Source organism: Xyrauchen texanus, chromosome 49 (assembly GCF_025860055.1).
Source record: "Xyrauchen texanus isolate HMW12.3.18 chromosome 49, RBS_HiC_50CHRs, whole genome shotgun sequence".
In the NCBI taxonomy this organism is placed as follows: domain Eukaryota; kingdom Metazoa; phylum Chordata; class Actinopteri; order Cypriniformes; family Catostomidae; genus Xyrauchen; species Xyrauchen texanus.
Genome location: NC_068324.1, coordinates 12,325,195 through 12,397,086, shown reverse-complemented (window position 1 = coordinate 12,397,086; position 71,892 = coordinate 12,325,195). Strand labels below are relative to the sequence as shown.

At 37.0% G+C, this 71,892-nt stretch overlaps 5 protein-coding genes and 1 long non-coding RNA gene across 7 annotated transcripts; 1 reads left to right on the top strand and 5 right to left on the bottom strand.

The window, feature by feature from the left end:
• Positions 1–6,278: 6,278 nt before the first annotated feature.
• On the bottom strand, positions 6,279–8,037 carry LOC127640365 (troponin I, slow skeletal muscle-like). Its single transcript, XM_052122876.1, has 6 exons — positions 7,887–8,037; positions 7,659–7,790; positions 7,288–7,377; positions 6,961–7,134; positions 6,742–6,825; positions 6,279–6,609 (listed from the first exon to the last, which is right to left on the bottom strand). Exons 2-5 carry the CDS (start codon positions 7,761–7,763, stop codon positions 6,745–6,747), a joined length of 450 nt encoding a protein of 149 aa, XP_051978836.1. The 5' UTR covers positions 7,764–7,790; positions 7,887–8,037; the 3' UTR covers positions 6,279–6,609; positions 6,742–6,744.
• Positions 8,038–9,821: 1,784 nt separating this feature from the next.
• Positions 9,822–18,199, bottom strand: tnni4b.1 (troponin I4b, tandem duplicate 1). The gene is made up of 5 exons (XM_052122875.1): positions 18,107–18,199; positions 16,091–16,222; positions 15,896–15,985; positions 10,749–10,922; positions 9,822–10,537 (listed from the first exon to the last, which is right to left on the bottom strand). Exons 2-5 carry the CDS (start codon positions 16,193–16,195, stop codon positions 10,451–10,453), a joined length of 456 nt encoding a protein of 151 aa, XP_051978835.1. The 5' UTR covers positions 16,196–16,222; positions 18,107–18,199; the 3' UTR covers positions 9,822–10,450.
• Positions 18,200–28,476: 10,277 nt separating this feature from the next.
• Positions 28,477–48,032, top strand: LOC127640343 (CCR4-NOT transcription complex subunit 4-like). 2 transcript variants are annotated; one of them, XM_052122839.1, is made up of 13 exons: positions 28,477–28,690; positions 32,124–32,346; positions 34,947–35,144; positions 37,803–37,889; positions 38,008–38,109; positions 38,288–38,413; positions 38,600–38,721; positions 38,915–39,124; positions 39,269–39,326; positions 39,420–39,675; positions 43,847–44,269; positions 44,899–45,126; positions 46,319–48,032. In XM_052122839.1, the coding sequence occupies exons 2-13, from the start codon at positions 32,173–32,175 to the stop codon at positions 46,636–46,638; spliced, it is 2,304 nt and encodes a 767-aa protein (XP_051978799.1). In that variant the 5' UTR covers positions 28,477–28,690; positions 32,124–32,172; the 3' UTR covers positions 46,639–48,032. The 2 variants fall into 2 exon arrangements, with proteins under 2 accessions (XP_051978799.1, XP_051978800.1); XM_052122840.1 differs by having other exon boundaries at positions 28,687–28,724.
• A 132-nt stretch (positions 48,033–48,164) lies between these two features.
• On the bottom strand, positions 48,165–52,929 carry LOC127640357 (transmembrane protein 178B-like). The gene is made up of 4 exons (XM_052122869.1): positions 52,347–52,929; positions 51,477–51,593; positions 50,999–51,136; positions 48,165–49,524 (listed from the first exon to the last, which is right to left on the bottom strand). The coding sequence occupies exons 1-4, from the start codon at positions 52,708–52,710 to the stop codon at positions 49,268–49,270; spliced, it is 876 nt and encodes a 291-aa protein (XP_051978829.1). The 5' UTR covers positions 52,711–52,929; the 3' UTR covers positions 48,165–49,267.
• A 14,669-nt stretch (positions 52,930–67,598) lies between these two features.
• Positions 67,599–70,260, bottom strand: LOC127640350 (potassium voltage-gated channel subfamily A member 1-like). Its single transcript, XM_052122856.1, has one exon. It carries the CDS (start codon positions 70,236–70,238, stop codon positions 68,760–68,762), a length of 1,479 nt encoding a protein of 492 aa, XP_051978816.1. The 5' UTR covers positions 70,239–70,260; the 3' UTR covers positions 67,599–68,759.
• Positions 70,261–70,339: 79 nt separating this feature from the next.
• Positions 70,340–71,382, bottom strand: LOC127640366 (uncharacterized). Its single transcript, XR_007970088.1, has 3 exons — positions 71,270–71,382; positions 70,799–70,993; positions 70,340–70,479 (listed from the first exon to the last, which is right to left on the bottom strand). It is a non-coding gene; the product is annotated as an uncharacterized LOC127640366 (long non-coding RNA).
• Between the last annotated feature and the right edge of the window lie 510 nt (positions 71,383–71,892).

The window sequence follows — 71,892 nt, the reverse complement described above, 5'->3', positions numbered from 1 at the left end:
GCAATTTTGGCTGCTAAAGGTGACACAATCAGCTATTAAGTTTAAAGGCAATTCGTTTTTTACATGAACGTTTTTGCTTCAGTAAAACAAATGTCCATTTGAACACTGTATTTTTTGTTTTGTGTTATATAAAACAATTTGGAATGAAAAATACACAAAAATAGAAGAAATCAGGAAAGGGGCAAATACTTTTTCACAGCACTGTATGTATGTGTGTGTGTGTGTATCTGCATTTTAATCAAAGTAATTGTGACATTTTTAAAAGAACTGCATGAATAATAGTTAAAAAGAAGCTTAAAAATTGTTTTTGATTATTGTCACAAGTATGTCACACAGTAGAACATACTGTATATGAACTACCACAGAGTAAATAAAGCAGATTATATTAAATAGCAAATGCAGATAAAATCTTTGTATATGGAGAGAAATGGTGTGTGATATTAGAACATTAAAATAGAGAAAATGTGAGAAAGAGATGGAAAATAATTGCAAAAAATACGATAAGATTGATCCAAAAATAGCCTATCAAATAGTTTCTGCAGTATCAGTTTATGCCAGTTAGTTGCGACAGAATGTTATGCAATGATAATCTTCTTGTGATGGTGCAAATTTTTATTCACATTAAGCAACTACGCAACTAATAGCTGGCAATGAAACAATGGAATATAAATCATTTTTTGTTTAGAGGACAGTGAACAGGTGGAGACATTGTCTGCTTGTAATGTGAGCTGCCCTTTTCACACCTCATTCTCTTTGTGAGGTGATACTCCAAGTGATATGTAGTATATTACCACCTGTCATTTGTCCTAAATTTATTTTAGTCAATGAAGGGATGCCAAATTCAAGAAGTTCATTTCTTAAAATGGATTTGCACAACAGTTCATTGCAAACTGCCTGTGTGGCAACAGCCAGTATAAATCCTCTAAACCCAGCTTACTCCCTTCTGTATCATAGTATGTTACATAGTATCTTGTGATACAAGATAGACCGATAATCATTTTGACCATATTTATATAATATCATATTTGATATTATAAACTGATATTTATTTTTCAAAACATGATTAAAAAACACTTAATTAAACTATGTTTACTTAATCCATTTGTGTTGGGACTATGTGAAAAAGATTTGTTGCATCAAGTATTTCTGAAATGGGACAGGATATTTACATTTCCCAGCATGCTTTGTATGAGACTGGATTGGGAGAGTACATTTTGAAATGATGTGTTATTTTATTGTATTTCTAGACAAAATGAATGTAGGAGACTTGTTAGTGTTCCGTTATGTTGGGATTTAGAGAAGTTTCTGTCATGGTGGATATTTTTCTGAGGTTACCATTGTGGGGAAGAGTGAAGCTAATGGTTAGGTCGAGGATGGGTATTTTTCACATTTGTACTTTGTAAAACTATAACTTTAGTCTTGAAGTAAAGACTGAACACTCAATATTATACATTGTGATTGTTTAACAAAAGTCCCCTAAAAGCATCATGTACAGTATGTATAAGCCACATATAAAACCTCAAAATGAATCATAGATATTATTATTTGGTTAATATTACAATATGGATACTACAGTAGTGCTGTAGTAAAACCATGGTTAATTGTATCAAAACCTTGGTTACTGCCAAAAAGAAAAGAAAAAAAAAAACATGGTTACTCCAGTCATGGTTACTAGTAATGGTTAATACAATAATACTACAGTAAATCCATGGTAAGTTTTCGTAATTGTGTAATTTATTAACAAGAAAATTGCCCATTCGTAGAGTGCTCTGATCATTAGCTTTATAGCTAACCTGGCTGACTATGAGTCTGCTATTTTCATTTTAACCAAGTTTCTTGACTGAAATGTGTCATCAAATCCTTTATTCTTAATGTTACATGGCAGATCCAAACAGACACACTACTAGACACTATGAAAGACCAGTAGTACAGATAGTGTCTTTATCAAACATTAATCATATTAGATGATCTTATGAGCACAAACCATAAATTAATACCCTAATTTTACACAGTGTACAAGATCTGCTATGCCAATAATTTGGTTTCACATTGTAAATGTATTTAAAAAAATAAAAGCAGTTGTAAGGTAATATTTATTACACTTTTATAACTTGTGTGAATATGTTAGGAGGTACTATTACGGGGTCCCTTATAAAATACAGCATCATGTTCTGACTGTGATAATTGACTCATTAGTTATTGCAATCTTTTTCAGATGTTTCCTCTGTGTACTGCCAACATTATTTATATGTTAAAAATATATTTATAATTTTTTTTTATTATTATTTGTCTTCTTTATCATATTTATGTGTATATTTTGGATGGTTTACACACACACACACACACACACACACATACATACATACATACATATATATATATATATATATATATATATATATATATTATTATGTTTTTTATTTTATTTTTTATTTTATTTTTATCATTTTTATTTATTTTATTTTATTATTTTTTTCCTTCACCTGTACTTGTCTTTGTGATTGTATTCATGCATTGTTTGATATTGTTGAACATTTATATAGAAAAAAACTTTTTAAAACACAGTTTTACCACCATTTGTAGACTTTTCAGACGGTCTCTTTCCACACCCTCCTCAGTATTAGCACGTTTTAACACAATGCGTGGACTTTTCAGATGGTCCCTTAACCAACATAGACAATTTTTCCAACTTATATCAATGGTATGACTTCACCATGACGCCATCTGACCAGCTTAAATACTGGAAAAAACGCGTCCCATCCCCCTGTTTGTAGTTTTCAAGAATGATTTGGTTCAACACCTAAAAACCCCGTCAAAAATAAAAAATAAAAAAGCTGTGATTTTGTTAGATACAATTGAAGAATATAATTTTTTATAAAATAATTTTTTTTGTACCCTGGTGACTTCATATGATGTTGTAATTTGTATTTATTTTTTATTTTTTAATTTTATTGTTTATTTGTTTTATTTTTTTGTCTTTTATTATATTAATGTTTTGTGTGTCAGCCCAAGCTAAATTTAAGCTGATTGTAAATTGAATGCCATTTTGTTGTAATAACTTTGATGTTTGCTTAATAAAAAAAATAAAATAAAAAAACCGCGTCCCGTATTGATTCAATATGGGACGCATTATTTTATCTTTAAATACGGAATGATCCCGTATTTTATGGGACAGGTGGCAACCCTAGTGTTTTTAGGCTTTGGGGTGATATCCAACACTTGTATCACACTTAACTCTGCTACAGAGCCTACTTCAGCAGGTTAGCAATCTGCTACTCACGCCACACCGTTTTAAACATTGAGTCAATGATTAGATTGTTTGGTCCATTTTTTTGTATCCAGGCAAACAATGTTAAGTACTAGTTAGTACCTTTTTGTAGTCCTCTTTGTTCTTTTCTCACTCCAGTGGCGCTCCTATTACCACAAGTACACTGGGCAAACTTTCTCCAAGCACTAAATCTGTTCACCCCACACTTGTCTCACACCATCTTTCACACTTCTGTCTCACACACCGGGTGCACGCAAACGATCCTTAAAGTGACAGGGCACATTTTCTCTCCCCCACACAAGTCCATTACTGTACAGAAAAGAACATGTTACACAAGACTGGGCGTTGGAGCTTTGAGATGTCTTACCACCAGTAGCACAAAAGTCCCACAACTGTTTCCATCTTTTTGTGATGTGGAGCAGAGAGTACCAGTTCTCCAGAATCAGAATTGTATTATTATTATGATTATTGTTGTTGTTATTGTTATTGTTGTTGTATCTCGCAGCCCATATACTTCCTGAGTAAATAAGTGAAACACACATTTCAGTCAAGAAACTTGGTTAAAATGAAAATAGCAGATTCATTCAGTCAACCAGGTAAGCTAAAGCTAATGATTAGAGCACTCTACAATTTTCAGCTGTTGACATTTAACAAGACACTCCACATGTTTATAACTGAGAGAAAATGATACAAACCTTAAATCACAGTATTCCTCTGTTAAATGTTTCTATTTCTTTAAATGTTTGTGGCCTTGGAGCTTATCTGTACAGTATGTGCTTGATTCCATGCTCATGAGAGAGCTGTGACTCTGGTCCCGCCCTGATAGTAAAACGAAGCGTGATTGGTTGGAGATAGAACGTGCTTTTGGTCGATGAGTGGAGTCCACCTATTTGTAGATTTATGTGCACGTCTAGATGCTGAATTTGTTTCAAAATCGACAAATGCGTGTAGCGATCCGCAAATGCACAGGAAGTGATCCACAAATAAATGTGTGCAATTCTCAAATTAAACGTAACAGACATCCAGCAGAATCAGCAGAAAAATATCAATTGGACACAGAATTTAAGGTAAGATATAAGGTAAACTTTGTTTTTATGCTTTTAAATATGGCATATTCAAAGGAAATAGACTTTTTTCTGAGATTCATATTAGTTTTTCCAAGACTGCATTAAAGGCAGGTTGCGGTTTGTGTGCAAAATTCAGCTAAAGAACATTTTACAATGATCTGTTTGGGAAAAAAAAATGATTGGGTGAAGATACAGTGTCACATTAAAGTGACAGTTCACTCAAAAATAAAAATGATCTCATTATTCTCTTACCCTGATGCCATCCCAGATGTGCATGACTTTCTTTCTTCAGCAGAACACAGAGGATTTTTAGGTGCATATTTCACCTCTTTATGTCCACACAATACAAGGAAACAGTCACATCGATTACTTTTATGCTGCTTAAATGTGACCTTTTGGTTTTACTTGCATTAGTAACCTAACCTGACCTGACAGAGCTCTACTTCTAAAAATCTTAATTTGTGTTCTGCTGTAGAAAGACAGTCATACACTTCTGGGATGCCATCAGGGTAAGGGAATAATGAGAGATTTTTCATTTTTGGGTGAACTATTCCTTTAACATTATATTTGTTGTTTTGTTGTTAAAATGTTAATGCATATTCATCATGTTATGAATTTGTGACTCTATATCAGGATTGTCTAATCTGAAAATATTTCCTTGCTTTACCATGCATTCTACCATGCATATGTATTTATCAAAAATAAAGAAGTCATGGTTTTGCCACTGTTTGTATGTTTCTCAGTCTAATCGCTGTTAGCATAAACACACAACATTACTGTTAACATGGAATTTTGAGTGCTCTCTTATTTTCTTTGTGTGTTTATTTCCTTAAAATAGGAATAGTGTTTGTCGTTTTCTAATCGTGGCAAAAACAGACCTAGAAGGAGTGGCTGGCAATATTGGACATTCAAAATCAGTGTTTTGTCTGAGCACATAATTCGCTTATTAGTTTCATAATGTTGATTATTATATCTGGTGATGTTGAGTATATTATATCTGGGGTTTTTTTTGTTTGTTTTTTTTATAAAATGTTCTCCCCAATTTGGCATGCCCAATTCCCACTGCTTAATAAGTCCTCGTGGTGGCGTTGTTATTCACGTCAATCCAGGTGGCGGAGGTCAAGGCTCAGTTGCCTCCACTTCTGAGAACATCAATCCGCGCATCTTATCGCGTGGCTCGCTGTGTATGACACCCCTGGAGACTCACAGCATATGGAGGCTTGTGCTACTCTCTGTGATCCACGCACAACTTACCACAAGAACCACTAATTGCAACCATGAGGAGGTCACCCATGTGACTCTACCCTCCCTAGCAACCGGGCCAATTTGGTTGCTTAGGAGACCTGGCTGGAGTCACTCAGCACACCCTGGATTCGAACTCACGACTCCGGTGGGGGTAGTAAGTGTCAATTTGAGCTACCCAGGCCCCCAGGTATATTATATCTTAATTAGATGATTAGTTTAGTCATGAATTGATTTATTTATTATTGTGACTAAAGCTGAAATAAATAATTATTTAAACAGGTTATGCATATCAGTTATCAGACATTGTATTAGAAAGTACTAGCCTAGACAGAGATTAGAAATAAGAGTGCTAACAAGTAGTAACTTTATTATTATTATTATTATTATTATTATTATTATTATTATTATTATTATTATTTATCAAATGTTGGAGTGCTGTTTAAGTTGTGTCTTAATGTTCTAAGAAAAGCAGATACTGCATACAATATTCAAAATCAATAAAACAAGTTTACAAATATTGTTGTGGAAATACTGCTGGTATTTCCGGGAAACTACAGTTATGTTATATCTGTTGTAAAGTGAGGTCAAACAGACATGGGGTGCATGGGAAGAGGTCCTGATTTATTTGGGGCCATTGTATCCAAACATCTCCAAAGGTCTGAAAAAAGTAAAAGGCAAATTATTTAATTTCTCTTTAAACTGTATTTATTTTTAAGACAAAAAATGAGCTTGACATCATAGGAAATATTGTGACACTAAAAGAACAAAGGGTTTGAGACATGTTTTCAACTCTAAATATCTTTGAATACATGCAGTGCCTCTACCAAGTGAATCAAAACACTGACAATCATTAACATTAGGTCATGATCCAAAGCTATGACCAACAATGAAAAAACATGCATATAAAGGGTGGTTGTTCTAATAATATATAGATATTTTGCATTGCATTGTACATTCATCTTCAGTAGTTTTGGAAACCCTGCCCTTATCCATGATTCCTGATGTCACTTATTCCATGAAAGTTTTCACCTGTAAGAAAATAAATACAATTCAGAGCTGACAGTCCAGTTGTAATATTTCACAGCTTCTTAACCACAGACATTCTTTACCATAATATCAGTGGAAAAATTAAACAAAACATGAAAGTTATTTTTCTTTTACCCTCTATTGATCAAACAGCTTCTTCCTGCCCTCCATTCCAGACATGGCTTCCACATTTTTACGCCAGTCAGTCACCTCTTCTTTCTATAAGTGAAACAGATATGCTGTAAAATATCACATCATAAAATACATCATTGGTACCACTTAAACTTAAGTGAACATGTTTCAAACATGCTAGCAAATCGTTTATGAATTGTCAAATTATATTTAATGCATTACCTTCTCCTCTTCTTTCTTGACTGTCTTGAGGTTGGCTTTGAAATCTACAGACTCTCTGACCTTGGAGCCCAGAAGAGCTCCCAACATGGCATCAGCTGAGATCTTCACTCTCTTGAGTGCAGGCCTCTTCATTTTGCCTCTAAGTTCAGTAACCTTTATGTTCAAATCTGTAATCTGAAGTCAACACACTTTCATGAATTGTTTTTAGTCAAGCAGCACAAAGCCTGTTACATAGTATTTGCACTGAACCTAAAAGGAAACAAGCCTAATATGATTCCATCCCTGATGGTGTCAATATAGCATGCTTATCAGCAGAGGGTGTAGTACCTCCTTTTCATGTTTGGCCACCTTGGCAGAGATGTCATACCTCTCCTCATCTACAACATCAATCTTTTGATGGAGGTCTTTGCAGAGAGCCTGAGGGCACAATATTGCACAATAATAATAATACTAACTGGAGTAAGTTACTAGAGAAAGTGTCATGTAAAAATGCAATTTCTTGTCAAGCTACACAGAATACTTTGTTATATACTGTATATTCCAACACATATTCACTCAAAGGTTGGCTTTCTTAGTGGTACAGCATAGCCTACTGTAGATTGCAAACTAAGCAAAACTGGGGAACTTCAATATTGTACCACTGTTTCCATATTATTTTCCATATTTTAAACAGCGTAATTGTAGTTATATGCACACACCTGAAGGTCTTGAACAGACAGACCGGACAGTTGTAGGGGTGGCACTCTCTCACGCAAAGTGTTCTCTCTGTCCCTTTGTATATCCTCTTTCTCAGTTACTAGCATAGAGGCTGCCTTCTTCAGAAGCTTCGTCTTAAGTAAAATATATTAGAAAAGTAGCCTATGAAAAGCATCATTGTTGGGATATATTTTTTTTTCCAATGTTAAACTGAGAGAACCATTTGATACCTTTAGAAACAACCTCCTGGATGCCGTAATCTTAGATTTGGGTCTCTGAATAGATTTAAAGGGGAAATCGCAATGGAATTAAAAATACTGATATTTAAGACATATAAAGAAGAATCAAGTAATTAAAGTGAAAGTAATGAAGTCCACTAACCGGTCTAAACCGGCACGTTTCAATTGATGAGAATAGGAATAAGTAGGAAAGTTTTAAACATGTTAATTTAAGATAACAGATATGAACCTAGAGATAAAACTTGAAAGAAAGAGTACTTACGCCTCTGACATTGTGACCTGTTAAGTATTTCCTTTAAAGAAGGAAGAGAGGAAACCTTTGTGACTAAACTGGTTCAAATCACTTGTCAATTTCTGCTCAAATCTGAAAAATATTGATCAGTGACGGGTAAACAGCAGTATTAAAACTCGAGATAGAGTAAAGCAAAAGTTTTGAGGTACATGTTACTTTCACAAACTATGCATTCTTAACTTTTGTTTAACCCTTATGAACAAACATACACAGTACCTGACTGATACACAAGATAAAAAGCCAGCAAAATCTGAAAGTCAATAGGGGATAAAAATCACTCAACTTTTTAATATCTTAATTGTTTCTCAGAGACCGTAATGCAATTAAATGAAAAGCAAATCAACCCAATGTATATTTCTCCTGTTTCTCACATTTTTCTCCCTATCTCAACAAAGTTTCAAACACTGCTCAGAATTGCCAAGACACCAAAGCCAGCAATCATCTTTCATCAGTTTGTCCAAAGATCAAATGATCTAAGCTTTTCTATCTACCATTACTGTATGTCGTAAATTGTAAGCTAGTTCATACCTGTTTCTCCAAAGACCACTCCAAGGCAATGAGTATAGTGTGACAATGTCAGAGGACAAGGAAGCCAAGGACATTTTATGGCCTCTTTGGTCTCCTCTGAGTGGCTCACTAAAATAGACTGAACCCTTATGCCATGAGGCTCACTTTACTTAGTATCATCAAAATACAATTGCACATATTGCCCAGAGCCAGGCTCTCTATATTTCTCATTGTTTGACCCTAAAAGGCTTTTCTGACATTTGCCAGGAGCGGCTTGATGTCTATGCAACTCTGAATGTCATCAGAGAGTTGAGTTTGAATTTATCACCAATAAAGGTTGCATTGCTTAAGTCACCTGTTTAATTTAGATCAGATTGAAGATGTTGAGTTGGGGTACAAATATGTTGTCTTGATGTTGTAAGCTCCATTATGTCTTGTTTTTATTCCCATCAGGTTTCCAAAGGTTTTCTGAATGATTAGAAAGTACTAATATCATATGTACTTGAAGTGTCATCCCTAACTAGGCTGCATATTTACATTTATGCATTTGGCAGACGCTTTTATCCAAAGCGACTTACAGTGCACTTATTACAGGGACAATCCCCCCAGAGCAACCTGGAGTTAAGTGCCTTGCTCAAGGACATAATGGTTGTGGCTGTGGGGCTCGAACCAATGACCTTCTGATTACTAGTTATGTGCTTTAGCCCACTACGCCACAAACACTCCCATATGGGTAAATACTCCACATATGGGTAAATATACACACAGTATGTGGTATAAAAGCCAGTTGTCCACACATTCAAGTACATACAAGATACACAACCATGAGGAACAGCGGTAACACTTCAATAAGGCTCCATTAGTTAACATTAGTTAATGCATTAGGTATCATGAAAAAACATTGAACAATGTAGTTTTTACAGACTTTATACATTTTTGTTAATGTTAATTAATAACATTGTTATTGATTAGTAACTCATTGTTAGTTCATGTTAACTAATTTTGTTAACTAATGTTAACAAATGGAATCTTATTGTAAAGTGTTACCATAACAGCAATGCTTGTCATTGAAGGACACACAAGGGAATTGCATGTTGACACAACACATTTTTCTTCATCGCATGGGATCATTTAATTTTGGAATGCCATTACATTGCATTTTGTACTCTCATTAGACTAGAATGTGTTACAATTCCTGACATTTATTTCCTTAAAAACACTGACTTCTTCTAGTTCACAACAATGCATACAATTTATCAAATAATTTCCAGTCTGAATGATTCTCATGAATAAAGTATGCATTTAGCATTTCAATACACAAAACATCACATTTTCAGAGTGCAAATACATTTGTACAGACTGTATACAAATTGCAGCATAGGGCAGAAACTGGTAAAGACAAACAAAGTCCTAAGCTCTTCCACAAAAACACTCATACCTATGATCATTATTAACAGTTTTTGTGTGTTCAATGTACGTGATTAGTCAGAATAGTATCTTTAAAATCACACTTGCACAGTTTGAACTTTATAGCATCAAATCACAAGTGTAGCGGGAGCCTACTTGTATTGGTATACACATCTCACTCCCCTTTCTTGTTACTGAGCCTGAAAGTTAGCTAAAAGTAAGAAAACATTATCATCTTCTTTTCACAATGCTTGTTTTTTTTGTTTTTTTTTCAACACTCAATATCTGAGAAATGCCAACCATGAAATATGTTGGACATCAAGTGATAAAAGGTACTTTTAAACTTTTTTTATTGATTAGCATTAAAGAGCTTCTTCCTGCCTTCCATTCCAGACATAGCCTCCACATTCTTACGCCAATCAGTCACCTCTTCTTTCTATAAATGGGTAAAATGGATGTTAAGAATGCTTGCAATAACAACTGTGATTTATTACAATGATCAATTTAAAATTCTAGAATTCTAAAGGGCCGTTCACACCGTGCACATTTTTGCATCCATCTGCATTTCTGTTGTGCCGTTTATTGCTGTTTTTTAATTCAAGAATGAATCCTGTGTGAATGGCTCGTAACAGAACAAAATGCATTACCTTCTCTTCTTCTTTCTTTACTGTTTTCAGGTTGGCTTTGAAATCGGCCTTTGATGACAGTTTGGATTCGGTCAAAGCACCAAACATAGCATCAGAAGACTTCTTCACCCTCTTCAGTTTGGTTCTGTTCATTGTACCTTTCAAGTCCCAAATCTTCTGGGTCTGAGACTGGATCTGAAACAGAACACATTGATGGGAATTTGTGAAACAACAGTACTGATGTCAGTTTTACATTTACATTTATGCATTTGGCGGATGCTTAAATGTCTAATAGTGCATGCAATATATTATAGCATACCTACATTTTATCAAGTAATTTTCATTTCTTTAGTGCACAACACATCGTTTCAAAGCAGCTTTACCGAAAATTATGCTGTAATAAAAAATTATAATCTGATCTAATTGAAAAACACAATTGAAAACCATGCCTTAAAAATCATTGTCTTTAGGCCCCCAGTGAGAAAGCCAAAAGCAACTGTGGCAAGTAACACACAAAAGAATTTACTGGAGAAAAATAACCTTGGGAGAAACCAGGCTCCACTGGGGGAGCAGGTTCCCCTCTGGCTATACAGCATGAATATAATGCAAATATGAATTAACTGTGAAGTACAAGTCTTGGTTCATGTAAGTATGAGTAGATATTGAGGTATCTTAAAACTAAAGGGTTGTGTATGAAATGTTAGAATAACTATATGAATTTAGATAGACAAGTTAATGATAAACAGATCTTTGAAGTCCATCTTAAATTTACTTCGTAAGTGTAGTGTCCTTTTTACTTGGCTGAAGAAGGCTTTTGTTTAAATGAATTTATTGTATATATATTCCAGTTTAAGAGAGTGGTGTCCATCCTGTGACATCCCTGGGAATCAAACACATGACCTTTGTGTTGTTAGCAACTTGGTTTACAAACTGATCTACAGGAACTAAAACAGCTGGTAACATATTCATACTAACCAGCGACTAAAAACTCATTTCAGAGTGCTCTGAGCAGAAACAGTATTTTTTTCATTCTGATTCTGGCATTCTGCAGCTATGTTAACTGGTTGGAATGTAATAAAATAATGGTTAATAACTTTATTTTAAAAATGACTGTATTTGTGCTAAAGGTGTGTAATATACCAGCTGCAGTGTTCCCAGACCTCACATAAGAAATAAGGGAAATATTGTCTGAAAAACAATCTCAAATTGTGGGACTTGCCTCACCAAAATAATTTAAAATATGAGATCCAATTTTTTTTTCTCATGCTGGGTATTGATCATAACAAGTATAGCATATACAGTAGTAGTTAATATAAAAGTAATGTATTTTTTCAAAAAGTTTATTTTGGAGCCTGGGTATCTCAGCGAGTAAAGACGCTGACTACCACCCCTGGAGTTGTGAGTTCGAATCCAGGGCTTGCTGAGTCAACACATTCTCACACCCCAACTCATCACATACGGACGCTTGGGCAGGACCCCTTGGTGTCGCTTATCGACGCGCCGGGTGTACCTTTGGCTTCCTTTTACGACGCGTCCGGTTTCGAAACATAAAAAACCGGTTGGAGGGCCATTGTAGCGTATTCCTTTTGATTTTTATTGATCGCGGTCTCGACTCTCAACCCGTTCGCGGCGTGAGCTTACCCGAGACGTGAGATTTCAACGCCGCACGCTCCGGTTCGGAGGTATGTAGAACGTGACGTGTCCGGGGTTTTAAACATCAAAAAACAGTTGGAGGGCCATTGCAGCCTATTCCTTTTGATTGTTATTGATCGCGGTCTCGACTGTCCACCCGTTCGCGGCGTGAGCTTACCCGAGACGTGACATTTCAACGCTGCACGCTCCGGTTCGCGCAGATACATGGAAGTCTATGGGACCGCCCTGCGCGTCGAAAAACGATGCCAAAAGGTGCATACACACTGCCAGCGACTTTATCGCTGCAGGTCGCCAGTGGCTGGCGGTGAAGTCGCTAGTGGGTGTTCCCACTACTGGTTGCCTAGTAACGTTTATAAATGACATTCACGGATGCCATTCCATTGCTGTTGACACCATTCCATTGCTGTTGACAGCGAATCTCTTTTCTTGCCACTAAAAACAAACATTTTGGAGGGAAAAGACTAAATATAAATGGAATCAGTACATAAAATGCTTTATATCAAAGATGAATGAGAAACAAGGCGTGCTGTTTGCCATAGCGGCTGTTTATCTGCGGCGAAAATGCAAATGTCGGTCTGTCTGGGTCCATAAAATCCCCGCGATCTCAGATACACCTTTCCACACAGTATTTTTCTTAAAAATGTCCTTGTACGTGGGAAGAGACATATCATAGAGCACTGGAACATTTCTAACAGCAAGAATTAGCCTTTCATCAATCTTTCCGTTACTGCAAGAGCTGAGAGAGAGAGAGAAGGATCACGTGAGCTCTCCCGTCTTCTCTCCTATTGGCTGTCGCTTCCATTAGTCGCTCCAAAGTTGAACTTTTCTAAACTTTGTCGCATCGCTGGACACGCCCACATCTAGCACCAACGGTCGCGACAGCTCGTGTCGCCGGAAGTCGCTGTGCTCGCATTGAAAATGAATGGTATTGAGTTGCTGTCGCGCGCGATGTCGCTGGCAGTGTGTACGCACCTAAAGGTGTACCCGGCGCGTCAATATGCGACGAAACCGCCCGAAGCGTCCGTATGTGACGAGTCGGGGTGTTGGCTGAGTGAATCTAGCCAGGTCTCCTAAGCAACCAAATTGGCCCGGTTGCTAGGGAGGGTAGAGTCACATGGGGTAACCTCCTCGTGGTCGCTATAATGTGGTTCTCACACTCGGTGGGGCACATGGTGAGTTGTGCGTGGCTGCCGCACTCAACAAGCCATGTGACGAAATACACAGACTGACGGTCACAGATGTGAAGGCAACTGAGATTCGTCCTCCATCACTTAGATTGAGGCGAGTCACTATGCCACCATGAGGACTTAGAGCACATTGGGAATTGGGCATTCCAAATTGGGGAGAAAAGGGGAGAAAAAATAAATACAAATAGAGGTATTCGTAATATTAAATATATATTTATATTATTATTATTAGTAGTAGTAGTATTTTAAAATGACACATTTTTAATTCAACAATGTGCATTTAGGCAAAGAAATGTGTGATGCAACCATTTCCTTTAGGATCAAAGCACATGCTAAAATTCTACTATAAAGACAGTGGTCTAATTACACATCTCTGAGGATCTTTCCTGGGCCCTCAAAGCACAGCAGCGTTTGATCTCATCTATCTTGGCAGATCCTGCTGAACTTTTACAGCTGCACTATTAAAAGTATCTTAACTAACTGCATCAGTGTGGTATGGTTACTGCACTTCTTCAGATCAGAAATCACTCCAGCTGGTGGTGAAAACTTGCACACTATTTCATTGGTGTCCAGTTACCCTCAGGGGTGGGAGGGTTACTTTTAAAATGTATTTCACTACATATTACAGAATACATTATGTAAAATAGAATTTGTAATGTATTCCATAAGATTACTCAAGGTCAGTAACGTAATCTAAATACTTTGGATTAAGTCAGGTCAAGTCATTTTTTTTCAAAACAGCTTTACAGAAGATCAGGCGTTAACAGAAGATAAAGCTGTAATGTCTATAATGAGTCATCAGTGTGTAGTCTGATAAAATATGATTGTGATGGATTACTTCTTCAGCACTGGTAGATTTATTTTTTTTTGACTAATAAAAATCTACCTAAATACACATGTTAAAAATACATTCTCTGAAAAAATACTAAATATCTCATGCGGTGTTGCTTCTAAAACAAGATAAAGCAAGTGTATCTTGTTTTAAGGATTTTTAGATATTTTTCAGAAAAAATAAATACAAAAATAATGAAAGAATGACATTTTTGTCCTAATGTCAAAGGTCTTACTAAAGAGAGAGAAAAAACTAAATCTAACATGGATGTCCGTGATAAAAATTTTTTTTATAAAAATTGTGCCGTGCAACAGGTACATGTAAAAGGGCTAGAAAAAAGCATTTTAGCTTAGCATAAAGGTTAATGTTCACGTGAGAATTTAGGTTTATTTTTATTTCTGCTTCTCCAAACTTACTTCAAACTTCTCTGTCTGCTCGAATGAATGTAACATATCAGGAGAAAGTGTTTCACCACTGTTCAAAAGCTCCTCATATGTATAAATGTTTTTTCAACTGAATAGACTAAATATTAAATGAAACAAATGAAAGTAAATTGCAACGTAATCTCTTCAGTAGTCAAAATCCTTTTTGAATGTAACTGTACTTTGATTAAATTAGTTACAGTTAAATTTGAACTGTAGTGGATTACAGTTACTTATATTTTGTATTTTAAATACGTATACTCGTTACATGTATTCCGTTACTCCCCAACCCTGGTTACACTATTTTAAAGATATGTACCACAAACGCTGCCTACAAATGGTGAGAAATATCATCACCCCAACCATGGTCTGTTTACTCCTCTCCCATCTGTAAGATGGTACAGGAGTCTTCGCTGTCACACCAGCAGACTCCGAAAAAGTTTCTTCCCTTCAGCGGTCAGCCTAATGAACTCTGGTGCTGAACTGTGCTGACCCCACACCCCCCAACATTACTGCTGTTTGCACACTACTGTAATACTGTAATACTATAATCCTAAGCATCTTCTGTCTTGCATTTAACTATTTAGATCTGCTCCATGTAATTTGCACTACAATGCTAAATACCTTAACCTCAATCTCAATCCATTTTTGCACATTTTGCAATATTTATACATGATGCCATACAGTATATGCTCTACTAGTCACTATTCATTCACACATCTCTTTACAATGCATCATATCTATTTACAATCCTGTCATTTGCACTGAGCTGGTCTCTACCACTTGCACTATTACTGTATATATATATATATATATATATATATATATATATATATATATATATATATATATACTGCTACTTTAATCTAATCGTATTCAGAAAATGTACTGTAATAAACCCTTTGGTCTTTGGTACAATTATAAGATTATTGGAACTAAATTAAATGGATATTAAGTGGTTACTTGCTTTAAAAAAATATATATAATAATTAAGTCCAAAACAATTGAATTGTTTTGCATTTAGTTTTGGTTTACAGTTATATGAACAGCAAAAAAGGTGGGACAAAATGCTACCTCTGATTCATTTTTAGCCACTTTCACTTCAAGGTCATATCGGGCCTCATCAACTACATCAATCTTGCGGTGAAGGTCTTTGCAAAGATCCTGCAAAGAAAGATTCAATGCATTTAGTCATTTAAATCATGGATACATTTTTGCAAATTGCTGGAGCAGATAATTGATAAAAAAATTAAATAATTAAGAAAAAACCTGTAGTTCCTGTACAGACAGTCCAGATAGTTTGAGAGGTGGAACTCTCTCATTAAGAGCGTTATCTTTCTCTCTCTTATTCTGCTCTTTTTCAGCTGCTAGCATAGACGCCGCTGACTTCAAAAGTTTGGTCTGTAATATAACAGCACTGGTGTTCATATAAAGTTTCAGCAGACTTTGCACACAGGTTAGCACATAAAGCAGGACACTTCCAACAATGATCATTTACCTTGAATTCAAGTCTATCAGGGATTGCGTTTCCATAAGGAGTTCCAAAGCTAGGTTTTTGTATGCAAACAATTGATATTCACTTCCCAAAGCATTTTAATAAAGGTATAGTTCATTCTGTTATCTCATCCTCATGTTGTTCCAAACCCATTTGACACAAAAAGAGACAGAATGACAGCCATTGTAATGATAGACTGATGTCAGAGTGAAATTAAAAACAGTGGCAGTGTTTAGTTTTGAAGGCTATGTGCTCCAGAATGCAAGAAGGACACTTTGAATGCAGCCTTAGGATGCCTCAGAAGTTTACCTCAGAGGTTGCCTTCTCACTCATAGCGCACGTGCAAATTGACACGTTCTGTTTCTGTTTATCCAACGAAGACCATCTCTTTTAAACGAAGGTAATTCGAAGTTGAGGATGCTCGGTATACCGCTGCCTATAAAGGACGCATCCTACCTAGCCGCAGCCTTCGAAATGAGACACAGCTTGCAGCTTCTTATCTTACTCTCTGTGCTTGCCAAAATTCAAAACACGTCTTATCCAATTTTCGTGAGAGCGCTAATTCTAGGCGCAATTTTCGTGCCAGTGCAAGTAGGTGTGGATGGGAGTGCTTGTGATATCTCTAGATACACGCAAACTGTGGGTGTATTGTATCTTAATGAAGTGGCTCAAAGTGCAATTTGCTATTTTCATGAGATATACATCAAGACATCTGAGAAGCCCGTCTAATCTTGGCGCAAAGTCCAAACTCAGTTCCTTCATTTGCAGTTTGGGGATTTCACCAACAGGGAACAAGATGGCAGACAAAGCGAGATGGAGTTCACAACAAGGATATAGTTTTTGCGCTTCTATTCTATTTCTATTCTTCTAATGCATTACATGCAGCCCATTTACATTACAAATTATTATGATTAGGCTGTATTAATTTATTTAGACATTGCTTGAGTGGGAATATAATAGGACACAGATTGATCAATACCGCCTCATTAAATTACACTTGACCCAGCGCATTAGCGCTTGCGCATGGTTTCACCAACCCACTTGTGCCCAGACCTTGTGCATGCTTGCACGGATATATAAAAACTTCATGGACATGCCCACTGACTTTGTGCATATTTCAAAGTGCTGCACCTAACACTTACCACTCTTAAAATATGAGTGGGAAAGAGGGAAACATACAACCTCCAAATCGTTCGTCTATGATTTTTCTAATGCAATTACTTTCTGGTTTCAACGTGGGACCCGAATCCAGGTCTACCACGCTTCTGACACATGTTTCCGGTCCTGTCACAAGGCAAGGTGAATATACTGGAGCCCATGCAAAAATGTCTCATAGTAGATGCCGCTTGTCAGTGAGCTGGCATAATGTGGCCAATCCTAAGGTTTTCGAACTCTCGGAAACAACATGCAGACTTCCTGTGTGATCATGCTTGTCACGATTCATTTTCATTGTATAGATAAAATGATGCAATGAAAGTGAATGATGACATAGACTTACCTACTCCCTAACATCTCCTTTTGTATTCCACAGAAGAGAGAAAGTTATAGGGGTTTGGAACAATGATGACAGACATTTTTGGGTGAACTATCCATTACAGATGAAAAAAGAAGGAATCACTCTACTCTACCAACATAGGCTGTGAAGATCCATAACCCTTTATCAATTACAAAATGATCTGCATTGCTTTTTTCAACCTTTTTCATAAAATTTGTTTCAACAGTCAGGGGACACAAATGTTTCAGCCTCACGGCCTTCCTCGGTTACATAAAAAAATAAGCAGAGAACTTACCTTTAAGAGAAGCCGCCATGTGGCAGTATATTTTGTCTTTTTCTGAAAGAGATGTCAAAATGTAACGTCAATTCATTCCAGTCTCAATGCACAATAGTTCTGTCCATTGAAAAATAATTCTATGACCTTCTTAATCTTAATCTGAGTGGTCATACAGTAAAGTGACTTACCGGTCTACAGTGATAAAGTGTGAAGCAAAGCGATGAAGGAAAAATTAAACAGCAATTGATTAGCAAAAGAGACAAATCAATCAACTCTACAATTTATTTTTGTATTTATTTTATCCCCTTTTCTCCCCAATTTGGCATGCCCAATATCCAATGCTCTCTAAGTCCTTGTGGTGGCGTAATGACTCGCCTCAATCTGGGTGGCGCAGGACGAATCTCAATTGCCTCCACGTCTGAGACAGTCAATCAGCGCATCTTATCACATGGCTTGTTGAACATGTTACCACGGAGACCTAGCACATATGGAGGCTTCACGCTATTCTCCGTGGCATCTATGCTCAATTCACCATGTGCCCCACCGAGAGTGAGAACCACTTTATAGCGACCATGAGGAGGTTAACCCAACGTAACTCTACCCATCCTAGCAACCGGCCAATTGGTTGCTTAGGAAGCCTGACTGGAGTCACTCAGCACACCCTGGATTCGAACTTACGACTCCAGGTGTGGTAGTCAGTGTCTTTACTTGCTGAGCTACACAGGCCCCCCAACTCTACAATTTATTAACCATTATGATGTTTTGAAAATAAAATCATCAGAATATTTACCCTTCAGACATAGCAGTTCCTCCTTATGGCTGCAAAAAGAAATGTATTTGTAAGAGTGCTCAAAAATGCTTTTTTGGAATAGCATATATTCATTTCAAACATAAGCAATTCTTTAAAAAGTTCCAAACTTCAAAGCAATCTATGTTTAAATATTCCAATATGCTGGAGGTCAAAGCCAAGCAAAGTCATGTGATTTACATATTAAATGTTTTTTTTAAATGTCAGATGATGATCATTCAGTGTAAGAAATTGAGCTTCAATCTGTGCGTCAGACTTTGCTTGGAGTTACAATCCAGACATTGTCTGCAAAGGTGATGACAGCAAAGTATTTAAAAGGCACCAGAGTGATACCGTCACAAAGTAGAGTTTAATTCAGGGACCTTGTGAAGATTGTTTATATATGGTCAAACACACGCTCCTATAGCGCACTCCATCTGTACCTATTTATTGTGTCCTTACCTATTGTGCACATGGTTGTTAGTGTTCCCTGGCTGGCTAAATTTGAACATTGCTGCCATACTTTCATATGGCCCAGTTTCTAGCTCTAGCCTTGACCCCATGCACTGGATGCTAACTGCTAACTAGAAGCCAGAAGCAACATTTTGCAAATGTTGACCTCCTTTTCCCTGATAGATTCCAAACAGAAGTTGGCGAGAGTTGGACAATGGCAGTACTCTTTTGTGTATGGCTAATAATTTGTACATAAAAAAGAAGCTAACAATTAAGCAGCCATTGAAATAGTACAGTCATAGAGCTATTTTTTGCTCATCACTCACCAGAGCAAATTGTATGACAGTTTGAGGGTGACTTTAGTAGCACATGAAAGAAAAAGTATAATGAGGGCGCTAAAGTATTTGACATCCAAAGGTCTGCTGTATGCTGAGGACTGGTTTCAAGGTCTAATTGTGGATATTGTTCCTTGCCCACTCATGGTCCCCGTTTACACCTGATATTATTTTTAGATGGGTTTGAACCTGGACATGCTAAAGAAGACAAGTGTAAACGGGCTCCACAACATTTTGAGATGTGTCCAATTCAACCACATTCCGAAAACACATTTGATCACTTTGAGCTCATAGTAAACACTCATGATCCATCCAAATGTATTTGAACAGCAGCGAAGCACCGCCTACTAACCTGCCAATCAACCACAGACCTGAAACAAGAGTTTTAAACTTTACCAGATACATGCGGTTTTGAAAGGAAATCGCCACCTGATCTGAAAATTACAAGTGTGAGCCAAACCTTTTGCTAAGCAATGTTCTCCGGTTACATTTCCAAATTCTCAGTTCAAAGGACACTTGATCTTGGATCTGTGCTCCTCCAAGTCTCTCTGCTAGAAACCAGCTTAGGTATTTTATAACACACAATCCTTAAATTTGACAAAGGCAGCTTATTACAGAAATACACAGTGCAGTCCTTGCTAATCCCTGTAGCGAGCCATGCATGGCCCTGACATAGGAGAATGTAAGATATATATGCACCCATCCCAGTTTACAGTGCAGGTGGGATTATTTACAAAATGCTGTAAATCTAAGAGTGATGAACAGAACATACAAATACAAATCCCTTCAAATGTTGAGTAATAAACAAAACACCCATGGGTATTTATGATAACATGTGTGAATCTATTAAACTTGATGCTATGAATGTGATTGCTTGTCTGACTTACCTTGAACTAGGACGCAATCAGGGTTGAATGGGTTGTGTAGTGGTGTCGAAGCAGAAAAATCGTTTTATGAATTTCATGATGGATTTATGGGTTGAATCCTGCATGTGAATGGCCCACCAAAATAGAACCCCTGTTACGCCTCTTGCATTCACAAATATCTAGACAATTTGTTCTCCACCTCTTTCTGAGTGGCATTTAAAAAGTGTGTAAGACCTCCAGGACTAGGACATACATACAGTACACACACTAGCACAAGGGTCATGCAATTCCATTATCTCTGGTTTATTAGACAACTATAGTAGGCTTGATGTTGCTGCCTAAATCAATAGTTCACCCCAAAATCAAAATTCTGTCATTATTTACCCATAAACCCACAAGAATTTCTTTAACTGAATACAAAAGATGTTTGGCAGGATGGCCAGTTACCATTCACTTTCATCATTTGAAGAAAAGATGTAATGTTAATGTGACTGTGCAGCTTTCAAACATTTTGACCAATACATTTCTATGACTTGTCCATGACCTTTACAGTTGTTCATAATTATATACAGTATATTACATGATTATAATATCACACTGCCTTTCCAGTAAGTTTACACACACTCACAAATTGCAATACCTAGCCAGTTAAATATTTGAGAGCAAAATATTTGTACTTTTATTTCCTAAATTCACAACATTCCCATGATTTTCCATGACTCTTTAAGATTTTACTTATTCACATGAATTTTCCCTTGGGTCTGGAAATTACAATTTACAAATTCCCTTTTATTATTTAGGTTTTCGTGAACGTTGGAACTGTTAATTGTCAAAATGTAAACTAATTATTTACAAAAGTTTATCCTCTTGTCAGGCCTGACTCACTGTAATGAAATGCTCTCCTTGTAAATGCTAAAGTTAACTGGCCTCATTTATTAACCATTAACTTGCATGCTTATTTTTGAGAAACATAAAAGCAGAGTGTTCCCAAATGCTATGTGGCACGTAAAAGGGGGTCAGTGCATAGAGTAACTCTACCTGAACCTGTTAAGATGGGAATGACAGCACAGTCAAATTTTAATATATACAAGGGCATGTAAATGCCTTTCTATTCCACAAAAAGCAAGGAATAAACTGTAGAACTGCTAATTTTTGACATAAAAAATTTTTTGAATAGTTTTACAACATCGTGGCATTGTAATATTTTTATGAGATTTTTAAAAAGAACACTTTTAATGACAGTAACCTTTTCCTTATAAACAGATATGCCATGTAGGCGCAGCATGCTGTGTTCATTTAGTGTGTATAATTGACTGTAACTGATAACATTCTGCTATAAGCTTTTAACCGTGTGACAGTATGAGAGTGGGGATTTTGCAATAACTTTACAAATCCTCTGCTGACTGCTGGCATGTAGGAGTAGTTATCAATGTCAACAGACCTTATGAAGTTATTTAGGTTTTCAAATGTATTGCTTCTCTCATTGCGTACAGTGCTCTTCTATTTAGAAGTGCAATGAAAATCACAAACAAGCCAGTCTGGCACCATAAATTATGCCATGGTCGAAATAACTGAGATTACAATTACTGTCCAGAGGTCAAGACCAATGCTAAAGCAGCGGGTGTTACTTTTCTCAGTGCTGGTTAGGATGGAACAATCACAGACGTTTATGATGAGAAATGACTGTATTCATACTGCTGAAGGGGGATTCCCATATGAATCACTTCAATTATCGTTTTCAGTTAAAAATTACATTCAATTGTCCTAATTATATAAAAACATCCTGAGATTTGAATGGTGATCAATAAAAGGATTTGGTTTTTCTTAGCCGTCAAGCATCCCCTGGGCCGTCAAGCGCCCCCTGGAGGAAGAAAGTTTTGTATATCAAAGGTAACAGTGTCACAATGTTGGTTCGTTTCAGCAATTGTATGACTTTAGAAATAATGGAAAATAGCACATGAGTCGCTGAAAAAAAACAATCCTCATGTCTTCTATTAGAAAACGTCCCAGTTACTGATGTAACCTCCGTTCCCTGATGGAGGGAACAAGACGTTGTGTCGATGAGTTGACACAAGCCCAGACATCTCAGATCTTGAGAAAAGGCCGACGGAAATTGGCGTGTGGAATTTGCATGCCACTTCCCCGGACATACGGGCATAAAAGGAGTTTATAGGAGAATCATATTATACTATAATGAGTTAGTCATCCAAATCAAATTCTTTGATTACTGATTTAAATACAGGCAATCTTGTGGTTAATTATAAATAACTCTTTTTCTGTTGTGTTCTGTTGAATTAACTGCTTGAATTAAATTCTCAAATTTGAATCTTGAAAAATAAAACATAATTTGAGTTCAATCTGTTTGTCATTTAAGTGAGTATCTGGGATCCTTATCTCAATTGGACAGTAGTATATAATAAGGCAAATGATTTGGATCTAAACATAAATTTTGAATACTGTCTGCAGCCTTGGTCTTTATCCAAAACCTTCTAAAGTTGTTTAGAAGTTACCCTCAAGTCCAACATAAACACTGTTAGCAGTGCCACACTATACACCTCCTGTTGTATAATCCTTCACAAATGTACAGTATATTCAACAGTATATAGCATACAGCAAAAAAGAAATGGTTCTTTATACAATTTTTGAGTATCAGCAGTTACTTCTTAAAAAACATATATCAATTGATAGGTATTCAAATGAGATTATGATTACAATTTTGTTTTAAAGGACAACATGACACATCTCAGAGGTACTTTCACACTGGAAGCATGGCGGATAACTGACTGGACTTGGAGGTGGGTTCCTATATCATTACAGTAGATATATAAGTCCTGATGGTTAATGATAGAGCCTAATCTAATAAAGTGACCTTCAATTCTTTTTTTTTTTTTTTTTACAGATTAACCACTCTCTGAATGATGCATAAATAATTGTCTGGATTACAAAGAGAAAATTGATATTTGTGGTCTTACTCTCTTTTAATGTATTGATGGCAGTTCTTCCAGATACTCCAATTGTTGTTATTGTTTTGATCATTCTGGGATCATTGTTGGCAATATTGGCTGCGGTTGGTTGCTGCATTGCATTTTTGCACTACAGAAATGTACATAAAGGTCAATGCAAACAAAAATAGCAATACAATATATATGTAACTTTGTAGAATATGATCCTGAAAACACAATTTGCCTAAAAAAAGAAAACACTTAAATGTGAAATCAACAGTTTTCAATGCTACAAGTTAATTATATCACAACATAATAATATTTAGTATGAGATCTGCTAAAGATTACAATTAAAAGTGATATTGAATTATTACAGTTTTAGAAAAATTAACTTTAAGTTAGTGCTAGATGACAGCAAAAGCAATCTACATCTAAAATAGGTGGAAATGGGCATCCACAATTAAATGTCCAATATCAGCCAATAAATATCTGATATCAACCAAACACTGATACCAATATTATTAATATGGGAAGATAATTTATACTTTTCCTACAATATCATGCAAATCAGCTCTTTATTTGATTAAAACTCATAGATTTCAGGTTTCAGCATTTTTATATCTCATTATTAACCATGTCTTTTGATAGGCACGCCATCCATGGACAACTCTACTTGTGCAAAGAGTAAAGTGGAATGGAATCCCGTTCAAGAGCTTAGAAAAGTCCTCATTATCTACTCTTTGAACCACCCCCTTTACAAAGAGATCATCCTGAAGTTATTTGCCTTATTGAGGGCTAATCTGATCCTGGATCTTCAAGACTCTGCCTGGCTCAGCACCATTGGAAGAATTCAGTGGCTGGACATGCTAAGGGAACGGATCTCCAAGACCTCAGATAAGGTCCTGATCCTGTGCTCTCCAAGCGTGAATGCAAAGTGGAAGGCCATGTGTGGTGGGCACAGAGTGAGACTGATGGAAGACTCATCATACCGGATTTTGTTCAAGCTTCATCTTTCGAGAAGTACATAGTAGCTTATTTTGAAGATGTGTGCAGTGAGGACGATGTTCCAGCACCGTTTAACATTGTAGTGAAGAACAAGCTGAACTGGAACTATACTTCCAAATCTTGGACATGGAAAAACATGAGCCAGGATGGATTAAATGCATCGAGGGTATTAGGGATAATGATTACTTTAACTGTCCATCAGGAAAAGCCCTTCGGAATGCTTTTGAAACTTTTCAAAATTACCAGCTGAAGAATCCAAACAGCTTTGAAATGGAGCATTTGGACGATGTTCAAGACAAGGCAACCAGCCTCAAAGCAATCATCCCTACACACATTAACTACAATCCTGTCACTGAATGTTATTAATTGACTGAAGAACATAAAGCTAAACACTCATCTATATGAACACGTGTCAAAGTGAAGATGAGCATGTTTTAATGATTTCCACTGAAGAGAGGCATAATTCTGAATGAGCTTTCTTCAGTTGTTACCATAGATGTCCTGTACTTAATAGTTTTACAGCCATTGATGGTTTACAGGTTTACTTTGACAGGTTTATCAGCACAAAAACTGTAGCACACCATGCGTTATGTTTACCACATATATGAGTCTATTTTTTATATATTCAGATTACTGTGATGCTGTGATGTTAGACAGACAGATTTTTTTCTTCTATTTTTTTTACTTTTTACTGTTACTTGTTAATTTTGCATTTTAATCTATGTAAGACATCCCTGAGAAAAAGAAATAAAAAAGAAAAACAGCTAAAAACATCCTAAACTGGCTGGCTGGTTTTAAAAGGATAGGTACACACAAAAATGAAAGTGTTCACATCATTTACTTACCCTCATGCCAATCCATATTTGTATGACTTTCTTTCTTCTGCTGAACAGAATGAAGATTTTTAGAAGTATCTTTCAGCTCTGAAGGTCCATGCAATGCAAATGAATTACCAGAACTTTGAAGTTCCTTTAAGCACTTAAAGTCAGCATAAAAGTAATCCATAAGACTTCAGTGTTTAAATCTATATCTTCTGAAGTCATATGATAGGTGTGGGTGAGAAACAGATTATTATTTAATTCCTTTTTTTTTTCCCTGCCAATCTTCACTTTCACATTCTGGTGTGGAAGTGACATTCACATTCAGCACCTACTGGATGAGGCTGGTCAAAGGTGGAGATTTAAGTTAAAAAGGGACTTAAATATTGATCACCATAATATAGCTTCTGAAAACATCTTGGAGCTTCTGTTCACCATCCACTTGTATTGTGAGGAAAACATTTCACCAAAACGTTGTGATGAAATTCTTTGCATTTATTTAATTAATCAACTTTTATTTGGTATGACTGATATTGAGTTTAACTTAATGCTCCTTTAGTTGCTTCAGTGTGTTGGGATCTTTGAGAAATGACACTATGTGCCTATTGCATCATTTCACTGTCTTTCCCTGAAGTTCATTCATCTTCAGATATAGCCCTCATCCGTAATAATGCCAAGGTGGGCAGTCAGATAGCATGTGCCCTTTTTAAACACAAAGAAAAATGAGGGAGCATTTTTAGAGGTGGCACCAAGACCCAAAGGGCCAAGAAATGGACGAACACATTTTGTGTTCCCTGTCGAAAATGACCGATTGTTTATAAATCTCTCATATTGCATATTTTATCACAAGATATTACATTCGATTTTTATATATTACATTCAATTATATCAACTTCTTTTTCAGTAATTATGACAGGTTTTTTTTAATCCCTTTTTGAACATATACCTATATATATTTTTATTGATTAATGGAACTGAGCTTATACAGAGCCAGTGGGGGGCACTCCCTGTGCATTTTTTTAGGGAGTGCATAATACAATGACATAATGAATGAATAAACACTTGCTTTATCTGCATAAAATAGATGTTGTTTTAAAGCCTAGAATCTGTACTTTACAATACATATAACTGATCCTACTTTTGCTTTTTTAATTTGCTGACAAATTAGAACTGTTTCGTTCTCATCATTTGCATATTTGTTATCATGACAATTATATTCAGAGTTGGTAAAACCGTAAAAAAGATGAGATATGCTATATATGGTAAGGTCTCAATAAGTAGAATACAATGAGCAAATTTGTTTCACTCAGAAGCCAAACTGCAGTGAATATTAGTGTATGAAATTCGCACTGACACATAAATATAATTTATGTGTCAGTGTTTCATACTGTCATGTTTTTCCTTATTACTTCCCGAGACAGACATATAACAAAAGACATATTGTAACTTACAGCAGACTATCCAAATTCAAATGAGACAAAACGCAACAACATAATATAAGTAGATCTTGAAATATTCCTATACATGGAAAATTGTATATCCTATACATATGACATATTCCATGTACATGGAAAGAGGATGCACAAGAGGGCACTCAACACACAATGTGTGTACGTATTTGTATATATGTGTGTGTGTCCGAGGACTTTGTGTGCGCAAACACACACCCACATACTGTATGTTCTCATCTATTGGATTGGGATGCTCCTGAACAATTCATATTTCTGTATTGTGTAGTCTAATCTGTTCATTTTTAATGGCTGGTCATTTTTGACAGGGAACACAAGTGTAACAAAGTGAATAAAACCAATAAAATATGATGAATATGGTAAACTTGCCCGTGCGCGCGTGTGTGTGTGTGTGTGTGTGTGTGTTTTCAGATACCAAATGTGATCAAAGTTACTTAATTTTATTCCAGTTGCTTTAAAGAAAGAATGAAAATCGTAAAAATCTTATCCAGGTCAAAATGCCCAGAACATAATATAAGGTTAAATGTCTATAAATGCCCAGGTTATCCTCAGAAATCAGTAGATATTGGCCCTGATAGTACTTGTTATTGGATCGCAAACAAAATAAGTGGTATCACCCATCACTAACACACATACTGATACAATGTATATCTTGAATGTAATGTAAATCTATTTGAATAAAAGCATCTGCAAAATGCAAGTGTTCAATTTCAAATGTAATCAAAGCATGCTTTTGTTTTAGAGCTTCCCAAATTAACTGAGGATGTCTTGGACTGTCCCAGCTCTCTCCCGCCCCCTGCTGGAGCATCTGCACCGTGTGGTGGTTACTCAGGGTGTGCTAGTGTTTGGAGAGCATGAGGATGGCATTGTTCATTTGCAACAACGAAAGTAAAAAAACAGGTATGACTGTTTATGTGCCCTGGGCGAAACCCGCTTCAAGGAATATTTTTCTAAAATGTAATTTGTTACACCTCAGGACTATTAAAAGAATTATTAAAAATTAAAAGGTGACCCGTTACATCCCCCAATATACAGTTTTCCTTAAAAGTTATTGTAAAAAATAATTTTAAAGATATTTAATTTTTTTAATTTAAATGGATAAAATAAAAGCAATCTCCTATTTTTAAGTGTTAAATTATTCTCTTAAATTGAATAAACCACCTATTTTCTTAAAAAGCATTTTTCAGACGTAAAATATTTGAAAAGTCAAAAGTTTAAATCATTGTATCTATAACAAACTTTAGTGTCCTTGTTCAATACATGTTTAGCATCACTCTAATTTACTCTTTTTATGGACAAATTTTAAAAGCATTTTTTAGTTTAAGTTTTTTTTTTTCAGAATTTGTTGCTGGAAAATTGTTCTCTTGATAAAGAAAATTTATGATATAAACACAGATGTATTATTTTTATAGTGAACAAATATTATAGGCCCATTATGTCATTATATTTTATATCACAAAATATCCTGGCTTGGCCCGCATGCCCCAAAGATGTTTTCTCTCTGGCCCACTTGTTGATGAATTTATAGCCCTGTAGGAGCAATTACCTGCGGAGAACTAAAGAAACCCTTTTTGTTGCCCACTGTGGTGACTGTTTCTTTCTAAAAAAAATGTACATGCGAAATAAACTACATCCCCCACAATGCATCGCTCTTCGCATCTTGCGCAAACTCAATGAGAGGTGACTGGTTACTGTATTCTCTTCTCATTTCAATGTAAGATGGTGGTAAGAATCTGCTACCTAAATAAGCAGTAAAACTGAGTAGGAAAAACATCTCATCAATTCTGAACATCTGGGCTGTGGAATAGTGCACATTTCAAACTATCAGATAGGTACATCTGATCAGTTTAAAGGCAAAACCCCCTCCTAAACTAGAGAGAATATTCCTTGGAGTTGAATCCCTGCAATACAGGTCCAGCTAGTTGAAGTGAGTACCCTACAAAACAACTGCTTTGATTGAGGTTAGTGCATCTGTATATAATTGCTTCATCAGAATTAGGTTTGTATATGTGTCTGAGACTAGACACACTCTATGCAGAAGGCATCAATACTTGTGTTTGAGTGGAGGGTGAAGTCATAGGTGGGCAAGCGGCAGTTCCTCCGCTGTTTGCCGGGCCGATCACTTGGAGAGTCGCAGGCTTGAGTCGCGTGTAGGCCGCAGAATTGAACCGCTCATAAAACAGTCATCAACAATTGAGTTTTTGAGGGAAAGCTGTCGTTTTATTCTTACAATCATTTCGAAATACACACCAGCACAAGGTTGTGTGCTAATTGTTGTGGGCTAGGTTAAAGTGATGCTTTAGACGTTGTGTTGTGTGTGCCGCACGTCATCTGAAGTCTGTCCCAGCTCTAGAGGCACCTGACCGGCTTTCAGCGCATCTGACACGGCGTTAGTCCTAAATGATGTAACATTTAAACAAATACACTTTTAACAAACATTCAGAGACGTTAAAATAATGTTTGAGTGATCTGTTTGTTTGATTAATGTATTTTTGAAGCAGAAACCGGCTCTGCCGAAGTGTACGTATATAAATATTGGCGTATGGCAGAATTTGTCTGTGTTTTTGTCTGGACAAATGTGAAAGATTGAGAGAGATTTATTTACGCCGTCGAAGGGGGAAAAACATAATGCTGATATATTTTTTACCCTTTTTTTTTCTACACTTTCTAGTGTACATTTTTAATAAAGTATCAGCGACATATTTTTAAAAAATGCGTTGTTATGATATTGAGGCTATGCCAGCGTAAGATAAACCTGAAACTGAATAATAAAAAAAAAAAAAAAAATCATATAGTCTTGTTCTGAATAGTGATCGACCGATATGGGTTTTTTAATGGTCGATGCCAATATTCAAAAAGCTGTGTTTCCGAAACAATGCTGATATATCACACAATTTAATAAGTAAATAACAAAAACATAAAATTGTTAAAAACATTTGTATCACTATAAACTTTTATTTAGCAATATATTTACTCAGTTTCACACTAAACTTTAACTTTGTAAAAAAAAAAAAAATATATATATATATATATATATATATATATATATATATAGCATTTTCTTCTGATTTCTCTTTAGTCATCAAATTTTTATAATTAATTTGCCCATGAGGAAATAGTCCAGCCACCATGGATTTCATGTGCATATTTACAATCTCATTTTCTCATAAAATACCAAATCAAACCAATTGCACACACAGTGCATAATGAATAAGACATTTACTTATAGCACATGTGAAATGGTTGTAATTTTGAAGTTGCGCTTGTGCGGATCAAGCAAGCAGCAATCTTCTCCTGGCAGTTTAAATAGCCTGAATCACCTGCTTGGATTGTCATTGACTGACTGTCATGATTTGTGAATCATGAAAGAGGATCTTTTGATCCTGATCCTGAAATGTTGATTCTGGCTGATAGAATACACACTTCAGAGGAATTTAATGAGCAGTCGATGGGACTTTGATGGATTTTCATGAGGTTCGTGAATTACATGTGTTCAAACTAGATATCTGCATATTTGCAGATGGTATATAATAGAAATGTTGTTGATATTTGGCTTATATCATTAGAAAAGATAGTTAAAAGTGACTGGGAACTGCTGATGAGAGACTGTTAGAATACATGCTGTAGAGTAAAATAAATGAGCATTCCACAAGATGTTGGATCTGCTCAAGATGTGTGGTGTTGGTTTATTACATCGGTTTAAACAAGATATGTGCATTTTTGCAGATGGTATATGATATTAGTTTTATTGATATTTGCTTTTTTTCATTAGACAAGACAGTTAAAAGTTACAGCGGACTGTTGAGTAGATAGAGGGAGAATGAAACAGGTGAGCACTTTAACATTTTAGCTTGAACGCATTTGCTGCGGCTGTGATATGCGGACCGTTTAAATGAGACTGTGTTGCACAGTGCATTATTGTAGTTACACAATGGCACGTATAACAAAACAAACTGTAACTGGTCGTTTACATGTCTCAATCACTTCACATGCAAGCAGACAATTCTCAGTGCCCTCAAGAAACAAATCAGTCAAACTGGCATAAAAATTCTGAATATCGGCAGGTTTATTGGCCTTGGCGATATATCAGTCGACCACTAGTTCTGTATATAACCTTGGTTAAACCTTGCGTGTTAATAATAATTTATTTGAAGTAGACATACGGTACTGTGCAAAAGTCTTAGGCACAAAAGATGTTTCACAAAAGCATTTGTCTTAAGGTGGTTATTTATATCTTCAGCTTTAGTGTGTCAACAGGAAATATAAATGTTAGACTCCCAAACATTACTTTTGCAAATAGAAAAGATTTGAATAGAAGAACAGGGAGCTCTATAACAGATGTCATGGCCTCCACAGAGCCCCCCACTGAACATCGTGTCAGTCTGAGATTACATATAGAGAATGAAGCAATTGAGACAGCCTAAATAGATAGAAAAACTGTTGTGAATTCTCCAAGAAGCTTGGAACATCCTATCTGCTAACATCCAAAGAAAACGAAGTGTCCAGGTGTAACTAGGAGAATTGGTGCTGTTCTAAAGGCAAAGGTGCTCACACCGAATATTAATTTTAGCTTTTTAATATTTACTGGACTTTGTATGACATTAAGATAAATGAAAACTATTTATTTCATTTGGTTTGAAGACATCCTCACTATGCAACATTTTTCACAAGTGCCTAAAATGTTTGCACAGTACTGTATTTCAATCTAGATATTGCATTTTTAATCTTATAAGCATATGTTATATATGTTACGTTTTGTATATTTATAAAAATCTTGTCGGACCGATTCACCATTACACAATCCTGTCAGTATCGCAGCCGATAACGATCCTGGATATGAAAATGAACTTAAATGACAGGTGCAATTAACACCATGAAAGCCCAAATTCAACGTACATACATTATAATCATTGTAGAATATTTTGTAACCCCCCCCCTAAAATTTAATCAAATTTATGTGGCCCAGTGCTCATTTTTTTGTAAATCCAATACATAGTATGTAAAGCAATGCTACAATTGACTGTTATCATATCAAAATAGGTTTAATGGACCCTCTAGTAACATAATAGTATAAACCTTCTTAATACGACATCTTACCACATTCATTTGTCATGGCAGTAGAATGTGTTCTGAGCAGACTGTTTGTAATTTGTAAATAAATTAATGCATAACCAAAGGCATTTGTGGACAATAGCTTCAGTCCCTGTGTAGTACATCTTCTCTAGCCAATTACTTCTCTTAAAGCATTGTGATCATCTGGGCTGTCACATGCTTAAAAGCTTGCCTTAGAAAACAAATCTCACCTCTCCATTGAACCTCATTCCAACATAATTTCTGTCTTTCCTCTAACTCTGCATCAGCCTCTTGGCCAACCAGCCTGAGTCTCTCCTGAACCTGCTGTGTGATAGCATGTCCCGCAGTCCGGAGCTGAAAGAAGATCCAATGGAGTGCCCACTGTGCATGGAACCTCTGGAGATTGATGATGTCAACTTTTTCCCCTGCACCTGTGGCTACCAAATCTGCCGTTTCTGCTGGCACCGCATTCGTACAGACGAGAACGGCCTCTGCCCTGCCTGCAGAAAGGTAGAAACCTTTAAAGTTTCTTTGAGCTTAAGGGTGATTGTGACTTGATGTGTTGTTATTCAGCTACTTGCAAATGGGTCAATGACATGATGCTTGTTTTTTGTCTGGATCTATTAAGTTATCCACTGCGGCCTAGCTTCACTCCATCCACTGTAGCATCCATGCACAACTCGCCACGTGCCCCAACCAGACCGAGAACCACATTATAGCGATCAGGAGGAGGTTACCCTGTGTGACTCTACCCTCCCTAGCAACCAGACCAATTTGGTTGCTGAGGACCCGAGCCGGGTCTCCTCAGCAACCAAATTGGTCCGGATGCTAGGGAGGGTAGAGTCAGGGGTTTAAATTACACAGCTCACAGTCCAGATGCACTCTAAACTTTCCAAATCAGGTGATGTAGATCGCTAAGTATGAGGAAATTATACAAAAATACCAAATAAGTAAATAGAGAAGCACTCACATTATGGAATAAGCAGAGGCAGAGCTCTTTAAAGGAAACACCCCGGTGTTACATCTTAAATGCAGTTATATTTAATGCGTTATAGCTTTAATAATGTTAAAAAATAATATGGAAGCAGGTCATATAAATAACTACAAGCTCCGAATTTGGCATTTCTCTGTGCGGTCAGCGCCTCTTCTAGAGTTGCGTTAATGTCCCGATCTAAGGGGGAGAGATTGAAACTGCATCCAGCTGAGGCACACTTTGTTGCGGGGACGCTTGTCCCTCGAGCACACACACTTAATGGAGCTAGATTATAACGCAATGGCTTGTGACTAATTGAATCGTAATGTCACTGTGCATTTCTTATTGTGAAGAAAATTAGCAATGCATGCTCTATTAATAAGAGAGTTTTTTTTTTTCTGAGTGTGAGTTAAAGATGGATTGAAGTGAACAGAAAGGTGAGTGAGGGTAGTCTTCGCCCCATTATACACGGCAACAAAATACGTTTTTGTTTTGGCTTGTTTTCCAATATAAATACCTAAAACTTTAAAACAATGTACATTTACTTGTATAACTATAATTTACTATACTGCAGAAGAATTTTTTTTTTTTGAGAATGTTGAATATAATATTAAAAATACAAATATTTTAAAATATCAAAAAATCCTTTAAAAAAGATGCATTCACCTGAGAAGCCACATATACAATATTTAGACTTGAATAGATCTTGAATATGAGTATATTTTGTCTTTACTGCACTCGCAGAAGTATAACCAAGTAGAAAATACCCTTGAATACAAAATACACTTATATTTAAGATACATTCTCTTAAAGTAAGTCTAAATATCTAAATATGTTGCTTCTCAATTAAATGCATCTTGTTTAAGGATTTTTAGACAATTTTAATTGGAAAACAAGACAAAAACACTTGATAACAAGAGGATTTTTTGCTGTGGATTTCTTTACTGAATTAAAGTTAATAAAAAGTATTTGCTTCCCTTTAATTCTGTGAATGTCATTTAGAGGTATTTCTAAAAGATGATTTTGTCCTCCTTTATTGTTAGTAAGCATGTTTTGTTCAACCTTTTAAGTCTGGACACAAGCAGAATAATCGGTTAAGTGCTAATGATTAATTGTTGCAATAATCGCAGAATAGTCATATAATAATCGTATCATTCTAATAACCGTTAGAATAAACGATTATCAAAATAATTGTTAGTTGCAGTCCTACTAAGGGGTCTGTGAAAATTATCAGGGAAAAATAGAGTAAAATAATGTTTAAAAATAGATTTAAAAAAAGTTAACATATACTGTACTTATTTGACATTATTACTTTTTCCATATGATTTCTAAAGACTTGCTGAAAATCACAAGATTATTTGTGAGTTTTTAATTCCATACAGCCATAGTTTCTCCTCACCACTCTCTACAGCCTTTTACATTTCTCATTGGAGTTGCAAGACAATATTCTCTGTAAACTTGTTTTGGGAAGATATTTTTTGTGAAAAGCGTAATAATATAATATATACAGCTGCCGTAATTTTTTAGGAAGGGGGTCCCTCGCAATGGGAATCAACATAACTGGACTTTTGGACATTTGTGAACCATTAATGTCCCAAATTTGAGGAAATTTGCATACACAAATTCCGTATGGGCATGTATCTTATGTTTTTAAGCCATTGGGTCACCATTAGCAACATAACTCTGATTGAGAAACTGACCTTGTTCTGTATCGTAACAAGTAACTATTTGCCGATATGCATTTCTAAATGGTGGATACTGATATTTAAAGAGCAGGGTGGCTGATTTCTGATCAAATGCTAATATAGTATACGTTATAATATAATACAATTTAATGACGCAATAACCACTTATTTTGATTTGGCAGCTGAGTACTATCATTGACTGATGTCACTGAAATATTGACTGATTAAACAGCCTGACTGATCAATATCACTACTCTCAAGCCTGGTTATACAATGCTTAGGCTTTCACTACTTACTTGAAAACTACACTTCCCAAGTGTTAACCAAATTGTTTTCATTTCATTCACTCTCACAGTGTCAGCATGATAATTTGACCTATTTACAGAGTTCTTTAAGCATGCTACCTCTCAGGACAGGAATTTAAGCGAGGTAACTGACTCTGTGTTCTGTAGCCTTACCCGGAGGATCCGGCAGTATACAAGCCACTGTCACAAGAGGAAATCCAGAGGATAAAAAACGAGAAAAAACAGAAGCAGAATGAAAAGAAACAGAAGGTGACGGAGAACCGCAAGCACCTGGCCAGCGTTCGCGTGGTGCAGCGGAACCTTGTGTTTGTAGTGGGCCTGTCTCAAAGGCTCGCAGATGCAGAGGTGATTTCTCCCATTTGACATAGACTGTCATTGTTAGTTTGGCTTTTTTATATAATGACTAGTTTAAGTAATACATTTTACACTTACATTTATGCATTTGGCAGATGCTTCTAACTAAAGTGAGTTACAGTTCATTCATGGTATATAATATACTGGTGGCCAGATGTTTGGAATAATTTACAGGTTTTGCTGTTATGGAAAGAAATTGGTACTTTTATTCACTAAAGTGTCATTCATCCGATCACAATATATAGTCAGGACATTAATAACGTGAAAAATTACTATTACAATTTGAAAAAATAATTCAGAACTTCATAAACTACTTCAAAGTGTTCTCTTCAAAATATCCTCCATGTGCAGCAATGACAGCTTTGCAGATCCTTGGCATTCTAGCTGCCAGTTTGTCCAGATACTCAGGTGACATTTCACCCCACGCTTCCTGGAGCACTTGCCATAGATGTGGCTGTCTTGTTGGGCACTTCTCATGCACCTTACAGTCTAGCTGATCCCACAAAAACACAATGGGGTTAAGATCCATAACACTCTTTCCCAATTATCTTTTGTCCAATGTCTGTTTCTTTGCCCACTCTAACCATTTATTTTTGTTTTTCTGTTTCAAAAGTGGCTTTTTCTTTGCAATTCTTTCCATAAGGCCTGCACCCCTGAGTCTTCTCTTTACTGTTGTACATGAAACTGGTGTTAAGTGGGTAGAATTCAATGAAGCTGTCAGCTGAGGACATGTGAGGCATCTATTTCTCAAACTATGACTCTGATGTACTTATTTTCTTTCTGTCCTTGTTGGAGCCAGATGTCCTATGTCTTTGAAGACTGTAGTGTACACTTTTTTTGTTCAGTTGTTTGACAATTTCAAGCATTGTGTAGCCTTCATTCCTCAAAGCAATGATTGACTGACAGGTTTCTAGAGAAAGCTGTTTCTTTTTTGCCATTTGTTAGCTTTAAGACATGCCAGTCTATTGCATACTGTGGCAACTCAAAAACAAACACAAAGACAATGTTAAGCTTCATTTAATGAACCAAGTTGCTTTCAACTGTGTTTGATATAATGGCAAGTGATTTTCTTGTACCAAATTAGCAATTTAGCGTGATTACTCAAGGATAAGGTGTTGGAGTGATGGCTACTGGAAATGGGGCCTGTCTAGATTTGATCAAAGTACTTTTTTCAAATAGTGATGGTGCTGTTTTTTTTCATCAGTAATGTCCTGACTATACTTTGTGATCAGTTGAATGCCACTTTGGTGAGTTAAAGTACCTCACTAAAAATCTGTATATTATTCCAAACTTTTGGCCACCAGTGTATATGATTGGTATATATGCTGTATATGATCAGAGTGTTCCCTGGGAATCAAACCACAAGACCTTGCCATTGCAAGCTACATGCTCTACTAGTTATGCTACAGGAACAGTGTTAATTATTAAAATGTAATCTATATGAATATTACTGTAAACTTAAGGTAAATATCAGGTTAAAATAACACCAATATAGATGCCATATTTAATTTTCCACGATTGAAACCAAGGCTGTGAGGGATTTATGATATCGGTTTAATGGGTTGTATTAAGTATTGTGGATCAAGTCAAAATGTCACAACCCATGTTTTCTGAATTGTTTTGGGATGATGTATTTTTAGTTTTTTTCAGCTTAACGATCAAGCCCAAAGTGTTAAACAGTACAACTTATGAACTAACTACATCTATCCCTCACAGCCTCATTTTCATTTACAAACAATTACATATGGCATTCCTTCATCTTGAATAAGATCTATGAACACTTAGTACACCTTAGATTTGTAGTCTCTTCTAGTGCCTTCATGAAGTGTAGGAAGTTAATTTTTAAATGTATTAAATGGAAATGGAAGAATTTTTTCAATTGTTTGTATTATGATCCATTTGAATAGACATTGGGATCGATATGAACCACTAGAATAAACTTCAGTATATTTAAATCATCGGTCATGCAAAGTCAGCTGCCTACTTTGGCTATATTAAATCAGCAAGAAATGTAACACTCCCTATTGGTGGTAAATTAGATTATTACATAAATAGAGAGTTTTCATTAACTGGGTCATTTACATTTTGCTGAAAATTATCACACATTCCTCCCTCAGAGTTGCACAATCTCTTCACAGTTTGATTGTATGTTAAGATGAACCAACTAAATTCAGCATAGTGTCTGTTTTGTGGCTCACGTTCACTTCAGCAATAAGGTATGAGGGGCTGTGCTAAATTATGAATATAGTCATGGCTATAGGATGTTGTTTGGTGCCTCATTGCTTTTTTATTTTTTTAATGGTTACTACATAATCAAAATATCAAGGACACAAATTTGAATTAATGTTATCAAGTAAATTAATTACGTGCCATCTTTCCACTTGATGATGAAGTCACTGACTTGTAAACTAAGCTTAACATTTGGCCTCTATGGTAATAACTAGGTGAACAGGGGTTTCATAGCTGTACTGTACTGACTGGAACTATTACAACTATTTACAATGTCCAATCAATATGGTAAAACCTCAGTTTTTAGACTCTAAATCAAGGCAGCAACATTACATCATTATGTTATCATTGAATTTTAGAAAGATTGGTTACAGCAATAAATTGCTTGAAGAATTTTCCTTTTCTTTGCACATTTTCTAGATTCTAAAGCGTCCAGAATATTTTGGAAAGTTCGGCAAAATCCATAAAGTTGTCATTAATAACAGCACGTCATATGCAGGTTCGCAGGTAAGAAAAATCACTTGTTGTCTCAGTTTTGAAACTTTACAGTATATGCTTTATAATGTAAGCAGCACCTGGTATAAAAGCCTGGCTACCACCACGTTTTTCATCTTTAATTCCACAGGGTCCTAGTGCCAGTGCCTATGTAACTTACATTCGTTCAGAGGACGCCCTTAGAGCAATACAGTGCGTAAACAATGTCATAGTGGATGGTAGAACACTGAAGGTAAGCACAAATCATCACAGAACTGTCATTTGTTTATAAAGTTGTGTTTGAGGGTCTCTTAGAAATGTCATGACACTTAAGTGTATTATTTTGTTGATTTAATATTTATTGTGTCTACTATAACTTTGAAGTTGTTTGTTATTGGAAGTGTTATGTCTGTTGCTTTTTTTGCTCAAAGGCTTCTTTAGGTACAACAAAGTACTGCAGTTATTTTCTCAAAAGCATGCAGTGTCCTAAACCAGACTGCATGTATTTACACGAATTGGGGGATGAAGCAGCTAGTTTTACAAAAGAAGAGATGCAGGTGAGCCCTCATGTTTAGACTTCAAAAAAATTCATTCACAGCTTTTACCTGTTCTTTTCTTGACATTTGTTGTAATCCTTGCCACATAAGTGTAATAAATGAAATGCATTTACAGTATTAGGTGTGCAGTCCCTGTTTTTCCATCTGGATATTACACATATGCTCTTTTTTTTGTTTTTTTTTTAGGCAGGGAAACATCAAGAGTATGAGCAAAAACTTCTCCAAGACCTTTATAAATTAAACCCCAACTTTTTACAGATCTCAACATGTGGAGAGAAGTCAAAAAGCAAACCGAACTCAACTCAGAGGTGTTTTTTTAATCCAATTTTCCAATTTGTTGCACAGACCCAGTCAGAAAACCACATTAATACCAGATTTATAAATATCAGTCGTGAATATTGACACTATTTGATTATTCTTAAAAAAAAAAAAAACATTATAATTAGCTCTTGTGATAGTTATGATACCCATTTTTAACTTACAACATTATTTTATTCCCAGACCCAATAGCACCAATAAAGAAGGGTGGCCATCATTACAGGGCTATGGAAAAATGGTAAACGGTTTACCCACAGAGCATCGCAAGTCCTCTCCTCTTTTAGACTGCCTAACAGACTCTGATCACATGACTACAGATGAACAAGACCCTGAACAGGTCACAGATCTGAGCACAGGCCTCCCACCCTTCCCCTCAGCCTTAGAGCCAAACAGGTGCAGTGCTGCAGAGGCCTCTCCAATGATTTCTATAAAATACGACAATATCCATTGACTTGTATCAGATGTCACCAATTTCTTTCTTTGTGGTTGAATGAGCGTTTCATTGTATGCTTATCTTACACTGTGCTTTCATTTCAGTCCAACTGACAAACCATCAGAACCCATAAGTATAGGAAATGGGGAATCTATATCACAGGTAAGAATTGCAAAAAAAAAGTACATCAATCTCCGAGAATAGGTGGTATTTTTTGGTTTTGCTCCATCTTTCTGTATCTTTCTGGTTTGGCAGACATCCAGTAGCGATTCCCCATCTCCTCCACCTGGCCTTACCAAACCCAGTCTCGTCATGCCCATCAGTGTGGCTGAGCTCACAGCACGCTCGCCTTTCGAGGGGGCAGCAGCAGAGTCTCAGTCACTTTTCTCAGACAACAGCAATTTCAGGCATCCCAACCCCATCCCCAGTGGCCTGCCCCCTTTCTCCAGTTCACCACAGGGAGCCTCAGACTGGCCCATGACTCCAGAACCACAGAGCCTTTTCACCTCAGGTAGGCACATGTAGTTTATTTGCAAGTTCTGTTGGAGCCAAATAGGGCTGGGGATCAGTAGAGAATTTCCCAAATTGATTCACAAGCTCTCGATTCTATATATAATGAGCACTGTTCCATCTAAGCCACGCACTTCTGATGTTGCTTCCACACAGATGGGAAAAAACATCAGCGAAGATGGTGGACTCAAGTGTGTGAGAAAACCTAGAGATTTTCTTGAATCAGAAATAAATGCATACTCAGTGTTTCAAATGGAGTCCATATAATTTTTTTTCCAGTATGGAGCTGAAGCTTTTAGTGAGATCTCGTGTGTAAACACATTGGAAATTCACATTATTGAGTCGTGCAACAACACATACACATTCTGCATTTATCACGGGGTGCGAGCGTTATTGGTGAATGCGGAAATGCAAAGGACAGAGCTCTTGATGTGGGCATTCTAAAGGGAGCATGGTAACGCTGTATGAATCTACTCTTCGCTTACAGTCTTGCGGTATGGCCCTTTGTGACAAACATAATTTTCTTACTTTAGTTTGGAATGACCCTTTGAGTGGTGTCCCCTTCACACAGTGCCCACAGACTGTGTGAGGAAACAGAACTTTTTTTTTTTTTTTTGCTGGTTCCGCTAGCAAACAGAAGAAAAATTTGGGAAGATATGGGGTGGACATGTTTTCTATAGTGCTGGCTCAAGTAAGAGCAGGGGGAGTCATTACATTGATAAGTAAGCATTTATATAAGTCTCAAACAGATAAAAGATAAATTAGGAAGAGTTATTATTGTTTTAGCAGAAATTCAGTGGCAAAAGTTGATTTTGGTTAATATCTATACACCTAACGCTGATGATGTGGGCTTTTTTTATAGATCTTGAAGGGATGTTGCAAGCCGCTGGCACCCCTCATGATATAATATTGGTAGGAGACTTTAATCTTTTGATGGACTCGGTCCTTGATCATAGTGAAGCAAAAGTGTGCAAGCCCCCTAGAGCAACATTGACGCTTCACAGAATGTGTAAAAAATATTGGCCTTACAAATATTTGGAGACTCCAAATGAACACATTTGGTAGGGACTATAACTTTTTTTCATCAGTCCATAAGATTTATTCTAGAATATATATTTTTGATACCTAAGTCCTTCATTTCATCTGTTGTTGATTGCTCAGTTGGAAACATCTTAGTCTCAGATCACACCCTGGTGAGTTTAGAGGTGTTGCCACATATGTAGAAAAATAAATCGTGTAGTTGGGGCTTTAATGTATCCCTTTTGCAAAATCAAAAGTCTGAAATTAATGTTTATATGGAGACCAACTGGTCCTCAGTATCCACCGTGGGCGTGGCTTGGGAGGCACATAAGGTGATTCTTAGGGGCCGGATCATATAGTGTGCATCATTCACCAAAAAATCCAAAGCAAGAGAACTCTTGGAGTTAGAAGGGAATGTTAAAAGTGCAGAGGCAGAGCTGAAGCACCAAATGTCATCTGATGGCTTTAGAGAATTGACCCGATTGAAATACATATATAATACTATTTTGTCGGGAAGGTGGAGTTTTGGTTACTCAGGGCAAGACAGTAATACTTTGAGTCATGGGACAAAGCAGGGAAGCTTTTGGCTAGATCAATAAAGCAGAGATTGTCTTTTTTTTACCATTCACTCAGTGAAATGTGCTGCTGGGGAAATATTTAGCTCAGCCGTTGATATTAATAATGCTTTTAAAGAATTTTATCTTGATCTTTATAGTTCCACGTCTTCGTCTACTGATGAAGATATTAGTAACTTTGTGGAACCATTAGAACTCCCTAAACTGACGACTGAGTAAAAAATTATCTTAATTATTTGGAAGAGCTTGGTGAGGTAATTAATGCCTTGCCTACAGGTAAAGCTCCGGGGCCAGATGGTTTTGCCATCAAATGGAAAGCTTCCGCCAACCATGACACAAGCCCGGATCAGTCTGATCCTTAAAAAGAACAAAGAATCAAGTGAGTGTAAGAGTTTCCATACAATTCCGTGATCCAGCTAGATGTAAAAATATTGTCAAAAAGTCTGGCTAACCGATTAAATTATGTTATGACATCTCTTATATATAAAGATCAGGTGGGGTTTATTCAGGGCCGTAGCTCTTCTGTTAACGTTAGGCGTATCATCAATATTGTGGTCAGTGGAAAAATGATCAGAATCCAGTCGCTGCCATCTCACTTGATGCCGAAAAGGCTTTTGATATGGTAGAATGGGATTATCTTTAAACGATTTTGGAAATATACAGGTTTGGGAATACTTATTAGATGGAATAAGTTACTTTATAAACACCCGGTAGCGGCGGTACACACAAATTGATTAATTTCAGATTATTTTACTCTGGATAGGGGCATTCGGCAGGGTTGCCCTCTTTCCCCATTATTGTTCTGTCTTGCCCTGGAACCATTAGGAGCTGCAATAAGTAGGAAAGATGATTTTCCAGGGGTGGTGGCAGGAGGTATGGCGCATAAGCTTTTGCCTTACGTAGATGACATTTTATCATTCGTCTCTGACCCTACTAGATCTATGCCTTGCCTCCATAGAATTAGTAATTCCTATTCTAATTCTCGGGATACAAAGTCAATTGGTCTAAATTTGAAGCTTTGGCTCTGACATGTCTGGTTGTCTCCGTACTGCCCAATAACAGCTTTCCAGTCATGCACCTTCTAGTGGCCTAAACAGGGCATTAAGTATTTGGGCATTTGATTCCGGGAAAATTTGTCTGATTTAGTTAGTTAATTTTGACCCCTTAATAAAAGTTTTCGAGTGACGTGGGCTTCATTACATTTATGTATGATTGGGAAGGTAAATGTTATTAAAATTTATTGTATCCAAAATTAAACTATCTGCTATAATCTCTCCCTGTAGATGTCCCCCTCTCTTATTTCAAGCAATTTGATAGCATAGCAGAGTCCTTTATTTGGAATGTAAGCGTTCCAGATTACATTTCAATAAGTTACATAGGCCGATTAACAAAGGTGGGCTAGGCCTGCCTAAGATTTAGTTTTATTATTATGCATTCTGTCTATAATAATTTGGCCTATTGGTCGTTTCCAACTGAGACACCTCCCTGGTTTTATATTGAACAGGAGTTTCTTGCCCCTATTTTGCCATTGCAAAGCCTTTCTATCAAACTAATTGGAGAAGTTAAGTTACACCCCGTTATCTCGCATTTGCACTCGATATGTACAAAAGTGTCCTGAGTGTTTAATTCAGACATTTAAATGTTGCCTCCGCATATGGCTTAACCCTAAATTATGTATTAATAAATCCCCTTTCTGCTGGTAAGAGTGGATTGTGAAGGGGGTTACTACACTCAGTGACCTGTATGAGATTGGAGTGTTGAGATCTTTTGAGAATTTGGTTCATTATTTTGGGATTCCCAGATCTCAGTTTTATAGGTATTTACAGCTGCGCCACCTGCTCTGTATTATTTTTTGGAGTAGCACACACCCACCTAAAGCGGCTGATACTCTGGAAGAGGTAGTGCATGAAAATTCCAGGAGATCAGCAGTTACAGAAATACTCAAACCAGCCCATCTGACACCAACAATTATGTCATGGTCCAAATCACTGAGATCAAAGTTTTTCCCAATTCTGATGAATGATGTGAACATTAACTGAAGCTCCTGACCCATATCTGCAAGATTTTATGCACTGTACTGCTGCCACATGGTTGGCTGTTTAGATATAATTGCTTGGATGATTGTTGGTGCCAAACGGGCTGGTTTGAATATTTGTGTAACTGCTGATCTCCTGGGATTTTAACGCACAACAGTCTCTAAAATGTACTCAAAATGGTGCCAAAAACTAAAAATATCCAGTGTGCTGCATTTCTGCGAATGGAAACGGTGTTGAGAGCTCAACAGAGAATGGCCAGACTGATTCAAACTGACAAAGTCTAAGGTAACTCTGATAACCACTCTGTCTTGTTGTGAGAAGAATATAATATAAGAATGCTATTCTGAGATCTGGGTTTTATTAAAAATTGGCAAAACATTATACATTTATAATAACGGCCTTCATTGGTTATCAGATATCTAAATCACCAAAGAATTCTGTATCTGTGCATCCCTTATTTATACAACATTTGCTATTCATAATGTCCTATAGCTTCTGTAACTTGGTTTTCTCTCTTGCCTTTTCCCTCTTCCTGTTGCAGACACCATACCTGTGTCATCCTCCACTGACTGGCAGGCGGCCTTCGGTTTTGGCTCTTCGGTCAAGCAGCAGCAGCAAGACGATGACCTTGGCTTCGACCCCTTTGACGTCACACGCAAGGCCTTGGCCGACCTCATAGAGAAAGAGCTGTCAGTCCAGGAGCACTCCCATCTCTCACCCAACCCCTCTACCCAACAGACCAGCCTCCCCAATGGCCAACAGCGCATTTCTCACCTCCAGCACAGAGGCCTCTATAACTCCTTCAGCCTGCCTCAACACACGGCCACACGGCACCCCTGGATGGGCCTCCCCACCCACAATAACCTCACACACTTGAACCACACAGCTGCACACAGCCATTTCTTAGACCTGAGCATGCCGGTCCGACATCACAGTACTGGTCTTGGGGGGATTCCTATATCAGGTTAGTGGATTTATCCATCTTGTGTGCTCCAGTTCTTTGTGAAACACCTGTGTTTGTTTTTGAGTATTTGTATGTAAAACTGAATCACCTGGGCTTAGCAGAGTGATACAGTTGTATCCCAGTGATCTAAATACAAACAAGTTGTTGAACTCGTTCCCAGTTGGTTCATTTCATTTTAATTGTAATTTTTCATCTGCCTTAAAGGGTCATTTTTTAATTTTAAATATGTATATCTTCTTGCCTCAGTTTCCAAGAACCTTTACAATATATAAAGAATAAGCTAAGCTGCCTACCTGTCAGTGTTTTCGTTTCTGGTCTGATTGGGCATGATTCCTCAGTGCACATTTTTCCACAGAAAGAAAATGCACCGTCTATTACGACTTTCTGGTTGACATTACCATTAACTTATTTTTAACTGCCTGGCTTCAATCTGGTATATTACTGTCACTTTTCCCAATGCATTCAAATCAAGATGGATAAAATCAACTCCCAAGTTGAATATCCCATTTTACTTGGAAATGCAGCACATTACGGTATTAAAATGCGTTGCAAATTGCTGTTTTTTTATGTTGACTTTAAAGGTACCAAAAGTTCAATTCTAATTTCTCTTTCATGTTCTTTCTCTCCAGAAAACAACGGCTCATTGGAAAACATAAATGTGAAAGAGTGGCAGGATGGACTGCGAGCACTCCTGCCAAATATCAACATCAACTTTGGAGGCCTCCCAAACTCTACCTCCTCCTCTTCCTCAACTTCCAGTGTTAATCACATTGGGATGCCAGTAGGCACAGCTAGAGTCTCACACAGCCTCAGCTGGGAAAGTACGGCCAGTTGGATGGACCCCGCCATTATCACAGGTGCTGTTTCTGGTTTGGAAAACCAGTGATTCTCAACTGGTTTTGCTTCAGGACCCAGATTTTACATTGAACATCAAATGGCAACACAACACAGTAACAAAATTGTTTATCGCACAAAAGTACAAAACAATTTCCCTAAAATTAAACATTGAAATGTATTTATATTAGCATGAACTGCAAATATGCCGAACAGTATGAACATTTGTTAACATATAATCATATGTAGTTGGGCTTGCAAACTAAATAGGCTAATCAATTTTTCAACTGGAGGACGAAGTGCTTCTCATATCTTTAATTGAAGTCAAAGGCCACACGTCCAATCAAAATACAGCATTTTGGTGCAAATTCATCAGTACGTAGAAAATAGCCAAATTCCGAAGATGCCAACATAGAGAGGTTGCTTTAAATCACCTCATCCTCAAAAAAGGTAAAAATACAAAAAGGCCCAAAATACATTAAATAAAGCTTCACTTGCAGCGAGGATACCATAAACACTGTTTGTGCCAGGGGCCGGGTTAGCTCAGTGAGCAATGACGCTGACTACCACCACTGGAGTCGCAAGTTCGAATCCAGGGTGTTCTGCATGACTCTAGCCAGGCCTCCTAAGCAACCAAATTGGCCCGGTTGCTAGGGTGGGTAGAGTCACATGGGTAGCCTCCTTGTGGTCGCAATTAGTGGTTCTTGCTCTCGATGGGGCGCGTGGTAAGTTGTGCGGCGAGATCGCGGGGAATAGCTTGAGCATACACACGTGCTGAGTTTCTGCGGTAACGCGCCCAGCAAGCCATGTGGTAAGATGCACGGGCTGAATGTCTCCGAAGTGGAGGCAACTGAGATTTGTTTTCCGCCACCCGGATGGAGGTAAGCAACTGCGCCACCACGTGGACTTAGTGAGCATTGAGGAATTGGGCATGCCAAATTGGGGAGAAAATATAAAAACATGGTTTGTGTGACTACAATATGTTTTGTGTGGTAAATTACTGACTACTGAGAGCAAAAATATGTTTTATTTTTTTATTTAAATTCATTTGAATGAGTTAGGATCCAAAATATTTAATCTTCCTGTCCAGCTTTTTCAATTTATTTTGTCCCTGTAAGAACAGACCTGCAATGCAACTATTGTTGTAACTACTACTGTGCTTGTGTGTGCTTCTGCCACATTCTTGTCTCACTTATACCCATTTTTAAACTCTAGGTATTCCAGCATCCACAGGCAACAGTTTGGACTGTCTACAGGATGACAATCCACCACATTGGCTCAAGTCGTTGCAGGCCCTCACAGAGATGGATGGCCCTGCCAGCTCCAGCACACTGCCCCAACCCCCTCACACCGGCCTCCTGGATGCAGCGGCCCACCTCTCCCTACATAGAGCCGCCTGGGCACCTTACCTTCCCCCTCCCACACTCAACCCCAATCAGTTCCATTCCCCACCTCCAGGCTTTCAGACAGCTTTCAGACCCCCAGCGCAGACCGCCACAGACATCCTACAAAGTGCCGGTATTGACCGTCACTAAAGACATCCCCACCTAAACTTAACTGCATCAAAACATGAAACTGCAAATATACCCCTTCCATTAATAACGTAACACAAGCTCTTGTCTTTTTACCCTTTACCTCTCCATCCCTTACCTATCAGGATTTGTTTATCTCTTGCCAGTTTATTTTGAAGGCACACATAAATCTCTGTATGACTTGCACCACCAGTGCAGGGTAATGATGATGTTGAAGGTTCCTGGGAGACATTGAGGGTCCTAACAAACATGTACACACGTTCACACATGATTCTGGGGGGGAAGGTGTCTGACACTGAAATGTCAGAGAAAAATCTGTAATAATTTACTCTTCCCTCATGTTATTCCAAACCTGTGGACTGACAGCCTTGTCAATCCCTTTATTGTATCAAAAAAGATGCAAAGTGAAAGGTGACTCCAGCTTTCAGTCCTTAATATTCTGCCTTGTGTGTTCGTACAGGTTTGAAACAACTTGAAGGTGAGTAAATTATGACTGTATTTTAATTTTAGGGTGAACTATCCCTTCAAGAAATCAGAGACATGTGAAATGGCATGAGCACAGCACATGTGACTAATAATGGCTAAAAAGAATGTGATTAACCGAATAACATGTCTGGTTGGCGTCACTCCATCCAAGGTACCGATTGTAATTTAATACTGTGAATATCTACACTTCTCATATGGTAGGTCTTGCCACCATTCAGAGGAGGGGGGGGGGGGTTAGTTACAGACACACTCTACATATTGAACTATTTCTATCCTGCTTGATGTTATATGGAACAGAGCCACAGGACCCTGGTCCTCCTTGGGACAGAATACTACCCTACCTTTGTATCTTAGGGTGGAGCACTGTCCAGATGGACTTAGGGTCTTGTCTAAAAGCCAACTTGTTAAAAATCAAGCATCTTTTTGGAAGGATTGGTGTGTGAGACCTGGCATGCCTCTACAGGTTTTCAATAGTAACTTCGTTCCCATGAAGAGAGGAGAACAAGACCGTTCATATGGTCTTTATTGGCTCGCCTGTAGAATAAGCTATTCACTTAAAGTATGGATCAAATATTGAGTCAGGAACCTTTGGAAGGATGGTGATGGTAACACAAAAGGAGACATGTTAAGCCAGTGAGAGTGTTGAAGGAGTAATGACAGGCACACACTAACATCTAGCCATTCCAGGGCCTTCAAGTGATTTCTGATCCTTTTTCTCATCCGTGTGGCCATACTAAACAGTATTTATCAAATGCAATCACTAATTTTTTCAGCAAAAAATCAATGTTGTCCAACATTTGGGTTTAACATGCTGCTGAGATAATTTAATATGAAAACAAAGAGCTAAAAGAGAAGAATTGGCCCCTTTTCTGCTGGTCTGGAACAATGAAATCTTAAATAAAATGGAGTATTCAGTGGCTCTGTGTGATTCTCATTTTTCTGACATTGCATACTGTGAGTACAAACAGTGGGATTGTGTGTCTTACATGAGACATTTTATTGTCCAATGAAAAAATCATAGACATTGAAATCAACAACAGCACGTAATGAAATTTATAGTAAATATTTACATTAAAAGTTTTTGAAAGTGTGAATTTGTCTTGAAATTCTAACACACTCGAGGAATAAAGGGGCTACAGAACACAGAGTCGAACACCACTTTAATACAACTGTACAAGTGTGCTTTTACAGTTGAAGTCAGAAGTTTACATACACCTTAGCATTTCAACTAAGGTTGCCAGAAATGCCAGAATAATAGTAGATAGAATTATTTATTTCAGCTTTTATTTCTTTTATCATGTACCCAGTGGGTCAGAAGTTTACATACACTTTGTTAGAATTTGGTGCATTGCCTTTAAATTGTTTAATTATTATTGTTTTGGGTAGCCTTCCACAAGCATCTCACAATAAGTTGCATGAATTTTGGCCCATTCATACAAAACTGGTGTAACTGAGTCAGGTTTGTAAGCCTCCTTGCTCACACACACTTTTTCAGTTTTGCCCACAAAATCGGATTGAGGTCAGGGCTTTGTGATGGCCATTCCAATACCTTGACTTTGTTGTCCTTAAGCCATTTTGCCACAACTTTGGAGGTATGCTTGTGTCATTGTCCATTTGGAAGATCCATTTGCGACTGAGCTTTAACTTCCTGGCTGTTGTCTTGAGATGTTGCTTCAATATATCCACATCATTTTCCTTCCTCATGATGCCATCTATTTTGTAAAGTGCACCAGTCCCTCCTGCAGCAAAGTACCCCACAACATGATGCTGTCACCCCATGCTTTACAGTTGGGATTGTGTCCTTTGGCTTGCAAGCCTCACCTTTTTTCTCTCTACTATTAATCTCACATTCTTAATGTAGTGATCATAACTGACCTAAGATGGAATGTTTCCTATGATTAAATGTCAGGAATTGTGAAAAACTGAGTTCAAATATATTTGGCTAATGTGTATGTAAACTTCTGACTTCAACTGTATATCAGAGATCCATCCAAAAGTGAAAATACCCAACAGCCAAGGCTTGTCACCTTCTAGCACAAAGTATGTCCTTCCAAGTCTTTCATCAGACTCAATGCTTTTCCTTTCCATGAAAAGTCTATGAACAGCAGTTAATGCTAATGTACCAAGTGTCCAGATATTCAAAGCTTTAGCACACTGTTCCATTCTCCATGCGAGACTTGGGACAGGAGGTACGGGTTGGTGGTAGAGGCTGAATCGATGGTGCAAGGGTGCAGAAGAACCCAGCTATCAGGGTTAGTCCCAGCCCTCCCCAGGCACTGAACATGGACCAGCCATAACCATGGCTTATATCATCTGGAAGGCCAAACAGATAACGTGGGTAGCGAGATAGTTCGAAGTTGATGCCAGCCACGCAGGTGCAAAGCGAGATGATGCAGAAGGTACCTGTGGTGGGACATGACACTGGTTGGTAGATGCTAAGAAACATTGATGTACACCATATTGGGGAGTAACTAACTAATAGTGGTAACGAAACTAGTTACATTTTTCAGTAGCATGACAATAATGTAGCTTTTCCGGTAATGCGCTACATTTTCCAAATAGTAGTGCAGTATCGTCACAAAACGCTACTTCTGTCACATTATATTGCGAATGCAGCAATGGAGCTGAGGGAGTTATCAAACAAACTTGTGTAAACCATCCTCTTTCATTTAGCACTGGGAAATCCTGATCTTTTAAGTGAACCAGATCTTTCGAATAGTTCATGTAAATGAACTGGTTACCATAAACAAATCATTTCTATTTAGTGTTGGGAGTACCAAGTTAATTTTAGTGTGTTGATTCTTTCAGACGGTTTGTGTAAATGAACAAGTTCATAAAAATGAGTGCTGCTGTTTATTATTATATTTTGACTAAGGGTGTTTTAATCATTTATATTTAGTAAAAATGAATGTTAGTAAGTATAAATAATGTCACCCTAACTGAAAATAACTGTGATATTATTTAATTAAATAAATAATAATAATGAATTATAGCTGATATTGTATAGCTATAGCTAAAATATGTATAGATATTTACAAAATATTTTCTTTAAATAGCTCCAATGTAGTTAGCTACTTTTTGTTATAGATATTAGTGTAGCTAACTACTTTTTTAAAGAGTATTTAACTGTAATTTAACTACTTTAAAGGAATATTTCAGACTCAATACAAGTTAAGCTTAATCGACAGCATTTGTGGCATTGTTAATTTCAACAAAAATTCATTTCAATTCGTGCCTCCTTTTAAAAATAAAAATATGGTTACAGTGAGGCACTTACAATTGAAGTGAACAGGGCCAATCTGCAAAAGTTTAAATACTCAATTTAAAAAGAATAGCCACAAGACATAAACAATAAGAATGTATGATTTTAGTGTGATAAAATCACTCAAACTTTTCTGTCTTCATTTTTTTTCCAATTTCTTTGCCATGACAACATAATGCCATAAACCCTGTAATTGCCCAAAAATGATGAAACATTACAACTCAAATGATAGACAATTTTAAAAGATTTATTAATGTAAGTGCTTTTATAAAATTATAAGCTTCACATTTCTGCCTTTAAACCCTCCAAAAATGGGCCCCATTCATTTTTTTTTTTTAAAGAAAGTAGAAAATATTTTTTGTGGTAATCAATTATGCCACAAATGCTGTTGATTGAGCTTAACTTGTTCACAAAATGATCCCTTAAGTTATGAGCAGCTTAGGAAGCTAAATTTTCAAAGAAGCATCCCCAACACTGGACATACAGAAACACTGCATGACTTTGCCTACAGGTGTGATACACAAACAGGGGACTTTTATGGTAACAAATATCAGTTCATTGATTTTTAGGACAAAGCATAAACAGACTTAAAATCACATATGGAAATGCACATACCTCCCATAAGGAAAAGGAGACCAGCAACATAATGCATGAGGCCTTGCTCCCAGCAACAGCCCAATACACCAATGGTCCAGCCAAAAAGTATGATGGATATAGCCATACCCATGAAGCCAGCTGTCATCCTACGCAAATCTGAAGTAGTCACAATCAAATCGTTTCATACTGTACTGCTAACAACTACATTCATATGTGAGTTTTTGCTTAAATTTATTGGCTTGTAGACTGATCAATAGACTGATACATGGCCTTGGAAAAAACGTGTTATGGGCAGGCCCCCTTGCCCAGGGCCCAATGAGTAGGTTATTCCAAAGAGGACATTAGTGGCCCCTTATCCCCCCAATGACTGCTTTGCTCATATGATTTCTTGTATAGACATTTCTGACTTATTAATACAGATAAGAGTTGTACATTTTTACATCACCTATTAAAGCACCCTGATACAGACCAAAGAAGTTCCATAAGTTCTACTTACGCAAAGCATGCCAGTCATCTTGTTGAATGGTCTTGGTGATGTTGTAGAAAAGATCCTTTCGCACAGCTACAGAGGATGAGTAATAGTACCTAATAAATGAACAACGCTCAATTTTTCCTTGAAAAAAACAAGAAAAGGAAAGATTTGTCAACACCTATAATGATATTCAGAAATGCCACAAATGGACAAGCATCACATTTAGATGAGTAAACCACACAGATACTCTTGAGATGCTCCTATGATGTAAATCAATATGATTTATTGCAAAGCATGTGTACACACTATAAACTGCAAAATCATGATGCTGCCAATCTATTTTCTCACCGTGTCTTACATATATGGAACATTTCTTTAGATATGTGAAGAGCAGTGTGTTTATAAGAATTCTTGTAACTGATACTGATGGCATTAGATGGCATTTCCTGCAATAATTCACTGGCCTATTTATCAAACCGATACGCGGTGTGAAATGCATTAGAAATATGGACAATATGGACAGCTGTAGCTTTACAGCTATAGACATAGCATTTCCCAGGCTCTCCTCCTAATAACATATGCTTGCAAATTGATTATTGATGTTATGTTGCAGTATGGTTGCACAAAGGTCCCTGGAATTTAGAGGTCAAGGGAACGTTAGGGGAACCATTATGCACAACTTAAAACAATGGTCCTATTTCAGAAAAAAAAAAACATTGAGGGGCCGTTCACACTGAACACGTCCTTAAAAAAACTACGCAACGAATAGAGCAGAACGTTTGTGTTGACGGACGCAAAAACCCATTCGGTGTGAACGGACCCTTTGATAGGCATCTGTTTTAAACGAGCAGACGAAAAAAAATAGATTACAAACATTTACTCCTCTTTTGTTACCTTTCTGAACGAGCTCTTCGATGTCTGGGTCAAATCCCCGTCTATAGCATTTGCTCCACAGCCCCATGTTGGTGGAATTGTAGCGTCTGCTGCACTCATCCGCCGCGCTCATCGCGAACAGCTGTCGCCGGTTTCTAGACAGCAGCAGTCGGTTCTCCCGGCTGGCTCGCAGTGGAAGGCTGTGGTTGGGGATGTAAATGAAACCTGGGTCGCTCCTGCGGTTCGAGAAAGTGCTGCAGCGCTCCTTGTATCTTCTCGCGTCCGTCTCGTACCAGTGATCCGATGAGATTGCGACTGTCAGGAAACACAAGGCGACGAGAGACAGACAGAGACCCGTGTACAAAAGCCACTTCCCCGTTGCCATCGTGTTCCAAGGCCGCCGCTTCAGCACCTCATGGTGGACAGCTCCTTTGACCGATGCAGCAAATCAATACAGCTTGTGCATCCTTTTTCGCATTAAAACGTCCAAATGTGGTGCTTTCTGCTAACATGCCCTTTGAATTTCATGTGATGCATTCATTATTAAAACAAAATCCTGTTCCGACTGTTATTTCCTCTAGCCTTAACGTAGACTGTTGGTGGAGCTGGGCTCTGCACATGCTCTGCGAGCTTACTGCATATGAGGACACATGACAATCATAGACACAGGAACTGAAAATTATACTATTGATTGCCTATATAAATGAAAAGGAAAACTAAAAAGATAATAAGAAAAGGAAGATGTAAAGGTGTTCAAATAAATCAATGTAAATGTATCCACTATTATTTTTGAGGCAATTCAAATTGAGAAATTGGTTATTCACAATTTATTAATGTCCAGATCTGGAGAATTTAGACTAGTCTGCCTTCTAACCATCACTTGATAATTCATGTTAATGCAAATCTTATTTATACTCACAGAATGCTTCACGATAAGTTGCTACCTCTAATAATGGACAAGTAATGCACATCGTTCAAAATAATGCATTCAAAATGATTGCCTGGGGCAATTACAGAATGCCACAAATGCAGTTCACACACATAAAAGGAATCGTTCACCCCAAAATGAAAATTCTCATCATTTACGCACCCTCATACCATCTCAGATGTGTGTGACTATCTTCTCAGTTGAACACAAAGATTTTTTAAGAATATCTCAGCTCTGTAGTTCCTTACAATGCAAGTGAATTGTGACCAAAACTTTGAAGCTCAAAAAAGCACAAAGTAATCCATCCGACTCTAGTGGTTAAATCCACCTTCAGACGCATGCACAGAACTGTAGATGGTAGCTACTAGCAAGTGAAATTGAGCTTGAAATCACGAAAAAGGAGTTATATTTTGGTCTGTTCTCACCCAAAATCATTTAGATCGCTTCAGAAGATATGGATTTAACCACTGGAGTCCTTAACCAATGGATTACTTTTACGCTTTTTGGAGCTTCCAAGTTTTTGCCACATTCACTTGCATTGTATGCACCTTGTACAGAGCTGAAATATTTTTCTAAAAATCATCGAGTTCTGCAGAAGAAAGTCATATATATCTTGGAATTGCATGAGGGTGAGTAAATTAAGAGAAATGTAAATTTGGGGGTGAATAATAGCTCAGCAAGTATTGACACTGACTACCACCACTGGAGTCGTGAGTTTGTTTCCAGGGTGTGATGAGTGACTCCAGCCAGGTCTCCTAAGCAACCAAATTGGCCCAGTTGCTAGGGAGGGTAGAGTCACATGGGGTAACCTCTTTGTGATCGTGATTAATGGTTCTCGCTCTTAAAGGGCACGTGGCAAGTTGTGTGTTGACCGCAGAGTGCACTATTAGCCTCCAAGCGCTGTGTCTCTCCGCGGTGTCATGCACAGCGAGCCACGTGATAAGATGCATGGATTTACGGTCTCAGAAGCGGAGGCAACTGAGACTTGTCCTCCGCCACCCGGATTGAGGTGAGTAACTGCGCCACCTCGAGGACCAACTAAGTGGAGGGAATTGGACATTCCAAATTGGGAGAAAAGGGGATAAAAAAATGATTTAAAAAAACATTTTTAATATCACAATAGGTGAATCTGATTACACATGGTTTGAGAGATGTTAGGGAATCAAATCAAACCAAACCAGTGTGGCGCCCCATAGAGCTGTTTAGGCTATAGTCCAAAAACCTGAAAGAGAATTTGCATTTTCATGCCATGGGTTCACTCAAGATTTTCCTATGGGTTTTTATAATGGCAGTTTTAGATTTTATGAATAAAATAAGTCTGTGGTAAACATTTAAGATAATTCAACAATTTTTCTACAATGAAATACTTTTGGGTCATACCCAAAATTAGAATTTTGAAGCTTATGTTACTATAAGCTGCTAGATAAGAAACACAACATTGTCCTGTTTCGTCTGGCACATTCACTCACATGCTTGTGGTATTTGTAGTCCAAGCAACTTATTAACAATGTACATTTGTATTTACAAACACAGTGGTTTTAAATTCAAAGTTTGAGGTATGGATGTGTATTACGTTGTAATACAAATTGTCTAATTATCTACAAGTAATGTTCAACACAGACCCTATTTTACTCATAAATTATAAAATCTCATAAAAAACCATAGGAAATTCCTAAGAGAATCCATGGCGAATTGGCCTTCTTGGCTAGCCTACAAATTTATGCCATGGCTGAACAGCTCTATAGAGCTTATTCACAGTACAGCAATCTTTGAAAACAAGAATGAAAACAAGGCTGTGAAAGACTTACGATCTAATACAATGGCACGTTTGGCAAAAAGCTGCAAGATCTCATCTCATTTTCCACAACTCAGTTTGTCTGTTTTTTGTTTTTTTTAGAACGTTATTTGTTCAATGTTTTGTCTGTGGAACGATCCAAAGACACTTTAAACTGCAGTTCAGCCCATTGAGGAGACTGTACTTCTATCCTTCAAATGCTCATTGTCATTTCCCATGAAAAACCAAAGATTGTGCTGCTGTGAATAAGGTAATTTGCCCGGTCAGTAGACATGCAAATATCTGGCCTAAACGAATCACTTCTTAAAACTGTGACTGCTTACAAGTTATAAAGATAGCTAGTGTACCGATAACATTAAATTTGCTTTATTTGGATAACAAATACATTGATAAAATGTATCATGTTTAGAAAAAAAATAAAATATAGATCTCACCCCTGGCAAGCAACATAAACAAATTGCATTGTTTATTGGCTTTGTACACATGATTGCAGTTACTAATGCAAGCGCCCCCAAAATTTTATTAAAGACATTTCAAACAAAACTTTCAGCAAATCAATGTCTGAAACCAACATGACCTTTAGATGCATTACTCCTGATGCTAATGGTTCCTTGAGCAAATTATCACTTTTGCAATTTTACACAAAAATTTAACTTACAAGAAATACTTAATGACCACCTTGTTTTTACATGTGAATGAGTTTCTGGAACAAACTGAAATTTAAAATCATTGGACTTCAAAATAAAGCATACTGCTACAGATCTAAAATGCAAATGCATTTAACAGCTAACGCTTTAATTTTGTTTCCAGAGTCGGTCAATGTTAGAAAAATCTTGAGACCCCAGAGCTTGCGGTTAAAATGTTGTGTTTTAAGACATAAGTTGAAGATTTTGTCTGGTCCCTTATGTGGTAACTAAAGTCAGTTTACACAAGTCAGTCACCTCAGTGGTCGTCTTATTATGCCAGTGGCCAGGTATATTCTAGTTTAAAGTACCCAGTGCTCCAATCTATTTGAATGAGAATTAAAAATAAAATAATAATCGTTTAGCCCTCTTCATCAGAGAAGAAAAAACTAATATGTATTTAATTCAGTAGTAGCCAATTTCACAATGCTGCTTTTTGTACACCGGTACTAAAAATCAAACAACATACACAGCATTGAGGATTCAAAAGGTGTTCGAAAACTGCGCATTAAAATAAAAAAAAAAAAGGTGCAATACAGCTTTAATAGTGCAATCTCCAGAAAACATGATGTGAAGTGTAGATTTGACATACATCTTTATCCAGTGAATGTCACCCATCCCTCAGAGCCTCATTGTCATTTCAGTCTAAACTTAAATGATAGCCAGAATTGATAATTCTCTCATCATTTACTCACCCTCGTGCCATTTAAGAGGTGTATGACTTTCTTCTGAAAAACACAGATTTTTTAGAAGAACACTTCTGCACAGTTGGATAGTGGCCAAAACTTTGAAACTCCAAAAAGCAGATAAAGGCAGCACTAAAGTAATCCATTAGACTCCAGTGGTACATCTATGCCACCTGAAGCGATCAAATCAGTTTTAGGTGAGAACGGACCAAAATGTAACTCCTTTTTCACAGTAAATCTTATAAGCAGTCCCATTGGCAATCATGATTTCAAACTATATTATACTTCCTATTGCCAGCTAGCCCTCAGCACATACGTCAAGCACTAGGACATGTAATCAAGCTTGACATAATGATCATTCCAAGATACTGCAATGGCAAGATGTACAGTGAAAAAGGAGTTACATTTTTGTCAGCGCTCACACAAACCCAACTGGATAGCTTCAGAGAACATTGATTAAATTACTGGACTTCTTCAATACTGCGTTCATCTACTTTTTTGGAGCTTCAAAGAGGTCAAGCCACCATTCACTTGTATTGTTTACAGAGCGGAGATATTAATCTAAAAATAGGTGTTCAACAGAAGAAGGTCAAACACATCTGGGATGGACTACATAAACCCATTTCCACCACCATTTTGAGGGAACAAATTCAAGTCATTTTCTTTTCTAGAAGCTGGAAAATCCAGTTGACGGAAACGAAAAGTCATCAAGACAAAAGAAAACCGTGCGTGCACGACGCTATCCTTTGCACAAACAGGTTTTGCACCAAGCAAAAGCACAATAATCCTTTACTCCAGAGAGAATGTCTGAGCATAGGCGTATTCGCAGAATCACTGGAGGGACCCGCGAAAGTTCGCCATGCTCAATTTGATCTACTCAGTGTACAAGACTCCCACAGACCTGAAGCACGTGCATCAGAGAGGAACTCTTGGCGGCAGCCGAGCTGTCCACGCACGAGACCATCAAATCTGTGAGCCTGAGTGTCAGAGTACTCTATAACTTTTTTTTTGGACGCACCTACGAGCTACTTCCTGTAATATACTGAAAGCTTAAGATAAAAACAGTACAAATGCCGTACAGGAAGCCACAAAGCGTTAGGGTTAGGAGAAGTACTCTAAATTTCCTCTGCGTGGTGAGGGTTTATATAGAGTTGCTGATGTCATAAATGTTGGACCGCACCCGCTGTGCTCTGATTGGCTGGTTTATCCGCCAAAAGGCTCCAGCTTGGTTGTTTTAGTCTAATTAGACATTAACAACATAATTACAATGTATTTATTCTAATAACAGTTCCTAAAACTCCAAGAATCAATTAAGAGAAGTTTTCAGGGACATCACAATAATGCTGCAAAACAATAAAAAAATTAATTAAAAAAAAGTGTTGTTACTTTTTAAAATCATACTTCAAAAGAAAAAATGGCCCACCTCCCATACTTATAAATAATAATAATTTGTTTGTATTATAATAAGAACATTCTAATGCTTGTGTCATAGATATATTTTGTTCAGTTTGCTTTCAGTTTGGCAGGAGAATCTTGTGTCCACTAGATGGCAGTAGCCACACACCAGCTGTCTCATCAAACTGTCTTCTGTGTTAGATGCCATTCACTGTGTTGCAGAGAACATGCCCTCTGCTTTACTTCAGCAATAGTGAGAAGTCCACCACGTGATATCATCCAGACGACTAGACACCACCAAAAATGCCAACAGATATTTTCAGATTATATTTCTGTACAGATAGCATAATAATTCTTATATTATATTAATAATAATATTCTTATGCATTCAGGTATTTAACATATTAGGTCTTGTTCCAACAGTTTACATAAGTCACTAATATTGCATATACTGTTCATATGTACCAGAGTGAAAAAGCAGCACATTAGCTCAACCATTATCTTAATGATTTTAGCATATCACTCTCTTTTAGAGCACTGCTTTTTTTCAGGTGCTGAGGCGGGTTAATTGATGGGAAGGTGAGCTGGGTATAATGCAGGCAAACAGCAGATTCTGGGCCAGTGACAGTGAGTCAGCACCACAGTAGGTGGGGAGGCAGAGAGAGAGAGAGAGAGCGAGCGATAGAGAGAGGGGGGGTGGTAAAGTTCTACATCACTTACCAAAAGCTGCAAGCAACCAAAATGAAACATGCATTTAACACAATAATTTTTTATTGAGCTAGCAATATATTTGTTTGCATATGCATATATGCAACTTTTGCAAGCGTTACACCTGGACACATTGCACCATGATGCAGTATGCTGTTGGGTTGACATAGAGCAGGCTGAAAGGACCTTGGGTCGTGCCATGAATGTAATATACTGTAAATGAAGTGTTATTTTCTATACATACCTTTTTTACAATCACCTTTATATACTGTATTAATATACTGTATTGAAAGCGGTACTTTTTTGCAGAAATGTATCAGCTTATGTTGCAATTGACATTAAGATTAATACATTCTGTGAAAGTATTTTTCATTGTTATTTCATGTTATCTACTGTGTTAACTAATGTTAACAAATGCAACCTTCTTGTCAAGTGTTACCAGCAATGGTAACTGAGTATTTTTTCTGATGCCAGTACTGATATAGATGCGAAATGAGAGAGATATTCTTTACAACAGGCAGCTCTCTTGCAGAAGCTCACCCACACACACACACACACACACACACACACACACACACACACACACACACCTCCACTCACTCACTCACTCACTGTTCTTGACTGCTCTTGAGAGAAGAATGGAGGGAGAGAGGGAGAGAGAGAGCACTGACAGAAAACTCCTCGCTCTTCATGTGCTTCTCCAAAAAATGAAAAACTTGAGTCATTTGTCATCTTCAAACTCTTTGGAAGTAAGAAACATGTAGGAAACTCTGAAACATACTCAACTAGTAATAAAAAAAGCCAATTCTTGCATAAAGAGAATAACATGATTCTTTCCTTAAATGCAAACTCGGCTCTTTTGTGATCTTCAAATGTTCTCGAAGCAACAGCGAAGCATGTGTGAAACTCAGAAACGCACTCAAACTACTCAGTTAATGTTTTTTTAACTTGATATATTTAGAATGAAATACTAATGACAATAATCCGAACATAAAGTAATAACCTTGCACAAAGAGAATAAAATGATCCTTTCTCGCACATGAACTGTTTTGACATCAGAATCAAGGGCATTTGAAAAGTGTAAATTGTCTAAAATCAGCTAAGAGGTAAAGCTGATGATGTGATACCTTAGAAGAGTGACTTTCACCATGCCAACAATGTCACAAGCTGAAACCTGAAACCTGTCACAACCACTAAATATATATATATATATATATATATATATATATATATATATATATATATATATATATATATATATATATATATAACAAATAATAATTCAGACAATTAAAACACATTTAGCCTTCATTGTTGTGGCAGATGAGTAAAGTACTGTTTAATCAATATGGTCAGAAGATATGATTAACTGCATTAATTATTTAACAGTTGTTTTTATATAATTAATAACACTGATTTCTATGCAAAAACGTACATATATTGCAACACTGAAAACAAAGAATTTATTAACGTTATTGAAGATATTTTTGTAAATGGAGTCCTTTCATATAAACCTTAATTTAATGATTTTATTACTCCAATTTATACTCACTATTTTGTGTATGTGTGTGTGTTTCTACAGTACATGGAAGTATCTGTGTTTCCCATCTGTGTTACTAGTCACTTTACATTACCTTGCATGTTTACCAGACATAACAATGAATAACACATGGAGGACATCACGGCACTTCTGCAAACTGACATTATCACATTACCAAAACCGATGATAAGCCTGTGTTAAATGGAACTTAAACGACAGTCTGAGCTGTATTATGTATATATGCTGATTGATGATGATCGAAATTCTCCTCCTGTCCTCGTTGCCGCAGGCTGACACAGCTGTAAGGAGAGATCTGTATTCTGGGAACAGTGAGGTCAACCACTGCTCAGCCAATGCAAGTTATTAAAAGCATGTACAGACTGATAGACAGAGCATTAGCAGCACAAGTACACATTGTATTGACCGATACACATGCTGTATGTGCATGTGGATAACATTAACACATCCTAATTGGCTAAAGACATTACATAACAAAATAAATAATTGTTTTTCAATGTTCTTTTGCTTGCAATATCTATACATACACACAAACAAACATAAAACAACAAAAATTACATTAGGGAAATATATTGGAAACATACAGGTATATTGTAAAATAGGTACATTTATTTTTTTATATATATATTTTTAAACCCAAATATTGTCTAAAATATATATTTAAAAAATAATAGAACTTTTTCTTGCCTTGGTTTGACAAAAAGCCCTGTGAACAGTTTACATAAGATGGAGGAATTGATGGACATGCCTTTAATTATTAAGCATGGCTGACGGCAGCATTTCAGAGACAATGCAAAAAGGAAGAAACCCATAAAGTGAGCCAACGGAAAGGCTTAGACTGAATGAATGGATAGGTGGAAGTATAGATTGATGCATGCATACATATTTGCATTAAGCAGCTCAATGTGACCAGAGCAGCAAAGGGAGAGGTAAGAAAAATGCTTGATCAGGTAGAACACAACACACACACACAAGAACAATACCATCTGTTTCAGATGATCTCACCGCCTTCATTCAAACCTGCAGTATTCAAAGATTTCCAAAGAACACATTTGAAATGAATTGTATTGGTCATGATCACAGTAATGTAATAAACATTTCTGACTTGCATTCAGATGTAGGGATGCATGATGGCAACAGGATTTGCTTGATTCATCTGTACTGAGTTGGCACAGTGTGAGTTTTCATCTTTAAGGGAGTGACTGGCAGCAGAAAGTGTGTGCCAGAGGCCTGACTAAGGGAAAAACAAAATCCCATTAGACTGACAGATTTATGAGTATTTACATCTGTGCTTGCCCCAGGTTTAGCTGACTTTAGGGACCAGCCAATGGTTCCCACAAAGAAAAACAGCTTAATAAACATACTAACTAGCTCATGTCATAATGAAACTCTAAACACTTGAAAGGGGTTAAGTTTAAGGGCATGGTAGGGCTATGGAATAGAAAGTAAAATTCAAATAAAATATCATATTAAATAATAATAAAAATAATAATAAGTAGTAGAATAAAATATACTAATACTAATAATAATAACAATTATTCTGCTAAATTATAATTATTTTATACTGTTCAAAAAACTGAGGTCCACATTTACCCCTGAATATAGAGTTAAGAGGTTATAAATATTTTTTTCAGAATATTAAAAAAATGTTTACTGTAATTATTATATTATAGTATATGTAAATAAATTAATAACAATAATAATTATTATTATTTTAATTATTATCATTGTTGTTGTTATTTAGTGATTAATTCATTGATTCATTTTAAATAGCACAGATGAATCCAGCAACACTTGTGAAAACATTTACTAGACTTAATATGAATAACATTAACAATGCATTTTGGCGTTTCTGCATTTTAAAGCAAGAAAAATATAAAAATTATTATATGCCTCAATAATTTTTCCTACTGTCTTCTAATGAAATAGTACAGAATGCAAAAAAATTGAATGTTTTACATTTTTTTGGAGTGTTTTGCACTCATGCCAAAAACCTTGTCTGACCCCAGATAACATGTTACTCAGGGCCTCTATTAGGGCGGACTGTTTTTGTGATTGAGAAATCCTCAATCAGACGAAGGCAGATTATACAGAATGAAGCTGCTGTTAATTGCAAGGCAGAATTTTCAGCTACGTCATCGTACAGCCTGATCACTGGAAAATCCCTGTTAATGGTAATTTGAACATTATGACCATATAAAAAAAATGCTGTAAAAGTAATCAGAGAAACGATAGCAAAAAAGTTAAATCTTGTTCACGATAAAACACATGCAGTGGAGTTTAAAAGTCTGGGTCTAAATTCAAATCTGGGATTCAAATATGTATAAAGAATAATAATAATAATAATAATACAAAATAAACAGATTTTGGATTAGGATTTAAGGCAAAGAACCGTTTTATTGCAAAATTAATTATAAATATTTTGGATTTTGCAATATTTCTAGGTCACTGATCAGATTTGTGACATTGACCATGTCAGCTTCTTTGAACTCATTTTTGAACTCCACATTTTGTGGTTGTTCTGATAGGCTACAGCAGGAATGAGACACAGCAGCCGACAGCTTACTGACTTCCCCAGTCTCTCTCTGTCTCTCAGCGTCTCTCAGCCTTGGGATTTGCACTGGGCCTGTCGCCAGCTCACCCCACCCCAGCTCCAGCCTGCAGAGGACTACTGCAGCTCCAGAGGGCAATGCAGAGTATGAGCGATCAAGGGTACTTCAAGCACAAGCATACCAATACCACGTTTTGAATTTTGTGAATTTTGGCGCAAAAGATTCAAGAATTTCAAATGCCCCTGTTGTGTGTGTATAAATGAAAGAGAGAGGTACAGTAGATAGATTGGAAGCAGAAGATAGAGATCTTGTTGACTATGTAAACTGCACATTTTGTTGGTCATGTTTGTTTAGAATACAAGATGACTTGGGGCTTTCTGTTACAATACACAAAACCACATAGACAGCTCCATAGAATATTCTAATTATTTCTTAATTAAATAACAGTTTTCTTCCACTGCATTTCGGGACATGGTATTAAAAGTCAAGCTTGAATTGAGGACAGTGTCCAATATACAGTTCTATCATGTCTATGGGTAACTGACATTTAAGGAATGTTCTAGGAACGTTCCGATTCAATCTAATTGAAGCTGAACCCACAGCATTTGATTAACACAAAAAATCATTTCAAAATGTACAGTAAGGCACTTACAATGGAAGTGAATGGGGCCAGTCTAAAAGCATTAAAATACACATGGTTTCAAAAGTATAGACACAATATGTAACAATATATAAACAATGTGTGTTAACATTATTTTAGAGTTGTAAAATTGCTTACTAGACTTATCCATGTTAAGTTATGTGATACAAAAATGTATTTTTATGACGATGTAATGCGCCATACGCCAGAACGCCAATAAATCCTTGATTTTATCACTCTAAAATCCTGATGAAATATAATGTGGTTATACTTTTGAAACAATGTGTATTTCAACGTTTATTTATTGGCCCCATTCACTTCCATTGTAAGTGCTTTACTGAAACTGCAATTGTTACTTACTATAACTACATCTTTTATGACTTCATATTCATTGAGAGACTACATACAATATTGTACTTTTAAAAATTAATTTGTCACACAGAAAGATAATTTAAATGAAAACGTGAAGGCAAAAAGGTGATTAAAGATGATAAAACTGAAAATATTTCTTAGACATTAACTTTCAACCTAAAAATTGGATTTTGATTAAAAAAGAATGTTATGCGTTATATAACAACCTATAATGTTATGGTTGAATCTCTTCTATAATTATTTACTTACATCGAAGATTAGAAGATAAGAAAATATTCCACAACTTTCACCGAAACCAGTTCAGAATCCTAAAATAAGTAACATACACCCGACAACTGATTATTAAAAATTTATTGATTTAGATGTATGATCAAATCATATCTGATATAAGAAACAAAAGAACCCTTGCATAGATCACAGACCATGCCTTTGTCAATGTACGACAAATTAACAAACTGTAGCATAATTTAACATAACAAAGATACAAAACGTACAGAAACATGTTAAGACAACATGAACAGTTTGACCAAATGAACATGGAACAAACATTAACATGGATTCATCACTCGTCTAACATAAACATGTACTGTAATTAAGATGGTCAGAACTTCATGACTGTATTGGCTGTATATTATATCTTGCATACACTTTTTGTGTAATTTAAGGTTTTTGTCAAATGCATCAGTACCATTGAATTATAATCCAAGGTTTGTTTCAATTAGCATTCTGAAAGCAAACAGCAAATCACAAGTGAAACAAAGATAAATAAAAATGGTGAATACCAAAATCTGATCGGTGTAACTTTTCCTGAACAAAAGAAAAGTAACACTGGCAATTAAATAATGAAGATGGCTTTGGGAACAAATGAGAGCAAGGGCTTTAACATATGATGTAACCAGAATATAGTTGATCCTCAGTTTTGAAAGGCTAAGCTCATGCAGTCTTCCAAAGACCATGCACATTTTTGCCATTGCTAGGTTGCGGTTGACTTTCGGTTTGGTATGGTGATATGGCGTTAAAAGTTATTACAAAGAAGTACAATGTACAGTACATTTTTGATGCTAATGCATTTTATTCGATTTATTTCATGATATCGATAATACAAGCTATGATCTTCCTATATATTTGAAATGGCTTGTCTTATTCAACTGTAGTTTTATCAAGGGCATGGGTTCTTTAAAGCTCAGATATCTATAGTGCCACATGGACGCATCATGGTAATATAGCAAGACGAGGCCACGCAGGTGAAGAAAATAAGTATGTTTGCAACATCCTCCAAAAGGCCACAACCTGGGAGCATAACAAGTAACTTGCTTTCATAGAATTTATGATGGCACATCAGTCTCTTTAAGTCATCTATTTTAATAATGCATTTATTCAGGAATTTTTGAATGATGCAGATCCATATATAAGACTATAAACTGAAACACCTTTCCAATTAACTGATCTAAAACCTGCTTCCATTATTTTCAGTACCAGCAATGTTACTCATAACTACTGTTCTCAGATCAGAGGCAAAAGGAAACGTTTCCAAACATTATTTGATTCACTGAGGGAAGCAGAATGGGGAAGAGTAGGCAATAATTGTTCTGAGGACATAAATATCCTGTTAGATCCTCTCAAAACAAAGAAGATTTAAGGATTCTGGACAGTCCAGTAGCATATATTTAATCCCTATTGCTATAATTTATGGTGTAGCTATTTTTAAATATATATATATATATATATATATATATATATATATATATATATATATATATATATATATATATATATTTACATACATACGTAGGCTTATGCATAGCACCATAGGGTATGGTCACTATTAGTATTTTATTTACAGTGAATTATTTAGTTCTACATTTTAAAATGTTACTATATGATTTGTTTTATTTGCTAGGCTAATTCATTTCTGCGCTCACCTTCACATTACAAATTAAGCAAGCAATGTCATGAATATTAAACAAAAACTGATTAATAAAACCCTGAATAGTTCTTCCTGGCACAACACTGTGACAGAGGTGACTAAACCCATGTAATGTTATAGTAACTGCCCTAGGTAAAATACAGCTGTTCGCTTTTGTTTACAATCACACCTCAATGATCAATAAAGGTCACATGATCAGGCAACTTGTTTATGGGCTGATGGCTGTTCTGTTCGTTAAACGAAATTAACCTACAAACAGACTAATTTTAGCACCACCTTCTGTGGGTTTTAAATGATAAAATCTTCTTTAACATTTCACATTTAATTGAATAAAAATTAAGAAGCCCTTTGCTCTGGGATAACCCAATCAGGCAACATTAGCAACACAAACTATCAGCACATGGTTTCACATTAATGTTTAATGCATTGATACTCATCATACTGTCAGTTATGTTTCTGAATTGAATTAAGTCTGCATTCAAATTTGGTCATAACTGATGTGCATTGTAGGGAAAGGGCCGAGAGAGAGCCTGTGGTTGCCATTTAAAACAAATGATGTGGATTCAGAACAAACTAAGCTCAATCTACAGTATTTGTGATATAATGTTGATTACCACACACACACAAAAATTCAACTCGTCCCTTATTTATATACAAAAAAGAAAATGAAAAGTAACAGCACTTACAATGTAAGTGAATGTGCCAGTCCATGAACATTAACATACACTCAGTTTGAAAAGTATTTTTATAAGTGTTAACATGATTTTAGTGTGATAAAAAAAATCTTACTAACCATATCTGTGTAAAGTTATTTCCAATATTACAACTTTGTTGCCATGAAGATGCAACGGTGTTGAGCCCTTTTTAGTGTGATATTTCATCACGTTAAAATCGAGTTAACATGTACAATGTTCATTTCTTGTGGCTCTACTTTTGAAACTTTTAAATACATTTGTTTTTGGACTAGATTAATTCACTTCTATTTTCAGTGCCTTATTATGTCACTCGTATTTTTGCTTTTTAAATGAATCAAGGGATGAGTTGAAAATAGTATAATTATTGATATTTTTATAATTATTATAATTTTTGTGGTAATCAATATTATGCTATAAATGCAGTTGATTTAGCTTTACTTGTATTGAACCCAGAACATTCCTTCACTGGGTTAAGTAAATGTCCGTAAAAAGGAGGATATACTTCAAAATGACAGATTTCCTTTTTTTTTTTTTTTACTCTAGTCTAATTGTAGCCTACCCTGTGGTAAAGCCTTTGCTGTGCATCTTATCCCAGATCTGTGTTAATAAACAGAAACAAACTAAATTGACTGTTGATTGTGCTTAGCAAGGGAGCGTTACATATCTCAGGGTCAGGGGCGGTTGCATTGTTGCATTAGTTCTAAGTGCTTCAAAAAAGGCTAATTCTGGGGTACTCAAAGAGTGTTAATTCTGACATACATGTATCGTACTTCAGAGGCTGTTATGTTCTCTCATGTTCTGGTCTACAGTGAGCTGTGCAGTGACCTCACTGAGGAAGACTCTTATGGTGCAACAAAATTAAACCACAACAAAAGGCAGATTCGACACTCTAAGAGTTTCCCTCGTGTTAATGCCTTCAAATGTCCAATTTCATATAAAAAAACACAGAAAAATGTTGGTTTGTGCCTGACAACCATGTTTGAAAATTTAATGACCAGCCTCAACATACATTACATCCAGTTCTAGAGCAGATAATGTTCTCTTGCCCTGCTTAAAACTTCAATCTTAGCGCAGAGGCACTTTCGTCTATCTGTTGCTGAGAGGGTCAAAGGCACTAGCAACTAATATGAATAATTCTATCATGTTTTTTCTTTTGCATCCTGCTAAGGTAAATTAAGCATATTTCAATCCATAATATCCTAAATTTGATTGCAAAATGGAAGCAAGAAGTATAATTGCCCATATATATATATATATATATATATATATATATATATATATATATATATATATATATATATATATATATATATATATATTAGAGAATGCCCATGCACAGCACTATTTAAGTTATATAATTTTTTTTAAAAACAGGTGCGCTTAGTATGAGTAATATGCATTTGATAGTATCTTGATAGTTCCTTTTCTGTGTCTTTGACTACTTTGAAAAGTTTGCATCCCAGCACTGGGGCTTGCATATATATTTTGTCACATTTCAGAAAATGTCAGGAATCAAAGTCCCTAGTTTCCCTGATTGTAACAAGGACACCCTTATGAGGTATCTCAATTGCAACAAGCTGTATTATACCGATGTCATGCATTAAATACACTAGGATACACAGTACCTTAGTTGATTAGGCCATAATGCAGGTTCTTTTGACATGCTATGATATTGTTAAGATTCTGTTTCCCGTAAGGTTAAACATTCAGTCTTTAAATACACCTAAATGATAAGCATCTCATATCATGACACACTAGTGCACTTTTCATGATGCCAAATGTGAGGAGATAGATGGAGAGGGGAGCTTATGGGGGGGAAAAAAGGAACCGATATCCTATTGTAATGAGGTACTGTCCGACGCATGCCCATATCAAAACAAGGATAATCTAAACATGCTAACTGTGAGGCTCCACTTCTGACATTGTGCTGTCTTATATCTAAAGGGCATGGCATTTCATCACTTGGTGATATCTAAATTACAGCATCTGCTGGAAAATAGCAGCAATGCGGATGTCCATGAGGCGATGAACTTGGCCTCCATAGCATCCCAGCAGAAGGTAAATCTTGTTCATATAAGGTGCTTTGCTGGTCAGTTGATCTCATACTGTGAGGGAGACCACCTATGGACAAGGTGACCACCATGCAGATCTTTTATGCACTTTCCTGGATGCAATGTGCAGCTAGAAGAAATGTAATCTGCAGTCCATGCATGATGATTTAATAATCACAACAGAGTCCTTCAGTGCCTGTGGACAAATAGCTAGGTGTGCCCTTGAGGTTGTTGTACGTTTTTTCATGGTATGAATCATCCTTTTTGAAAATTTGTTATGCTAACTATATACTGAATGATCTGCCTTATTTTTTGCCATTATAGTATATGTTTTGGTCAATTATTTTTCTTTCTTCTGCATTGTAGAGATATTTGCATTGCAAAGGCTCAGAAAAGGAGGTAAAGTAAGCATTCATATGTAATTTTCTACTCCTGTAGTAAGCTCTAGACATCTGTTAGCAGCTTACTTTTGTTAACACAGTTCTGATTAGTGATAGTGCAGTTGCCAGTTCTGAGGTTGGCTTCTCTAAAGTTGTCGATGCTGTTGTTTATGTCTCCATCTATCTCCATGTACTCAGACTTACTGACGGTTGAGGAGCTGCGGCGACTGGAGTTGGAATCAGAGGCGATGTCAGGGTTGCTCACGTTAAGGAGTTGGGCCTGCTCCTCTCCCTCGGTTTCTCTGTGGTAGAAATAGTTGAAATTGGATACAATGACTGGCACAGGTAGGGCAATGGTCAGCACACCGGCGATGGCGCACAAGGAACCCACAATCTTGCCCCCTATAGTTACCGGCACCATGTCCCCATAGCCTACAGTAGTCATTGACACAACAGCCCACCAAAATGCATCTGGGATACTGCTGAAGTGGGACTCTGCTTCATCGGCTTCTGCAAAAAACACGGCACTCGAGAATAATATGACACCGATGAACAGGAAGAAAATAAGCAATCCAAGCTCACGCATACTGGCTTTGAGGGTCTGCCCCAAAATCTGAAGACCTTTAGAGTGCCTGGACAGCTTAAAGATCCTAAACACCCTGACCAGACGAATCACCCTGAGGATGGCCAGTGATGTTGCCTGCTCCCCCTTGCCCTCCTTTCCATCTTGTTCCTCTGCTAACTCTGTGCCCAGTGTGATAAAATAGGGGAAAATGGCCACAATATCAATGGTGTTCATCATGTTCTTAAAGAAGGCCGCTTTGCTCGGGCATGCAAAGAACCGCACAATCAATTCAAAGGAGAACCAGATTATACAGAGGGTTTCAACAATGAAGAAGGGGTCGGTCAAGATGTTTGGTTTGAAGTAGAAGGTGCTATTGCCTATAATCTGTATCCGCCCTTTAGGGTCCCCTTTCAGTTCAGGTAAAGTCTCCAAACAGAAAATGACGATGGAAATTAAAATGACCATAACAGATACAATAGCAATTCCTCTGGCTGGACCTGAGCTCTCGGGATGCTCAAACAGGAGCCATATTTGCCGTTGAAACTCGCGATCCGGTAAGGGCCGCTCTTCCTCGCGGATGAAGCCCTCATCTTCACGGAATTTCTCCATTGCCTCTACCCCAAGATCATAGAACTTAATTTCTTCTGAGAACATGTCCAATGGGACATTTGCTGGCCTCCTCAGTCTTCCTCCAGACTGATAATAGTAGAGAATAGCATCGAAACTTGGCCGATTTCTATCAAAGAAGTACTCATTTCTCAAGGGATCGAAATAGCGCATCCTTTTCTTTGGGTTGCCTAACAGTGTCTCTGGAAACTGGGCGAGAGTTTTCAGCTGGGTCTCAAAGCGTAGTCCCGCTATATTGATGACCACCCTTTCGCAGCACTCGTGATCGTCATGGTCAGGGGGGTATGTGTCCTGTGGATGCCCCGGCACAGCAGAGGTCTCATCCATGTTGTCGCCGGCCACGACTGTCATCCTGCAGGTCAAAGTTGGAGATCTGCAGGAGTTGTGGAATTAATTTAATTGTGCGGACATCCAATTGCCCCTCTCCCTCCCCCCCTCCCTCCAAAGACTTTGCTTTCTCCGTTTCTCCAGTTCTGGAACTTCAATTTTATCTTGATCCCCGACAGAGGATAACTTGATTTTTCTTCAGTGTGGCCACACTGCGGTTGTCACTGACTCGACCATCGCTCCTTTCCGCTGCATAGGGCTGCCTCTGTCACCGAGTCAGAAAAAAATGGATCGAACAGCGGCGATATTTGCCAACTCAGCAAGTTCACACTTATTATTTATTTATTTACTTGTTATTGTATGCATTAATCACAGTAGTGGAGAGCCTTAAGGGCAAACTCTGCATCATTATGCTCATTTAGACTGTTCTTGAAAAGATTTGACAGGACAGTGTCACTTCTGCTCCATCCCAACATAAATGCTGTCAACTTCTTCACTTCATATATGAATAGGAATTGGAGACACATTGCTAATCAATCATGACAATGATTTTCACTTTAAACTGATGTAGTTGTAGTTCTTACCTCGGTACTGATGGAATGCGTCTTCTGCCGACAGTCTCCTCTCAGTAATGCACCCCTGATTCTACTTTCTTGCATAAATTGCTCTTGCAAAAGGTTCTTGGCATCTTCTCACTTTCGAACTGTTCTGCTGAGGTCCTCGCGCGCCATAAATCTCACATCCACAGCGGAAATGAATCACGACATTCTCAAACGATGCTGCAATAAAGAAAATATGGATTACAAAGCTTCACATTCAATATAAACGGGTTATGTATGCAAAAAGACAAGCGAGAAGAAAAAAATAAAGACGCTAAAAGAAAACAACACGAAGCCGCAACGTCCTGCTCGTGCAGCGGCACCTTGGCGTAAATGGCTTATACTGCATGAGAACTGTAATGCTGCAGCTCAGCTCAGGCGGGAGATACATTAAGGGGACAAAAGCGAACCATACAATTTTCAGACATTACTGCATCAGCAAAAAATCCCACTTACGAGGAGACAAGATGACGAGAGCTCTGTTTTAGCTGGACACACTGACAGGGGGGTTCTTAAAGCGAAAGGTTTCTTAAAGGGGGGAATCGTTAAGGCGAGAGGGAATAATTCATTAATCATGCCTTACATATTGTAGCACTGTATTGCACATGAGAGAAAGAGGAGAGGGAGAGGGAGTGGGAGAGGGGGGTAGGACCGTAGGAGAGCCATAAAGTGGAATGGGGGAGGGGTTCGACGCAATGCAGACCGGCTGTACTAACGCGCGTGGCCACAAGTGCTTGTCCACGCAATGCGCGAGAGCATTTATGTGCCAACACACTTGCGCAGTATCTGATTCGCCAAGCACTGAGATGTGCATAGATACTTGAACTGTTCTCTGACCACACTTACCAAAAAACCACAATAAAAAGGCGAATTCTCTAAAGTGCTCTTCCTCATGGAATACTTCGACGAGGGGACTTTTCTCCCCACTCAATAGTTACAAATCCGCATATCTCCATGCGCGTGTTGCGTGACACTAGAAATGGTGCTGGGGTTGAAATATTTATAGAATTACGTGGGTGTGTAGTTTCAGAACCATGGACGTCATGTTTTGCAGCACCTCGGATAGCTCACTTTCAAGT

What these genes read in the sequence shown, in the direction of transcription:
- LOC127640365 (XM_052122876.1), bottom strand. Translation starts at nt 7,763, where the DNA reads ATGCTAGTAACTGAGAAAGAGGATATACAAAGGGACAGAGAGAACACT. An exon ending in TGTCTGTTCAAGACCTTCAG is followed by an intron (nt 7,378 to 7,658) that starts GTGTGTGCATAT and finishes TTGTGCCCTCAG; the next exon opens with GCTCTCTGCAAAGACCTCCA. An exon ending in TCAAGAAAGAAGAGGAGAAG is followed by an intron (nt 6,826 to 6,960) that starts GTAATGCATTAA and finishes TTTCACTTATAG; the next exon opens with AAAGAAGAGGTGACTGACTG.
- tnni4b.1 (XM_052122875.1), bottom strand. Translation starts at nt 16,195, where the DNA reads ATGCTAGCAGCTGAAAAAGAGCAGAATAAGAGAGAGAAAGATAACGCT. An exon ending in TGTCTGTACAGGAACTACAG is followed by an intron (nt 15,986 to 16,090) that starts GTTTTTTCTTAA and finishes CTTTCTTTGCAG; the next exon opens with GATCTTTGCAAAGACCTTCA. An exon ending in TAAAGAAAGAAGAAGAGAAG is followed by an intron (nt 10,538 to 10,748) that starts GTAATGCATTTT and finishes ACCCATTTATAG; the next exon opens with AAAGAAGAGGTGACTGATTG.
- LOC127640343 (XM_052122839.1), top strand. Translation starts at nt 32,173, where the DNA reads ATGTCCCGCAGTCCGGAGCTGAAAGAAGATCCAATGGAGTGCCCACTG. An exon ending in AAACCGAACTCAACTCAGAG is followed by an intron (nt 38,722 to 38,914) that starts GTGTTTTTTTAA and finishes TTTTATTCCCAG; the next exon opens with ACCCAATAGCACCAATAAAG. An exon ending in ACAGAGCCTTTTCACCTCAG is followed by an intron (nt 39,676 to 43,846) that starts GTAGGCACATGT and finishes TTCCTGTTGCAG; the next exon opens with ACACCATACCTGTGTCATCC.
- LOC127640357 (XM_052122869.1), bottom strand. Translation starts at nt 52,710, where the DNA reads ATGGCAACGGGGAAGTGGCTTTTGTACACGGGTCTCTGTCTGTCTCTC. An exon ending in AGATGACTGGCATGCTTTGC is followed by an intron (nt 51,137 to 51,476) that starts GTAAGTAGAACT and finishes TGACTACTTCAG; the next exon opens with ATTTGCGTAGGATGACAGCT. An exon ending in TCTCCTTTTCCTTATGGGAG is followed by an intron (nt 49,525 to 50,998) that starts GTATGTGCATTT and finishes GTCCCACCACAG; the next exon opens with GTACCTTCTGCATCATCTCG.
- LOC127640350 (XM_052122856.1), bottom strand. Translation starts at nt 70,238, where the DNA reads ATGACAGTCGTGGCCGGCGACAACATGGATGAGACCTCTGCTGTGCCG.